The sequence below is a fragment of the Camelus ferus genome, chromosome 27 (assembly GCF_009834535.1).
Source record: "Camelus ferus isolate YT-003-E chromosome 27, BCGSAC_Cfer_1.0, whole genome shotgun sequence".
Taxonomy (NCBI): domain Eukaryota; kingdom Metazoa; phylum Chordata; class Mammalia; order Artiodactyla; family Camelidae; genus Camelus; species Camelus ferus.
The window spans coordinates 26,824,374-26,896,267 of NC_045722.1; the positions used below are offsets into that span (position 1 = coordinate 26,824,374).

A 71,894-nucleotide genomic window follows, 5' to 3' on the forward strand; every position below is an offset into this window, starting at 1 on the left:
GCTGGTTCATCGCGATGCTAGGCTGGCCTGCTTTCCTATCATTCTTCCTGTTTACGAAATGTCTTCCTTCCGGGGAACCGTGGCGTGGACAAGCATGACCTCACTGTACCAGCCCCACCGGAAACCTGACAAGGACAGGCTGCCACGTGGATATTCTCCTTCAGGGTCTCTTAGCTTTTCTGTGGTTTGGTTTGTTTTTTCCAGACAAGCTTCTGCTGTGGGGGGAAGGGGAGAGTTGCATGGACAAAGAGGAAAGCAGGTGAGAACAATGAGTGACAAGTGGCTTTATCTGCCACAGATGACATCATGGATGAAGAATGGTTTGGGGTGAGGGCAAGTAGAACCACATTCACCCAGTTGGACATCTGGCTGCTGTGCAGTCCCGTCCCAAGCAGATGGTCAAGGTGAAACCCAGGGAGAAGCAGGTGGCTGGACACTAGGCAGACATTTCCGCCAACAGGAGCTGCTGGCAGAGACCCAGAGGTACTCTTGACTGTCTCCTCCTGCGCACTCAGCCCTGGCCCGATTCTGAGCCCAGCCCAGCCGAATCCACAGATCTTCCATGGTCAGCCATTTTTTCTAGAGCCTAAATGTGTCCAGTGGAAGCAAAATGACCTTTTGGGTGATGGAATGAATATGAGTCCACTCCCCTGCCCCCCGATGTGCCAGGTGCCTGTGCTTGCTTCTGGAATCATGGGGATAGTTATGAGCTGATCTGTGTTCCCCCAGATTTGTATGTACAAGCCTAACCCCCAGGACCTCAGAATATGATTGTACTTGGAGATAAGGTCTCAAAAATGGTGATTAATGTAAAGTGAAGTCATTAGGGGGGACCTAATCCCATAGGACTAGTGTTCTTCTGAGAGAGAGAGACATCAGGGCTGCACGCGCACAGAGGAAAGGCCTTGTGAAGACACAGTGAGAAGGCGGTTGTCTATAGTCCAAGGACTCGGGAGAAGCCATCCCTGCCAACACCCTGATCTTAGACCTCCAGCCTCTAGATCTGTGAGGAAGTGCATTCCTGTTGTTTAAGTCCCCAGATGGTGGCACCTTGTCACAGCAGCCCAAGAAAACTAACACAGACCAACAAGAAGCCACGTCGGGGCTCAGAGGCTCCCAGTCCAGCAGGAGACACTGACACCCAGGATGCACGAGGCCCTTCAGAAATGCAACGTGCTTTCCTCTGCTGCTCTGCCCCAGCTCCCACGCTGCTGGGGCCAGGATGCCTTCTCAGGCTGGTCAAGTGTGCATGGAAACTCTCTAGACAGAAGTGAACTGAGATGACCGTGGGGCTTCTAAACCTCCCTTCCATCCTAAAATTGCTAGGATCTAGATACTTCTTACTGGTAACATTCTAAAAGCAATCAACCACTCTCTCCCCATTTTGAGATCTCTTAAAAACCCATTATTAGAGAATGCTCACTCTGAAAACCCTCCAGAATGACTGCTCAGAGCTGTGCTCTGAGGACACCTGTGCGAGGTGAGGCAAACGCTTTTTGGAGGAGAGATTTATAGAACGGACTTGGTAACTGGTTTACTCTGTGAACAATTGAGAAAGATTGGTATTTCTTCAGACCTTGGATGGGATCCCCCTGTCCCTTGGCCTGTAATGTGATTCATCCTTGGCAAACTCCTACACATCTCTCAAAACTGAACCCAGGGTGTCATCTCCCCCAGGTTGAGCTGACTAGTCCATTATTAAAACTACCCCTCCTTGTTACACGTGAAGACCAGGTTGCTATGGATGGAATGTCTGTGTCCCCCCAAATCCATCTGCTAAAGCCCTACCCCCAGTGTGATAGTACTTGGAGGTGGGTCTTTGGGACGTGATTAGGTTACATGAGGTCATGAGGGTGGGCTCACGTGATGGAATCATCTCCCTTGAAGGCAGAGACTAGGCTGGCTCTCTCCACCGTGTGAGGACACAGTGAGAAGGTGGCCCTCTGTGAACCAGGAAGCAGCCTCTCACCAGACACCTGGTGATCTCAGAGTTCCATCCTCCAGAACCTGGAGAAACACACGTCTGTGTTTAGCACCCAGCGCCGCCCTTCAAGTCTGCGTTTGTTCTGGGAGCCCAGCTGACGGAGAGAGTGGATCGGGACCCCTTGCGGGAAGCAGTTGTCCCCTCTGCGTGTGGCACGGACACAGGAAGGATTTCTGCAACACCAGGTGAAAGAATGAGCTGCCGGGACTCAGGGGATCCTGCCTGCAGGCCTGAAGCAAACAAGGGGCTATATGACAGAAACTTAGGGTGTTATTGTTCCAGTTTATTCTGGTTCACAGGCAGAAGCAGACAAACCGGTGGCATTTTAGGAGGTGAAGAAGAGCTTCCATTCCCCGTGTGGTAAGAAGACCGTTCTCACAGGTGATTGATGTAAAGTTCAGGGACGCTGGGGAAGTTCTTTCCTCACACCTCTCCCCAGGCCTTCCTGCTTTTCCCGGGACCTCAGCATCCTGCAGGTGCTGGCTGCTGAGGATGTCAGAGCCACAGACCCACTGAGCCAGCTCCTACCGCAGCCCCGTTACTCCCTGGGTGCCCAGCCAGAAGTCACCGCCATGTGCCCAGAAAGCGTTTCTACAGGGCAAGCCACAAAGGTGGCAGCTTTCCTACCCGTCAAGGGATGAGCCCACCTGAGGGGCTAAAGGGATTTATAACCAGCCTCCTAAACACAGTGAGTCCAGAGCCTGTTCTGTGGACCTGGAGGCACAAATAGCTTGGGGTTTCCTGTGGGGGATGGAGAAGCAGAAGGGCCAAATGCAGAAAAACAGTCGAACTGCACACTTCTGACTCTGGTCTCAGGTAGAAAGGAGCTGCTCCTGGCGACAGGTGTCGGGAGCCCCGTGGGTGGCTTCGGCGGAACCCAGAGTGAACTTCCTCCTAGTGGTGAGACTGTTTTCCCGGAAGACTTCTCCCTTTGTGGTCTTGTGATGACACTCAGGGACAGCATCCCAGCTTCTGTGACCTGGGAATTATTTTGGCTCCATTCTCTTTCCCAGACAGGCTTCGAGATTTAGTACATTTGCACTTGGCTTTCTTTTCTCTGTTCCATTGGAAATTCTCTTCTAGATTTGACTACCCTGTTCCTTTCTCGCTCCTACTTTGACTCCCAGCAAAAGTGGGACACAGGGACCCTCTCAGTGCGTGAGAGTCACAGACTGGGGATTGGGTGCCATCTTGTGGCCAGCAGAGAAATGACTGGCCACTGGAGGCTGAAGCTGTGCCTGGAAGTAATGACTGGGTGTGGATCCAAATTGCCGAGCTTAAGTAGGAAGATCAAGAGAACAAAACAACAGTAACACCAACAACAAGACATACTGTTAATGCGAAGGCACTTTGTAGCTGCTGTTGACTGAGAAAAAGACACAATCTGAAAGTTGAGAGTTACGTTTTACTTGGGGCTCATTTTGGAGGCCTTCTAGCCTGGAAAGAGCCTCTCAGATCTCTCTGCGGGACTGCTCTGAGAAGAAAAGGGAGGAGCCAGGATATATACGGATTTCTCAACAAAGACCAGGTAGGCAGAACATCAAAAGACTACTATTAATTAAAAACAAAAACAAAAACCCAAACAGATATCTCAGTTAAGGGATTTAGTGTTTCTATATGTGAGAAGATGCAAAAGACTGGGTTCGTTGACATCATTCCTTTGATTTGCCCTTAGGTGTCTAGGGCCAGCGTCCTGTTCTTCCCCACCTGGAGTCCCCACCGGTGGCGTGGTTGGGAGTGTCTGCAGAGTCTGGGCTGCCTGCTTGCCTGCATCCTGTTTTCCCTCTTGGCTCCCTCTCGGGCTGCACGTGGCAAGGTATGAAGAAGGTTGTGGGAAGAAATGCATTGTGGAATGTTATAAAATGGCTAAGGTCCCATGTATAAGCTGCAACAGATCATCGTTCTTCTTTAAAATTTTTAATTGAAGCATAGTCAGTTACAGTGCGTTGGTTTCCGGTGTACAGCACAGTGTCTCAGTCATACACAGACATGCATTTGTTGTCATGTTCTTTCTCATTATACGGTACTGCAAGCTACTGAATATAGTTCCCTGAATTATACAGAAGAAACTTACCTATTTTATATATAGTAGTTAATATTTACATCTCTAACTTCCAGTTTATCCCTTCCCACCCCCTTTAGCCCCAGTAACCGTAAGTTTGTTTACCATGTCTGAGAGTCTGTTTCTGTTTTGCAGATGAGTTCATTAGTCTGTTTTGTCTGATATCAGTATTGCTACTCCTGCTTTCTTGTCATTTCCATTTGCATGAAACACCTTTTTCCATCTTCTCACTTTAAATCAATGTGTGTCCTTCACCTTAAAGTGGGTCTCTTGTATGCAGCATATTGTAGGCTCTTGTGTTATTATCCAGTCTGCCACTCTATGTCTTTTGATAGGAGCATTTAGTCGACTGACATTTACAGTAGTTACTGATAGATGTGTGTTTATTGCCATTTTGAACTTAATTTTCCAGTTGATTTGGTGTTTCATCTTCAGTCCTTTCTTTTTCTTTTTCTCTTTGTGGTTTGATAATTTTATTTTGTATTATCTTGGTTCCTTTTTGGTTTTTGTGATTCTATTGTGTGATTTTGATTTGTGGTTACCCTGTTTTTCAAGTATGTTAACCCATTAGTATGTCCGTTTGCTTTAAACTGATAGTCATAGAAGTTCAAACACATTCTAAAAGAACAAAAAAAAAAAAAAAAAGAAATCTATACTTTCTTGTTCCCCTCTAGCAGCAGCATTAATGGTTTTGCTGTCCTCTTTTGCAGCTTTGTGTTTATTCTTTTGTAGCTCATTGCAGTTATCACATCTCCAATTATGGTTTTCTCCTTTCTATAGTGTCCTGCTGCTTTTCTATTTAGAGTAGATCTTTCAATATTTCTTTTAGCATGGGTTTACTATTGCTGAATTCTTTTCGTTTTTGCTTGTCTGTGAAAATCTTTATCTCTCCTTCTATTTTAAAAGATAGTCTTGCTAGATAGAGTATCCTAGTTTGCAGCTTTTTCTCATTCAGGACTTTGAATATATCTTGCCACTCCCTTCTGGCCTGTAGTGTTTGTGTAGAGAAATCAGCTGAGAGCCTTAAGGGGTTTCCCTTGTAACAAAATTCTTTGTTTTTCTTTTGCTGCCTTTAGAATCATTTCTTTATCTTTAACCTTGGCCTTCTTAATTATAATACGTCTTGGTGTAGGTCTATTTGGGTTCTTCCTGTTTGGGACCCTCTGGGATTCCTGCACTTAGATATCTGATTCCCTCCTTAGGTTGGGGAAGTTTTCAGTCATGATTTCTTCATGTATCTTTTCAATCCCCTTTTCTCTTTCTTCTCCTTCAGAGACCCCTATTGTGCCTGGTTGATAAGCTTTGTATCATCCCCCAGGCCCCTTATACTGCTTTCATTAGTTTTCACTTGCTTTTCTGTCTGTTGTTCTGACTGGGTGATTTCTGTTGCCCCATCTTCTAGGCCACTTATTAAGTCCCTCAGCATCATCTAGTCTGCTTATGACTGGCTTTGTCTCAGCTCCTATCACAACCATTGAATTTTCTGTTTTTAAGTGGCTCCTCTTTATGGTTTCTATTTCCTTTTCACAGTATTCTCTGTCTCTGTCCATAGTCTGTCTTATTTACTTCAGTGCTTCCATCACTCCCCTGCTGAAGTCATGCTCTGTTAGGCTGCCGAGGTCTGCTTCACCGACTGGCCTTTCAGGGGACTTCTCTTGTGCTTTCACTGGGAGCGGTGTCTCTGCTTCTCCATCTCACTTCTCTCTCTGGATCTGTGGGTTAAGGAGTATCAGTTATCCACTGTGGCCTTTTATTAATGGGACGCATTCCTGTGTAGACTGTGTGCCTCTGTCACAAGGTCTGTTCTCAGCATGGATGTTTGTCATGACGTTCTTCACGTGTGTTGGCTGCTACCCTGTTGCCTGGGGATGTGGCCCGTGCTGTGGTGATCAGAGCCCTGGTTGTCGAGTGGGGCCTCCTTTTTATTCTGTGGTTGTCACAGCCCTGACAGGGGCCAGGTCTATTCCCTCTTTGTTAGAATGGAGGCTTCCAGACTCGTCCCTGAGCTACGGCCTGTGTCAGGTGGGATTTAAGTGCTCCGAGTGACTTGCTGATGCTGCACTTATTTGCAGGTGTAGCTGCAGAATATCAGTATTCTGCTCTGGTGACCCCAGGTTCTCTGCTTCCAGAGCACATCCAACTCTTGGGTCTGCTGTACTGATCATGCAGTCACACACCTGCATCTGCAGTACACTATCGGGCCAGCACCACCCCCAGCGCCGTGTCTGCGTACAGTGCACAGGTCTGCTGAAAACGCTGCTCCTGCGCTCTCCCACGCTGTGTGCCAGAATCCACTCCTTGCTCATTTGTCTTAGAAGTGCAGGCCCACAAACGCACCCGTGCAGCAAATCAGTCCCTCCTGTCTGGGGCTGCAAGCAACCTCAGTTCCCCCTGTGAAGTGGCAGAGCCCTTCGTTATGGATTCATGTTTCGACCTCATCTCCATCTGAGAGCCATGCACCAGCAAATACGTCGACTATAGCTAAACCCTGCCTCTCTTCTCATGCTGTGGGCCACTGGAGACAGTGGCTATGGCAGAGCCACATTGCACGCCTCCCCACATATCACACCAGGATTGTTGCTTCTTTGATGGGGGACCACCCAGGCTGTTCTGTTCTGTGTACACTCCTAGCCATGGCCCACAGCACACTCCAGCCCCTGAGGCTGCCTCTGTACAGTTGGCCACAGCCCTCTTCCCGGCCAGGGCAGCCAGTCTTGGGCCACCCCCGCCGGCTCCTGTCTAGGGCTGGGGATCACAAGGACCCTCTGTGCTGACCTCTCAGTTCTGTCGGCCAAGCAGCTGCTTTGCAATCCTCCCAGACTTGGAGGATCCCCCTCCAACCATGCTGGCCACTCTGTTGGAGATGGGGTGTCTCACCGTAAGAGAACTCTTCCTCTTTGCTACTCCCTTCCACTCGGGCAGGCCTTGCACTCATTTTCTTTTTCTTTTCTTTTTTTTTCTCCTACCAAATTTTGTGAGGAATATTGTCTTTTAAAGTACACAATGTTCTGTCGAAGTTCAGCAGGCGTTGTGAGTGAACGGGTGTGTCCGTGGGTGTCTCTCTTGGTGTGTTCGTGGGAGACGGTGAGCTAAGCGCATGCTTCTACTCCACCATCTTGGCACCCTGCATCTAGGGTCCACTCTTTTACTCTCGTAAAAGCTTATTGTCCTTGTAATAAATCTGTTAAAAATAAAAATAGTGTATTTTAATTACTCCATAGATGAGTAGTGAATGGACCTGACATAATATATGTTTTTAATCCTTTTAAAATTAGTAAAGCAATACAGAAACATTCTAAAAATTGAAATATCATGTAGAGGAGAAAAGAAGAGATTTGCAAATCCCAGCTGCAGAGGTGACCATCAGGGATGATTTGGTGCACATCTCTCAGTCTGCCTCTCTCATTCCGTCTCTTTCTGTCTCTCTCACACACACACACAATCAGATTCATTTACATCTATGCTGACTTCACGTCTGTATGGTCTTACAGATGGGCCCTTGCATGCAAGTGGTGGGTCCAAGTGCATCCACCCTGAGGGCCACCCGGCATCAGGTGGAGACTTTGCACCCACTTCTTCAGCTGCACAGCATTCATTCTTCCACGTGAACAAGAACTGACGGATCCCATCCCCTCTCCATGAACATGAGTGCTGCCGCAAACTCCCTACTACTTTAACCCGTGCTACAATAAAACCCCTGAAAAGTTATCTTTGAAAAATTTTGCAAGAACTTTAGTGGGATAAACTCTTAAGAATCAGCACTGCTAGGAAAGGGATGTACCTGTGAAACTTAATGAGTCCTGCACACTGTTCTCCCAGAGAGGAGTGTGCATTCACTTTTCCCTCCAGGGGATCTGCTGGGGCCTCTGCTTCCTCAGGTTGTCATCAGACTAAAAACATGTCAGTGTGATGGTGACCAGTGCAGTCTCCATAGTGTGTACATCTGCGTGCATCCTCACCTGTGGGTTGAGCATCTCTGACACGCACGGGCCACCTGCACTGCCTCTTGTTGGAACTGCCTGTGTTTGCTCTGTTTCTGTTCAGAACACTGGGTATGAAATAGCTTTGGTCCACAGGGTTGTGAAACCTTTCTCTGACCTCGGGTCATGAGGAACGCTTTTTCCAGGTTGTGGTTTGCCTTTCCAGTTGTCTTTCTTGGCTTTTGTTTGTTCTTTTGTTTGCTTTTATTTTCTTTTGCCACGAGAAGAGCTAAGCATCTCTTCTGTCTTCCGGCTCTGGTGTCACACTTAGAACAGCAGTGCCTCCCCTGATATTGTTACTGAGTCCAAACTTGTTTTGCTCGCCGCAGGACAGGCCAATAAATTGGGAGGTGAGGCGCTGGGGCAAGGAATAGTGACTTTATTTGGAAAGTCGCAGACCAAGAGGATGGCCGACTAATGTCCTGGAGAACCATCCTGCTCCAGTCAGAATACAGGCTCCTTTTATACAAAAAACAGGGGAGAGGGTGTGGTTCATTGTTGTAAACTTCTTGTTGCAGGAGTTCTTTATTCTTGCAGCCGTCCTTTCGGGTCAGGCCATGGTGTCCCTGTAAATCTCCAACAAAACAAAGGTTATTCTCTCCTTTGCAATTTGCCAGCTCTACATAAGCGTGGAAGTGCTGACATCCTTTAAGGTCAGAGCCCTGAGAATAGGCTCTCCTGTCTGTTTCAGGGTAAAGGCAACATTGTTTCCCAAAGGGTGCAGAGCTAGCAAGTTTGAGCCTGGAAAACAGGGCACAGTGGTCAAAACTAAAGGAGCAGAGCCAATATGCAGTCAGGTTTGTTCTCCTCTGTTCCAGTATTATGCACATAGTTACTAAAAGAGCTTCATTTTGTGCATTTCACCTTTAAGCTGTCTGGATTTCCCTTTCCAATAAAAAAATCTCTTCCAAGTAAAAACAAAAAAAATCATGAGTCTCTGCTTAAAATATGTGGGCAGGCACAAAAAGCCACCTTTTGTATGATTTCATTGATAAGAAACATCAAGGAGAGGCAAACACAGAGAAGAGGATTAGGTGTTATCAGGGGCTGGGGAGGATGGGGAGCACGTGCTTTTTTTTAAAATTTTATTTTATTGTTTTATAGTCAGGTTACAATGTTGTATCAATTTCCAGTGTGGAGCACAATTTTTCAGTTATACATGAACATACATACATTCATTGTCACATTCTTTTTCACCTGTGAACTACCACAGGATCTTGTATATATTTCTCTATGCCATACAGTATAACCTGTTTATCTATTCTACATATGCCTGTCAGCATCTACAAATCTGGGGAGCATGTGCTTTTGATACAGACTTTTATTTTGAAGAATGGAACTGACAATAGAGAGTGGTGGTAACTGCATTGTGAACATCCTTAATGCTCCTGAATTCAAAGTTACTTAAGAAATGACCCATGCGACAGAGACACTTTCCACCTCCTCTGTGTCTTCCTAAAGCAGAAAGTAAGTCTCTCCCATGAACAGTTTATCACCTGTGGGCTGTGAGGTAAGAGCTGAGGGCTGCAGACAGGCTGGTTCCTGCAACTCAGTTCATTCTGGAGAACTTCGGTTGTGACCACCGAGGAGCCAGCTAGCTTTGTGTGACCAAAGACAACTCCTCGGCCTATTTCTGAGGAAAGCCCTGAGCCTGAGCTACTAGAGTCTCAGGATTTCTTGGCACAGGGACTGATCCACATCCTCCCATCCTGCTGGACCCCTTGTACAGACATTTCCACTTGCAGAGTGAGAGTCCTTTCACCTTACCCGGAAAATAAACAGCACCCTCGCCCAATACACAACAAGCAAGCAAACAGGTACCCAGCTGGTCCCCTTCTACCTCAGCCGCCTCGGAGAGCCACTGTCTTAGAAATCCTTTAAGCTCAAGGACATCCTGCCGTCTGCCTTTCTCTGGCACAATGCCACCCCTGGATGAGCCCCACCGTGTGTTGGCCAGATGGCACCGCTCAGTGAGCCGGAGACAGTACCTCGAAGTGGGCCAATGGCAGCATCGTGCATTCAGAATGACCTGCAAACCGAAGCGGCCGTGAACATGGTGGTCCAGAGACCAGGGATGAGCATGTGCCTGTGATGAAACCACTGCTCAGCAGACGCCAGCACCTGTCACCAGTCTTCTCTGTGTTCTTCTGACCTCTGCTCTTCCTGTTGTCAGCAGATATCCTGCTAGACCATTCACGAAGTTAGATGCTGTGTGGCAAGAGCAGAACGGTCTTCCCAGCACATGACAAAAGAACAGGCATGGGCCTGCGCCCATCCTGTCCTCCTCTGCCTGCCCGGCCCATTATGTCAGAAAAATGTGTCCCTCCTCCTGTCAGAAGTGAAAACCTTGGGAACGGACTTAGAAGTGAAGGAAACCAGAATACAATTTCGAGCTTCAGTTACTTAAAAAAAGACAGCAAAAAGAAGACAAATAGCTCCCCATCCCCAGAGAAGCAGCAGGTGAAGAAGGGCACGCAGAGCTTTCTCCTCTTTCCTCCTGGAAACAGGAGGCAGCATATCCCCCCCAAACCGCCCCCCCTGGAAGACTCTCCCCCTCCTAGGAGAGTGACACTGTTACCGTCCAGGGCAGAAACTTGAGAAGGAGAGAATTCTCTTCAAACAGACCTTGCTTCTCACCCTCCTCGGCCTCTGCACACAGTGCAGTTCCTTTCCCACAGTCGCCTCTCTGTGTTCAACCCAATAGAAAAGCACTTACGTTTTCCACTTCTCTGGATGTTTCTTCATTTCCTTAGCAGGGCGCCCTGTGTCACGCGAAACTTAAATAACTGCGTATGCTTCGCTCCTGTGGATCTGTCTTGTGTCCATTTACCTCTCAAGACCAGCTGTCAACTCTAAGCAGGCGGGGGGACGGTTTTGCCTCAGTGACATCTCTCTTGCTGGCATCTTTGAAATTTGTCCCCTTCATTGGCTTGATTATTCAGGATGCCAAGAAGCTCTCAGCTGCCATCTTCAGAGACTCTGTGAACACGGGCTGGGTCTTTGAAAATGAAACACATTCTCACGATACAATCCTTGGTATGGATGGACCCAGATGAGCTGAATGTTTATGTGTACACAGAAACCTGCACCGGGACATTTAGGGCAGCTTTATGCATACCTGCCAGAAGTTGGAAGCAACCAAGAAGTCCTTCAGGAGGTGAATGGGCACATAAACTGGGCTACACCCATGCAACAGAACGTTCTTCAGCACCAAAAAGAAATGCAGGACACACAGAGCCACGGGGAGACAGGTGGGGCACCTTGGATGCATAGCACTCTGAGAGAAGCCAGTCTGGAAAAATGGCATAACTTAGGGTACCAGCTACACATGGCATTTGGGAAAAGGCAAACCACAGAAAGGACGGAAGGACCAGTGCAACGCCAGGGGCTTGCTGTGGGATGGAGGGATGGTGCGTGATAAACAGGTCGTGCACAGAGGATTTTTAAGGCAGCGAAACTATGCGATGTGACACATTCGGGGTGAGGTACATTTGTCAGAACCCACAGAATGTGCATCACCAGGAGAAAACCTGACATAAGGCCTGGACTCTGGTGCCATGATGTGTTCATGCAGATTAATCAGTCATGACCAATACACAGAATGCTGTTGGGGAGCAGTAGGCTCTGAGCACCTGTGTGTGTGTCAGCGGATGGTGGGGTGGGGTGGGGAGCAGCAAGAACAGAGCAGGAGGGGTATGGGACCTCTCTGTACTCCACCCAATTTTGCTGTGAACTCAAAACTGCTTTATAAAATAATGAAGCCTATTTAAACAAAGACACCAGCATTCCAGTGGTATCCGATGGCTGCTCCTCTTCAGGTCCTCAGTTTGTCTCGGCCACCTGAGAGTGGAACTTTAGCAGACATTGTCCTGTCAGCTTGCACCCTTGCGAATTTTATCTGACATCTCTTTATTTCACTACACTCTTCTTTTTTTGATACTATTTTTTCTTCTTTTTTTTTAAAAAAATTGATGCATAATTAATGGAAAATATTATATTAGTCTTCTGATATACAACATAGTGATTCAGCATTTCTATACATGACAAAATGATCTCCAAGGTGAGTCTAGTTACCATTGGCCGCCATACAATGTTATTATGGACCCTATTATGGGACCTATTCCCTATGATGAACATCACAACCCCATGACATTTGTTTTATAACTGGAAGTTTGTACCTTTCAATCTTTCTCATCTATGGTACCCATGCCCCCTGCCCCGGCCACCAGCAGTGTGTTCCTGGGATCAGTGTGTCCACGTCTGTTTTGCTGTGTTCATTCATTTGTTTTGTTTTGTAGATTCTACATAAAAGTGACATCACAGGACATTTCTCTTTCTCTGTCTGACATATCTCACTTAGCATAATACCATCTAGGTCTGCTCATGTCACAAGATTTCATTCTCTTTTATGGCTGAGTCATAGTACATTCTGTGTGTGTGTGTGTGTGTGTGTGTGTGTGTGTGTGTATGAAACCTTATTTATCCATTCATCAATCAATGAACACTTTGGTGTCTTCTGTATCGTTGTCAGTAAAGCTGCCATGAACAATTTTTTGTTTCCTTCAGAATGATACCCCCAGGTGTAATCCCTGCCTCACATGGCAGCTCTGTTTTTAATTTTCTGAGGCACATTCGTGCTGTTTTCCACAGTGGCTGCGCCCATGAATGTTCCCAACAGAAGTGCACGAGGGTTCCTTTCTCTCCACATCCTCGCCTTGTTTGTTGTCCTTTGAATGATAGCCATTCTTTCAGGTGTGAGGGGATAATATCATTGCTGTTTTGGTTTGCATTCCCCTGACGATAGGTGATGTGGACTGTTTCACATGTTTGTGGCTACTCTGTGTATATTCTGTGGAAAAAATGCTTGGCCTTCTGCCAACGATTAAATTGGGGTTTTGTTTTGGGTGGTTGAGTTGTGTGAGTTCTTGGTCTGTTTTGGATATGAACCCCTTGTTAGATGTATTGTTTACAAATATTTTCTCATGTCCATTAGGCTGCCTTTTAGTTATGTGAATGGTTTTCTTTGCTGTTGAGAAGCTTTTTCAGTTGGATGGAGTCCCATTGGCCTCTTTAGTTTTTGTTTCCCTTGCTTGAGGAGACAGATCCAAAAAACATATCATTAAGACCAGTGTGAAAGCGTGTGCTGCCTACACTTTCTTCTAGGAGTTCTCTGGCTTCAGGTCTTACATTGAAGAATTTAATTTATTTTCAGGCTGTTTTTGTAGACTGTGCAAGGAAGGATGCCAATCTGACTCCTGGGCAGGTAGCTGTGCGGGTTTCCCCACACCACTTAGGGAAGAGGTTGTCTCTTCCCCTTTGTATATTCTCACCTCCTTTCTCATAGTGGCATTGACCACACAGGCGTGGGCTTATTTCTGGGTTCTTAATTCTGTCCCATGGACTTACCTGTGTCCCTTTTGTGCCAATACCATACTGTCTTGGTGAATATAGGCTTGCACTACAGTTTGATATCTCGGAGCATGATATGTCCAGATCTGTGCTTCTTTCTTAGTTGTGCTAATTATTTAGGCTCCTTTGTGTTTCCATACACATTTTAGATTATTGTCTGGCTCTTTGAAAAATTCCGTTGGTATTTTGATAGGAATGACATCAAATCTCCAGATTGGTTTAGGGTGTGGAATCCCTTTAGCAGTATGACTCCACAAGCACAGTGTATGTTTCCATTGTTTCTGTTGTCTTAAATTTCTTTCATCAGTGTGTTCAAGTTTTCTGAGTACAGTTATTTCACCTCCTGGGTTCGACGACATATTCCTAGTTATTTTATTTTTGTTAAGGTCTTTGGCAGTGGGTTGTTTACTTTGTATCTGATTCTGATAGTTCGCTGTGAGTGCATAGAAATGCAATCCAGGGGGAGGAGCAGGAGGAAGGGAGGCTGCACTGGCCGGAAAGGTCGGCAGAGCGCACCCCTGCGCCCCTGGCCCCACCAGGACCAAGTCCCGCACTGACGACCTGGCAGGGGCAGTGCACCGGGCAATGCGCGGGATGCAGCGGGCCGGCCGCCTGAGGCCCCCAATGGCCCGCCCTACTGGTCCCCGCCATGCTGCTGGGCGCTGCTTTGGACCCCGGCCTCGGCCTCAGCCTCTGGCTCTGCTGCCCCGCGGCCTGCCCGCGGCCACCACATCAGAAAGACAACACTCAGAGCCTGCTCAAGAATCTGGAGTCTCACGCACAGACCCGGTTGGAAACCAGCTCCCTATTCCGGAGGAGGAAGAGAGAAGAGCCCACGTCCAGGGACAGGAGGCTCTGGACGGATGTGAGCCATCTTTCAATGGCAATATCACAGCGTTTGCACTGAAGGCAAAAGTCGTCCATCTATCCCATCAGAAGTCCCAGCCTCTGGCCGACAGTTCCTCCAACCCACCTCTCCAGGAACACTTAAAAGCCGGTGGTCTTGCCGAACCAGCCGGTGGTGGTGTCCCCTTCCAGCAGCCTGGGGAGCCTGAGCCAGGCGGAGAAGGAAGACTGCAGCTCCTCGTCCAGCATCCACTCAGCTGCCAGCACGACCAGCTCCTCGGCCGCACCTTCCTCTGGGCGAGCAGCTTCCCTGAGGCAGTGACCTGCGAGAGTGTGTACCTTCGCTTGCGCATCTCCAACCTTCACTTGAGAGATGTGCTGCATCTGGACGCCGCGCTCAGGCAGGAGAAGCACCTGACGCTTATGCAGAATTTTTAAATGTGCCTCTTTGATCTTCTGCCTATAAAGAAGTCTGATGATGAATTACACCAGAGGATTCTTTCAAAACAAGAAAATAATTTGGAGGAATTGGAGAAGAGACTTCAGGTCAGACTCTGAAACACGGAGACGTTGGGTGCTGGTGACTGAATACATTGCCCTGGCAGACGTAGAAAAGAAAGAGCACGAATATTCTGAGCAGCTAATAGATAACATGGAAGCTTTCTGGAAACAGATGGAAAACATCCAGCACTTTGATGTGGACCAGTTGAAGTGTTCCACATCAAAGCCCGCCAGCTCCTGACGACTCCCACAGAAAGAATGATGGCAGCCAGAGGGCTTCCTCGTGATTCCCAGGACTTGCAGGCTCTGGACACCCTGGAGAGAACAGTGGGGTGGGCGCACATGGCAAAACCACTGAGTTCCTGAAGCTGCAAATCCAGGAGGAGACCATGTGCTGACTGGCCGCATCTCCCGCGGCCTGGAGCTGCTGACCCTCGAGGGCAGCTCTCCGGGTGGCACAAGGAGGAGCTGCTGGCCCAGCAGCACAAGCCCTTTGGGGAGGAGGCCGAGCACGTCCGCCAAGGCTTAGTCCAGCGAGGTGAAGACCTGGTCCAGGCCTCCCTGGTTCACCAGGCCGAGAGGGCGGAAAAGCTCACGCTGGCTCAGGAGGAGGAACCGAGGCGCATCCTGGCCAGGGGGCCGAGGACCGCTGACCCTGAGGAGTTCCTCCAGGCTTTTTACGAAGTCCTGGAGAAGCAGAGGCTGCAGCAGAGTGACCCAGAAGAGGAGAACATCAGAGCAACAGAGCCGTGGCCATGCTCAGCCAGGTTCGTGACCTCCAGGCGGGACTGGCAGAGAAACCCAGGATCTGGGCATGCATGAGAACCTCACGTCCTCCTGGGCCGGGGACCCCAAGACCCTGGCACTCTTTGGGTGACCTAGACAGAAGCCAGGGAGGTTGGTCCAGGTCATATCTGAGACCTCTTCCACTTCTGAGATGCTCGGGACCCTCACCTCCAAATGTCCCTCCCTAGAGGCAAAGGTCTTTGGAAGTCAGTTGACCCATGATGGAAATAGGCCGTCTTTTGTGGGCATCGTGAGTGTAGAGCTGTGATGAGGAAGGAGGGTTGGGCTTGAAACAGAGGCCTGGGTTCAAGTGCCAGTGTCACCTCTTTCTCTTTGGGCAACCTCATGCAGCTCCGGAATGAGGGCTGGTTCTGAGAGAACAGGAGAGAGCAGCTGAGCCACTAGGGCTCCCAGGACATGTTGATGAGCAGGACAGACAGATCCCCAGCCTCAGGCAGCACCCAGAGCTGTTGGGAAGGCAGAAGTGGGGACCCAGTCAGGAAGGAAGGTGACAGGTGCCGCAGTGGTGACCAGGAGAAGGTCCAGCTGCACCCAGAGTGCCTGCACTCTGGCTCTCCTCCCTCTTTGCTTGTGGCCTCACTAGTTCTCAGTTTTCCCATCTGTGAAATGGGGCCAGTGATACCCTTCTTCTCAGTGGTGGTGTGAGCATGGAATATGTGTGAAGTCCTTGGATAGCAGCTGACACCCGGGACAATGTGCCCAATCTGAGCTGGCTCCCTTTATAACATCCCTGCTGACAGGTGCAGAGAGGAGGGGCAAGAGATGGCCGGGGGAGGGGCAGGTCAAGGACAGCCCTCCGCAGGAAGTGATGCCTGAGATGGGCTTTGAAGCAGGAGGCAGGCACCAAATGGACAGGAGTCAGGGGGCAGCCCTGGCAGACCTTGCGGAAGGGCAGGGAGTGCAGACCCTGTTTGATGGCAGCTGTGCTGGGCTCAGTGGCATCTGTGAATTTGCTGAGGCTACAGTGTCAAAGCCCCCTGGGTTGTACACACAGACATTGATTTCCTCTCTGTTCTGGAGTCTAGAAGTCCAAGATCAAGGTGTCATCAGCATTGGGTTCTAGTGCTCTTCCTGGTTTGCAGACGGCCGCCTTCTCCCTGCGTCCTCACAAGGCAGGGAGAGAGAACTCTGGTGCCTTCTCTTACAGGGACACCGGTCCTATCAGATTAGGACTTCACCTCGTGCCCTCATTTACCCTCAAGTGTCTCCTTAAAGACCCTATCTCCAAGTACAGTCCCACTGCGGGTTAGAGCTTTAGCATATGCATTTTGGAGGGACATGAGTCCATCTGCAACAGTGTACCCCCAAATTTCACATCCATCTGGAACCTCAGCATGTGAACTTATTTGGAAATGGGGGGCTTTGCAGGTGTAATTAGTTGAGAGAAATCATTTTGGATGTGCATGGGCCCAAATCTAATGACTGATGTCCTTATGAGAAGGTCACTGAAGTCACAGACACAGAGATGGGGCCATCTGAAGACAGAGGCCAAAACTGGGGCGATGCGGCCACAAGCCAAGGAATGCCTGGGGTCACTAGAAGCTGGAAGAGGCAAGGCAGGATCCCTCCAACCTCCAGAGCCCCCAGAGGGAGCTGACACCTTGGCCTCTGACTTCTGGCCTCCTTAAATGCGAGCGGGCCGATTTCTGCTGTTGTGGGGCTGTTACGGCAGCCACAGGAAGCTGACAGGGGAGCCAGTCCTTGTTCAGGGCCAGCCGGTGTTTTAAGTGCTCTCTGAGTCTTTGATCATTTCATCCTCATGAGCATCCTGTGAGGCAGAAAGTACATTTTCTTTCCTTCACAGACGAGGAGCCAGAAAAGGTTTTCTTGAGAAATGGGCAGGGTGGGACTCAGCTTGTCAAAGCCCCAGGCCTCAGGCAGGAAATGATCATCCTCCCTGGAGGAGTCAGGACTCAAATTCCTGGGCTGAGAGTGAGGATTCAGAGTTCCAGTCCCCGCCTGGGTGCTAACATGCTGTGTGACCTTGAGTTGGTTACATAACCTCTCTGGGCGGGCCCAACCCTCCTGCTCAGGTCCTCCAGGCAGCAAGCAGTGAGCTGGGATTTAAAGTAAGTCTTTCTAACGTCATCGCTGGCATCCTCACCTCGAGCGCGGGCTGTGAGGACAGCAGTGAAGACAAGCTCTGGAGCCAGATGGCCCAGGTTCCTGTCCCAGCCAAGCCAGCTGTGGAACTGGGAGCAGTTCTCCAACTTGTGCCTCAGTTTCCTCCATCTTAATAACATCGTGATGCACAGCAGAGTTTGAGGACCGCTGCCTTGAAGGGGCCAGGGTGAGAACCCAATGAGCTAATACTCATGGGCAGAGACTGGTGATGCCCAGGGCCCCATTGCCCACCTGAGCTCTCGTCCAGCAGGGGACAGTGTCCCGCAGGCTGACGCTGCCTCCTTTGAGCTGTGATAAGAATCTAAGGTCTTGGTCAACTAAACCCCACTTTCTTCCTCTGTCAAGCAAGGATAAAACACCCAGTTATTGTTACAAGGAGGCAACGTATGTAGAAATGCCTGGCCAGTCTCAGTGCGTGGCCTTGACTACATCCTTTTCAATAAAGTTTTGTTGGTGATGCAGATGTGACCGCAGCCTCGTCCCCCCAGCAGTGTCCTTAGGGTGTTAAGCATTTGGCTTTACTGTGGGTGGTCCAGCTGCCGGGCCCATAAAGTTTGGACCAAGGAAGTAAATACACCCTGGTGTGAGGGGCGATCCCTGCTGGACTCCGTCCCGGAGGAAGCACTCGGAAATGCCCCACTCTAGGAGGGGTCAGGGGCAAGTTGAGGGAGGACTGGCAGTTCCGTGCATCTGTGTGGGTGCTTTTTAAAAAAAATGGTAGTATTATTGGCAGATAATGAAATCTTGCTTTAATTTGCATTTTTTGATTACTGATGAGATTGAACATTTTAAACATTGTGTTCATGAGCCAGTGCTTTTTTTTTGTGTTCATGCTCCTAGGCTTGTGTCTCTGTTGTGTGTCTATGTGGGTATGTGTGTTTTTCCTTTACTTGTAGAAACATCTACCTGTGAGAGATAAGCTTTTGTCATCGCAAATTTTTTTTTGGTTGTGTTTGACATGTGATTTTACAATTTTTGGTATGGAAAGGTTTCAGATTTTTATGTATTTAAGTGTACCAATCTTCTCCTTGGTAATTTTGTTTTAACTGAGGTTGTGTGGAGACCATGCTCACTGACAGAAATAATTAACTTTGAAAAAATAAAGAAAAAAAAGAAATAGCCCAAGACCTGTGCCAGCTTCTCCCAGAGTTTAAAAAAAAGAAAGAGAGAGAGAGAGGGAGGAAGGAAGGAAGGAAGGAAGGAAGGAAGGAAGGGAAAGAAAAGAAATGCAATCCATTTCTGTCAAGTAATTTTGTATCCTGCAACCAAAATAAATTTTCTGAAGAGATCTATTTGCTCTTGGGTGGTCTTCAGAATTTTCTACATAGAATTATATCATGTCATCTACAAACAGTGACAGTGTTACTTTTCCCTCTTCCATAGGATTCCTTATTTAAAAAAAAAAATCTATTTACTATGGCTAGGACTTCCTAAACCATACTGAATCAAGTTGGCAAGAGGGGTCAGGGTTAGTTAGGTTTGTGTATAACTGGTCCTCTCCCCTTTCTCTTTCTACATCTGTCTGAGGTGCCCAGGATGGACAGGACTTAGTCGAGGCTCACACATGACTCAGGGAGCTGAGCTGGACTATTTTTCTGCCTCCCTTCCCCCCAAGTCCCAAGCATATTTTTGCCTACTATCTTTGTATCTTCTTTGGCCAGGTGTTCATTCAAATCTTTCCCTATTTTTAATGGGGCTGTTTGTGTTAGAGCTCTTTGTATATTTTGAGACAAATCCTTTATTAGCTGTGTGTTTGCAACTTTGCAACTATTTTTCTCCCAGTTTGTGACTTGTGTTTTTATTTTCTGAATAAGGTATTTCACAGAGTAGAAATAATCTTTTTTTAAAAGTCCATGGTAGTCCTTGTTTTTCTGTCTGGATTGCCTTTTTGTGTTGTGTGCTAAAGCTCAAAGCTCATGATCTGCATGACCAAACCCAAGCTCATGTCGATTTTCTTCTGTTTTCTTCTATAGTTTTGAAAAGTTTTGCATTTAAAATTTGTCTATGAATACTTTTGAGTGAATTTACTGTAAGCTCTAAAGTTTGGGTCTGCCTTCATTTCATGCCTTATGGTTTCCATAACTATTTTGGAAAAGTTGTGGGACATTTGGCTCCATTCCAGTTTGAATTTCCACAGTTGAGTGGGTTCAGCGGGTCGGTGAACCAGTGGTGGATGGTGTCTCCACTGAGCTTGGCCTCCATTTCCCACACTGACCACAGGAGGCGCCAAGCCTGTGCCTCTGACCCACAGCACATGCGCATCTGGCCACAGACTCGGCTCTGTGGGCGACTGAGAGCAAATTGTGTCTCAGGCACCAGCTGGGCTTAGTGTTGGGACTCAGTGGGTCAGCGTCTATGCAGCAGAAGCTCAGTCTCCCCAGGACCCGCCAGGGCTGTGGCTTCAGGACCACACAGGGCTGCATCCACACTGACAGGAGCTGGGTTTCCTGATGACCCAGGTGCTTCCAGGAGGAAAAGGTGAGGAAAAGTGGGGAGAAGGACCCTGTGTTTGGCTGATGGCTGGAAGGGGCCTTTAGGGGACCCGGGAAGGGCTTGGTGTGGAAAACCAGGTTTTACTCAGTTTTGTGTGCACTGTAGACAGCATGTGGGGTCCAGCTTTCCTGTGACTGCTTCCTGTGGGAACTGTCCTCTCCCCTTTGTGAGTTCTTGGTCCCTTTGTCATAAATTAGCTGACCTTGTCCCCGTGGGTTTATTTCCAGTCTCTCTGTTCTGTTCCTCTGGTCCTGGCGCCTGTTTCTGTGCCAATTCCGTGCTGTTTTGGTGACGAGCTTTGTAGTTAGTGTGGAGTCAGGGAGGGAGATGCCCCAGCCTGTTCCCCTCTCTCAGGGCCGCTCTGGCTACTCCGGGTTCTTGGTGAGCAGCTCCGTTTCCCTGAAGAAGGCCACTGGGATTGTGGCAGGGGTGCATTCACTGTGTGCGTGGCTCTGGGTAGAAGGGACATTTTAACAGTATTAATTCTTCCATCCATGAGCATGGACTATCTTACTCTTTATTTGTGTCTTTTTCAATTTCTTCATTAATGTCTCAAAGTTTTCAGTGTGCAGAGCTTTCACGTCCTTTGTTCAATTTATTCCTAGGTATTTTAGTGTTTTTTTTTTTATGCAGTTGTAAATAGGCTTGTTTTCTTTCTTTTCTGATGGTTCATCATTAGTGTTTAGAAATACAACTGTTTCCTTTCTATGAATTTTTTTAACTTTACTGAATTCACTTATTATTTCTCATAGATTTTTGGTGGAATGATGTGGGAAATTGGAAATTAAAAATCCTACTATTTCTACCACATCCAGACCATCCACAACACAGATGACTGTGGCTCCTAATGTGATCTTCCCACACCGCCTCTAAAGTATGTGTGCAATGGGTGAACCGGATCTCTATGTTGAAGTTCAATGTTTTCCCTTCTTCTCTGGCATGGTACTGACAGTGTTTTGAAAAGTAATTTACTTTCAAGTGATTTCAAACATGCAGACAACTTTGCCTGCATAAAGACAGTCATGTATCTTGATTAAATATATCCCTAAATATTAATGTTGACATTATTCAAAATGGAATTGTTTTCATAAATTCATTTTCAGACTATCTATTGCTAGTGTGTACATATAAGACAGACTTTTCATGAATTGATATTTTATTCTATAACTTTGCTGAATTAGTTGACTAGCTCAAATAATTTTTTCTTGATTTGAGGAAATGTTTTCTATAAGATGATGTGATCAGTGTTCTGTGAATAGCCAGAGTGTTAATTTTTCCATTCACGTGTGGATGCCTTATTCCTTTCCTCAAGACTCTGGGTAGGACTTCGAGCACACTGCTGGCAGTGGTGAGGGCTGGCCTCCTGGCCTTGTTCCTGATCTCAGGAGCACAGCTCTCAGTCTTCACCACTGCGCACGAGGACTGCTGTGGCTTGTAGACTGCTCTTTTCCACATTGAACCAATTTCCTTCTTTTCTTGCTTTCTTGAGTATTTATATCATGAAATAACACTGGATTTTGATGGTAGCTTTTTCTGCGATAACTGATAGGATCGTGTGTTTTGGCTCCACGCCTTTATTATGGTTTGATACATTGCTTAGTTTTAACACGTTGAACAGCCTGGAATATCTGGTGCGGGGGTGCTGGCTTATGGCGTCATCTCTTTAATGTTCTGTTGGTTTCATGTCTCTCTTGTGGGGGATCCTTCCATCCCTGTTTATAAGGGGTGCTGGTGCAGTTCTTTCTGTTACGTTTTGTGTGCGTTTATTAGATTCGGCTGGTATTAGTGGTGTGGGGGACTAGCATCAGGGCAGCCACTGACGTGGGGGTTGTGACAGAGGTATGTTTTGTGGTTTTGGTTACAGTTTAGGTTGTATGCTTATGACTTATTTATGTGTGTGGTTAATGAATACATTTCATGGTTAATGATTATGGTTTTGGTTATGGATATGGTTTTGTTTATTGGCTAAGGTTTATGGTTTTGGCCTCAGGCTGTCAGGGCCCTGAGTTAGAGTACGAGTGTTAGGGTTGGATTAGGGTTAGGGTTCAGGCAGGATATGAGATGAGTTGGGGCAAGGTGCAGGTTTAGGGCACAGGTTAGGGCTAAGGTTAGGTCAGGGCTTAGGGTCAGGGTCACAGGTTAGGGTCAGGGTCGAGGTTGAGCCTGGCCATTGTTTTTCTGCCCCTCCAGTCCTGGGCTCTGATAGACAATGATGAAATGTCTGCTCTGGTCATTCATTGTTTGAAATTGAACTCAGCCTCAGTCAAAGGTCATTAAGGCCTCAGAGATCACTCAGGGTTTCCCTCTGCCTTCCCATCTGGGAAGGGTGATGGTGGCACCTCTCTTCCTGGGCATCCCCAAGTCCAGCACAGCACTGACATGTAGGACACACAGCAGGCATGTTTTGATTTGCACAGGACTTGGTGCATCAAGCTGCCCGTCCCCAGGTGCTGCCTTCTTGAGGGCTGGGGGGCCCTCCTGGGACAGGATGAATCCTTTTCCCATCTGCTTGGGTGTGGGGACACTCAGGTCTCAGACCAGCCCTTGGCCTCTGGCCATCCAGGCAAACATCCATGGTCCTCCAGCTCAGGTCAGCCCTGGCCCCTCAAGCCCCTGTGGCCAGTTACTGAGCTGATTGCTCTGTTGAGTAACTGACCAGCTACCTGGGCAGCTTAGACCACCCCTTGGGATGTTTCAGTTCTCAACATCCATGTTGTTGAGACTAAATCCTCCACCCTCACAGCCTTTTAGCCTTCCAGGAGAAGTGATAACCCTCCAGTTGTTGCATGTAGCCCTGGTCATGACAAGTACATACAGATGGTGGCCCTGTAGTCCTTAGATCTCCTGGTTGTAACAAAGATTTACAGTCATATTCATTGAGAATCAAAGATATGGAAGCATTTGGGTTTCCCAAGAGGCAGTTTGACGTTGAGACCATATGGATGGGGAGCTATGTGCACCCTTGGCCCATACCCTGTGGTCTCTGGAGAGCCACCAACTGTGGTATCGTGTGTGGCATAGAATAATCCTTGAGACTCCCACTGCTTCACTGAGCAAGAGTTTCCTTACCACCCTAGCATTTGGTCTCTGATCTTTGTAAAGTAGGGAGAAGAGCCTGGAAAATGAGCAAATGTGTTCTCAGGTGGGTGACTAATGTGGCCAGAGGGAAGTCATGATGCCTGGGCTCCCGCCTCCCTGGGACAGGAGTGAGGTCCATGTGCCCTCCAAAGGCGCAGAGGCTGCAGGTTATTCCTGGCCAGCCCCTGAGCTGCGAGGGCCTGCTGCCCAAGGCAGGAGCCCTGAGTTTACTCCCCCAGCATGCTGCTTTTTCAGCCGGTGGAAGATATTCTCGCCATCCTGGGAGGACAGCAAGGGCACTGGATGGGCAGCTGCAGCCCTTGCCCCTAAGTGAAATTGCTCCTTCCTTAGGCGTCAGACCTACAGCTGTGCAGTGGGCTGTCAGTGACGTGGAATCTGCTGCTTTCCCCAAGCCGGCATCTGTCCTCAGCACCTCAGCTGCTGGGATTACATCTCACCTCCTTCTGGTCCACACACTGGCACTGTTGATCTCATAGTCCACCCACTTCAAAGATGAGTGTATGACCCTCGTCTAGCCATCCCCATGTTCCATCCTCATGGTGGTCTGATGGGTTCAAGGATGAGATGTGACCCAAGCCAAGCCAAAGGCATGTAAAAATATGAATTTTCATGGAACTCAAGGGAAGAAGCAAACTTTTCTGGTAAAGGGAAGATAAATATGTTTCCGGCTGGGGTTGCTGGGGGCCCAGATGCAGTGACAGAGACTGTATCTGTGAATGGAGCCACCGAAGGGTGCTTAGGAGGACAAATGGACCAGGTCACACTGTGAGAGTGTGACCCCTGTCCCTCCAGGCCCAAGTATTACTTTATTTCTATCTATAAGTACTTCTTGCAAGTATTATTCAAGTTCTGTCACTAAAAATGTACTAATTTATTTTACATCAGTCACTGTGTCCAGCCCCTTGCAATGAAAAGTCCTACCTGACCAATCAGAATCAATCATTGCTGAGATCCACGCACCCCCACAAGGAGTCCTCGTCCAGTGGGGCTTGGGGGAAGGGGGTGAAGACAGCAGGGAGGGGGCAGGTCTTAGGGCGCTGTCAGACATCTCTGTTCCTTTTCATGTTGGGGGGATACCCCAGAACAATGGGAGGACAACCAGCAGGGATAGAGGCTCCTGAGTGGCTAATTGGTCTGTTTGTATTTTCCTTATTTTAGGTTCATTTTGTTAATGAGTTTTTATTACAAAATCACCCATTTCCTCTACATTTCCAATTTGATACAATGGGTTTCTTTTTTTGGCTTTCAATTTTCCTCTCTTTTAGCTTCCTGTAGAATTATCACAATGCATGAACAAGTATTGATATGTTGTTATTAACTGAAGTCCCTGTTTTATTCTGGTTCCCATGGTTCCTCCTGGGTTTGTTCCGGATCCCATCCCGTGCACGCATGACATGCAGTCATCATCTTTGTTTGGGCTCTTCTGGGCTCTGATGGTTTCTCGACTCTCCTTGTGTCTGTGACCTTGACACAGTTGAGGACTAGCCAGGTATTTTGTAGACTGTCCAGCACTGGAATTTACTTGGTATTTTTCTTGTGATTAGACTGGGTTTATGGATGTTGAGGGAGCAGATCACAGAGGCCAAATGCGTTCTGATCTCTTTGTGTCAAGGGAACAGCTCTCAGGGGAACTTATCACTGTTAATGTTAACTTTGGTCACGTGGCTGAGGGCATGCTGTCAGTTTTCCCTGTTGTGAAGTTAACTTTTTCCCTATGTTCACTCTGTGTGTCTTATTTAGGGGAAAGTCAGTATGTGGAGCCCACACTTCAGGGGAGGGGAGTTAGCCCATCTACTTGGCATACACTGGCTGTCTGCTGTGCTTCGAATGCTTCTACATGGGACACTTTTATTCAACCCAACTCCTAAAAAGTCTTTGCAATCATTTATCTCACTAGTGTGGACACCTATGCTTTTGGTTATAAGTCAGCGGTTCAGTATGTGATTGCTTAATTCATTCTTGCTCTGGATACTGAGAGATTTCTCCGTTGTCTCATTTGACACAGTTCCATCTTATGGGTTTTTCTTCTTTTTCAGTTCTGTTACATAGAATTACTACTGTTCGACTTCACATACACATTATATTGCATGTCAATACATATATACGACATACTGCACATTTTTTAGTGTGCATATATATATACCAATTATTATTTCTAAGAACAGATTAGAGCTTTAGCTTTTTTAAACTTACATAGTTATCAAAGGAATAAAGCCAAGTGCAGAATAAGAATTAACAGAATGCGGTAATCCAATCATCAAGGACAGTCAAAGGTTCTTACACAGTGTATTCAAGAAATCAGTCATCTTAGTTACAAATAATAAGTCATTCATTTCTGCCTTTATTATTGTTGTTGTTATTTTTTATATTCCTCATATAAATGATGTCATGTGGCATTTTTCTTTCTCTTTCTGGCCCACTTCACTCAGAATGACAATCTTCAGGTCCACCCATGCTGCTGCAAATGGCATTGTTTGACTCTTTTTTATGGCTGAGTAGTGTTCCATTGTCTATATGTACCACATCTTCTTTATCCAGTCATCTGTTGATGGCACCTTATGGGTTTTCATTTCTTGGTGCTTCTTTACCTTCTGATACTGGCTCATCGATTTACTAGCAGTCATTTAGTAGCAGCCATTTCTTCAAAGGCCCCTGTTTCCTTTTATTAGAGGATGGTATTATAAACTTACATTTGGAAGCTAAATGAACTCAGCTGACCTTGTGAGGGAATAGATGCATGTGTTCCAATCTATGCATGTACACCTAATTATATATGTTTCTATGTGGAACTGTCTTTAATCATGTTAGGCTAAAGATGAGTTTATATACATGTCACCAACCTGATCCATTATTACCTGGACATTGTAACCTTCTCGCTCTTTGCTTACCTGTAACTTCCTGCTTCCATCATCTGTCATTTATCGAATCCACTGCTTTCTCCCTTCTAGGTTGTAGGCATAGTGATTTCAGCATTCTTAGCCCTACCCCCAGGGTAAGAACTTTATAAAATAGAGTCCACTGTTTAAGTACAAGTACATTTTGCCTTCAGTCTACAGATTCCATTTATATCCAAAGTTATTGAGGTCAGGACATTTTGTCCCACCACCAGAAGTGAGTTTTTTCCATGTATTTCTAAATCAGTTTTCTTTTAGTTCTGTAATGAATGCATCCTGTGGTACTCTCACATTGCAAATAACTAAATTTGAATATATTATGACTTATTTGTTGGGCTGTAAAAACCTATGGGTTTAGACTAATGCATAGTGGCAGGCATCCATCACTAAAGTATCATATGGAATATTTCAAACCCACCTGTTTACCATCTTTCTTTCACCTGTTCCAGAATGTCATATAAATGGAGTCATGCAGTGTGTAGCCTCCTCAGACTGGGTTCTTCACTTAGTAATACGTATGTAAGATTCATCCTTGTTTTGTGCATGAGTTGATGCTCAATTTCTTTATATTTCTGAAGACAATTCCATTGCATGTGTAAGGAAGGAAAATATTTTCCTTTGTTCTTCATTGAGATCCCACTGTAATGAAAGGGAGCTAAACCAGAGAGAAATGATCAGAAGTTTAATGACATGTGTACCTCCTGTATGCATGGGAGCTAGCCAGGAAGACTGAGTGACTCCATGAAATGGCTCAGCTCATTGCCTACAATACTATTTTCATCTAGAAATAAAAAGAAGGAAGGGTATGGTTGTCGTGTAGATTTAAGTCTTAGCTTTCTCCACGGGTAAGAGTGTCTTGATATTTAGCCATCCTTCCACCCCTGGTATGGAGAGGGTAACAATCTTTCAAAAGGAGATTTTCCCTATAAATGTAAATTTCCTTTGCAAAAGGGCAACTTTGACATGGTTTTCAGACATTCTCTTGTATCTTCTTTAAAAAAAAAAAAGGCATCAGCTAAGAATAGCCCTTATGCCAACAGGCAAATTTTGGCACATTCTGCTCCCCTTGAAATGGACATGCCCCAGTGTGTTTATGCCTGTGCCGCTGAAGACATCCTGATTTCTTTGAGTTTGTAGCCATTATGAAAAGGAGTGTTATGCTTAATTACATTTTTGATTTTGTTTGGACAAAAATAGTTCTTCAAAGCAGTTGTCTCAGTACTGGAGGCACAGTGTTTGATCCTCAGATGAACCTTGTTTAGCTTTAGAAAAAATTTCCAACATGTCTTTCAAAAGTAGCTGCACATGCGTTTCATCAGCAGTGAAGGGAAGTTCCTGTTTTTCCTCATACTCCATGAATCAGCAGTCTTTTTTTTTTTTTTTTTTAGTTTAGTATCTCTAATAGGTGCAAAGTGCTTTCTCATCGCTGCTGTAATTTGTAATTCCCTGATGGTGTATGGTGTTGCCCATATTTTTGTCTGCTTATTTACTATCTGTATATCATCTTATTCAGGTGTCTGTTCTGAGCTTTACCCATTTTTAATGGGGTTTCTTCTACTCTTCTTGGTGTAATTTGAGTGCAGATCCTTTATCAGATATGTATTTTGCAAATATATTTCTTTCAGTTTGTGGCTTGTGTTTTGGTTTTCTGAATAAGATACTTCATAGAGTTTAAAGTTTTAAATTTTTAAAGTTCATGTGTGTATTTTGTGTATAGACTTTTGGAATTTTGTGTCAAACTTCATAACCAAACCCAAGGTTATGTAAATTTTCTATATTTTTATCTACAATTTTTGTATTTTTGCATTTTAAATTTGCCTAATGGACAATTTCAAGTGAAGTTTGGTGTATGTTGTAGTTTGCGTCTAGATATTTGATTGCACATGATTTCCAATAAATTATTCTATAACTGTTTTTGGAGAAGTCAGGGGACATTTGGCTCCATTTCAATTTGAATTTTCAAGTTTATTGAATTCTGCAGGCTTGCCAGCTGGGAGCACAGCCTCCACTGAACTGAGCGGTTGTGGCCTGCAGTTCCCACCTGGCCAGCAGTTGGCACCATGACCACTTCTCTGACCCTCAAGGTGCATCTGTGTCTCACTGATGGAGGTGGCTCCTCATGCGGCTGATGGAGGCTGGGTCCCTTCAGGATCCACCATGGTTTCAGCTTCAGAACAATGCTTGACCGAGTTCATGCAGGCAGGAACCAGATGTCTTCAAGAATCACCAGGGGGCACCACCGCAGGAGTAAAAGGTGAGGGGAAAGTGGGGAGAAGCTTCTTGTGTGTGGTGACAGCAAGGGGGTTCCATTTTCAGAGGACCCAGCAGAGGAAGGGCTTGATGTGGAAAATTATGGATTTCAGTTTTGTGTGTGGTGTTGACAATGTCCAGTATTCTTACCTGGTGTGTGGTGTCCAGTTTTCTCAGCACCTTTTGGCTTGTATTGCTGGTTTTTTATGAGGGTTAGGTAATTAGGTTTCTTCATTTATTTCCGCTTGGAGGAGGTACCGGGGATTGAACCCGGGACCTCTTGTGTGCTGAGCATGCGCTCTACCACTTGAGCTAGACCCCTCCCCCAGCACCTTTTTATTTAGGGGACTGTCCACTCTTCATGTTGTGTTCTTGGCTCCTTTGTCGTGGATTAACTGACAACATAAAAATGGGTTTGCTTGTGTGCTCCCTGTCTGTTCCTCTGACCCACCCGCCTGTTTCTGTGCTGGTGCCATGCTGTTCTGGTGACTGTAGCTCTGCAACGTAGTGTGAAGTCAGGGAGGGCGCTCTCTCCGGCTACGTCTTGTTTCTCAGGATTGCTGAGGCTGTTCCAGGCTCTTTGTTCCTCCACTCAAGTGATAGGACTGTTTGTTCTCTTTTCCTGAAAAATGCCCTTTGAATATTGGAGGGATTGCATTGAATGTCTACACTGCTTCTGTTACTGAATTAAGTCGTATGGACCGCCCCCCCCCCAGCAAATTTTAGCAAGCCACCAGGAGGGTGGCCTTGGGTCTTCCATTCCATCTGCTGACTCAGCCAGGCTTTGCTCGCTGCCCTAGGGTCGACAAAAGCCAGCTGAATAACTAAGCAGTTTTCCCCAGTCCTTAGCCTATGGGCCAGCAAGGGTCACTGAACTCAGTCTGAGGTGAAAAAGCAGCCAAGGGTGAGGTGGCAGGCTCCCCAGATAAAGACCCCTCCCCGGCATTTCTATGGCAAGGACTGTAGGTTGGGGTGGTGTCCGGGGGTCTGTGACTCAGGGGGCACAGATCCCACTTCACCCAGTAAAGCCGAGGTTGCTTGTAGGGGTTGGCTGGTTAAGGGACAGGATCTTGTACGTCTGGTTGGAGCCAGACCTCTGTGTAGAGGACTGGACAGGGTGACTAGCTGTCTAAATTGAACCAGTCCCCTAGTGGTGGGTGAGACTGGACAGTTGACCATCTGGTTGGACCAGTTCCCTGCAAAGGGGACTGGACTGGACAGGAAGCCCTCCAGAGGCCATCACACAATAGGGGCATCTCTTTGTTCCCTGTGTGTGTCAAGAGTACTAGTCAGTTCTTGATATAAGTGAAGCTTCCATCTCTGTCCTGTGTAGGCTTGTTTGTCCCGCTGCCCTTGGAAAGCCTTGCCCTAACACTTAAAGGCAATGGGGTGCTCACCACTTGAAGACTCCTGTGATAGGAAAAGTCGGTCATGGACTAGGGCAGATGAGCACTGGGCCCCCTGCCAACTGGAAACACATGTCTGTGTGAGGCACACTGTAAAGTGCTCACAGCCCCAACCCCTGCAGCATCCCCATCTGTAGGGTGCAGTCAGAGATCCAAGGGCACATCTCTTGTGTTGGTCTGCCTTACCCAAACTTGCCTTCCCAGGCCAGGGCAGGTCTGTCAGATAGGTCTCCCTGACTACCCTCCACCACAGGTCCCTAGGGATCCCTCCTCTGAGACATGAACCCCTTAAAAATCTTGTTTTTGCCAGATTTCAGGAAGGTCTCTTTGCCTGGCCAGGGCCCTTATGTCATCCAAAGTCCTTGGGCCCTTGTAGCTGAGAATATGGAGAACTGGGCGCATGCCAAGCAGGCCGTCGGCCTCCCTGCCCAGTTACCCGTAATGGAGCAGGGACAAGCCCTTTGACTGCCAGAGAGGTTCTCTGGGCAATTTATCTGACTAGAGGATCCTTATTCCCTATGCCCCCCTCACCCTACCTGCAGGGACTGCTCTCGGAAAGCACCCACCTACGTCGAGTACCTCCTGCAGCCCCAGAGCAGGTCTGGGGATGTCTAGTCACTGACTTAAGAGGGGGTCTTATGACTAAGCCCCTCTTAGACAGCATTGCTCCTCCAAGCCTCCGTGAAGATCGGTTCACGTTTCAGTTGGAGCGCCCAGACAACGTGGCGTGGGCCAGGTCTCGTGGGGTCTGCATCTCCACCAACACTAGGACGAGGTCATTGAGGAGTTGGAAACAGACTAGAAATAAGAGCTCCTAGGTAGGGGTAACAGCAGGCAATCTGTCCTGCTGAAATCCCCACTAAGATGCATTCTCCATAACTGGAGATTCCTAAAGCACCACCCGACAACAAAGAGAGCTTATTTGCTTCTACAACACTGCATGGCCCCAATAGAAACTGGTGAATGGAGACAGCTGGCCAGCTAACAGCTGTCTAAGTTATAATGCCATTTTCAATTGGACCTCTACTGCCAGCATTTGAAAAAAAAAAAATGGGAGGAGACTCCTTCTATCCAGTTTTTCATGCTGCTTTCCCAAAACAAGAGCTTCTATAAGAAATGCAAGATTAGTTGAAATCTTGCCCTCCTGGTATTGGAATCTAAGCCTGAGGATCTTCATGGCTTCCTCCCTCCACCAAGGGTAGCTGCTCCCCCGTCTGACAGCCCACCTAAGACTCCTGAGTCATCTTCATCTACCCAGACCTCTCCTGAGGCCCCAGCACCCTCTTCTCCCTCGGATTCACCACCTCCCTACCTGGTGTCCCCTCCTCCTCCCAAAGGGTGGGCCCCCTCCCCAACTCTCCCACCTCCATCCCTCGGTATGCCTCCCATGGGGACTAGTCCAATGCACACTCATAGCAGCATTCAGCACCAGACCTCTGGAATCAATGAACTATTTTCCTTTCTGGAGGTCCCCAATGGAGAGGGAGACTGACCCCCATGAATGCACCCTTCTCATCCTCAGAGCCATACAACTGGAAGGATCCATCCACAGGTTTGAGGGAAGACCCCAAGGGAGTCCTTAATTCAGTCTGGGGAATATTCTACACTCACTTCCCCACTTGGCAGATGTCCAAACACTCCTGTACACCTTATCCTCCAGAGAATAAAGGGCATTGATTAGAACTAATGCAAGGAAGGAAGCTGATAAGACCAACCAGAACAACCTGGGGCATGCTGTACACCAGCCAGGGTCCAGATCGCTCCCCAGACAGACCCTGGGTGGAACCCTCGAGTAGAAGACAGTTGGCAGGACCTCATACATTTCAGGGACTTAATTCTTAAGGGCATTCAGTCAGCTGGGAAGTAACCCATAAACTGGAGTAGGATTCAGAGACCAAATGAAAATCCCTCAGCCTTCCTTGAGAGCCCCAGGGGGTGCCTCCAAGTGTACAGATGTGAACCCAGACTCAGTAGAAGGGCAGGCCATTCTTAAGTCCCATTTCATTTCCCAGAGTTCCTCAGACATCCGGGGGAAATTACAGAAGTGGGAGCTAAGGCCCCCCCATGCCCACATCCTGGCTGGTGGAGTCAGCATTTTGGGTGTTTGACCACCAGGATCTGGAGGTGGATACAAAGAAAGAGATGGGCAGGACAAACTGCCAGTGTTCTGTCTTTAGCTATTCAGGGTCACCGACTCCCAGGGATGATGGTGGCCCCCTCTCCCCCTGAAGGGGCCCTGCAACATTAATGAATCACCCTGGTTTTCAGAGACCACATCCACCAGGAAGAGAATGACTTAAAGCCTACCAGTGTGTACACTGCATGCAGCAGGACCGCTGGAAGTGAGGGTGCCTCAGTGTCTGGGAGGAAGCGAAGTGGACAGCTGTGTCCCAGCCCATCCTCACTGGTCACACACATGAAGAAGGAAGAGGACTGGACTGGCCCAAGGGCTCCACACAGTGCCCTGGAAATCACCCCTGGGGAGCCATGGCTGACCCTGACCGCAGGGGTAAGAAGGCTGACTTTATAGTTGACATGGGGGCCACCTACTCGCCCTTGAACACCTGACAACACAGAATGCCCAAAGGTAAGTGTAAGATGATGGGTGTGGAAGGGAAGCCACAGGAGCACAGTTTTTAGGGCCCCTTGAGTGCAACTTGGAAGGGACAATGTTATCTCACTCTTTCTTATATGTCCTGAATGCCCAGGTCCCCTAACAGGAAGAGATTTATTATGCAAATTGGGAGCTACAGCTTGTCTCAGAGACACAAACCTTATTATCAAAATCCAAGACTCCCTTCCATCCTGTAGCCCTAGTGCTCCCACCCTCTGTTCCCAAGAATGATGGTGTGATTATCCTTGAGGGGGCAGATCCCTCAGTGTGGCCCTGTGACCCCACTGTGGGCAGAGCCAGGAGGGCACCACCAGTCATAGCCAAGCTGTGACCCGACCACAACCACCCAAGTAACAAACAGAACCCCTTAAGAGGGCTCATTAGACCCTCCCAGTCGCCTCCAGCACCCCTATTCTCCTGGAAAGGAGCCAAGTGGGAAATAGCAGCCAGTTCAGGACCTCCAGGCCATAAATGAAGCTCCTGAGGGGGTTCACCCCATGGTGCTCAACACTTACCCCTTGCTTTCCACCCGAATTTCTGAGAGGATCTGATACTCAGGGTCAGATTTAAAACACACCTTCATCTGTGGACCCTCAGCCCCAGAATCTCAGTACATTCTTGACTTTGAATGGCAGCATCAGACAGCATGAAAACAGCTGTGCCGCTGGTCCAGCTTAAATGTCCATCAACAGATCATTGGATAAAGAAGTTGTGGTATATTTATACAATGGAATATTATTCAGCCATAAAAATAACAACATAATGCCATTTGCAGCAACATGGATGTCCCTGGAGAATGTCATTCTAAATGCAGTAAGCCAGAAAGAGGAAGAAAAATACCATGTAAGATTGCTCATATGTGGAATCTAAAAAAAAAAAAAAAAAAGACATCAAATGAACATAAATATAAAACAGAAACAGACTCACAGACATAGAATACAAACTTGTGGTTTCCAGGGGGCAGGGGGCCTGGGAAGGGACAGACTGGGAGTTCAAAATTTGTAGGTACTGACAGGTGCATGCAGAATAGATAAACAAGATTATACTTTATAGCACAGGGAAGTATATACAAGATCTTGTGGTAGCTCACGGTGAAAAAGAATGTGACAATGAATATATATATATGTTCATGTATGACTGAGAAATTGTGCTCTACACTGGAAATTGACACAACATTGTAAACTGACTATAAATCATAAAATAAAATTTAAAAAAACATTTTTGGTTAGGGTGACTTTGGAGAATAAAACAGTCTTCGAGAGATTAAAACTGAGACCAACTCAGTGAAAATAGCTTATCACCTGTTGATCCCCATGGGGGTGTCCGGTTCCTATGTGTATTCATTGAGTGTGTCCAGAGGGCACTAATGAGTGAGATTTCCATAGGAGTCAATCCTGGGGACCCTTAAACTGTGGGGTAAGGAAAGAAGCATTGATCAGAGTCCGGAGCAGCCCCAGGGTGTTATTCCAGGTTCCTACCTTTGGTAGGGGTGTTTGGTAGGGGCTGTGGCAGCAAGATGGATCAGATCAATGGCACTTGGGAGTGAGAGCTTTGCATTCATTAGAGAGGTTAACGTGGGGGTGAAGGCCAGGCAGGGAAGCTGAATTATGAATGGGATGTGGACTTCGAGAGGCATAGGCTCAGCAGACCCATTAGCCAAGGTGAGAGTGAAGTTGTTATTCTCAGGGTAGAATGTGATACCTTTAAACTACAGGCATCACTTTGAGGGCGGGGGTGACTGACCCAGCACTGGGAGAGATGTTGTCCACAGGCTGAGGGGTAGGGGGTGATTCCAAGGTGAAGGGTGAGGGGACTACTTCTGGATGGTGGGGGAGGACCCGGGGTGAGGCAGGAGGGGTCAGCTTGATTTGCAGAGGCTGTATCTTAGGACCAAGTGGGGCACAGACTGGAGGTGGGGACATGAGTGTGAGGAGAAGGAGCCTTGTCTTGGGGGGTCCAATGTGGCAGGAGGTGGGGAGGCAGTGACTGGGTGGGGGGTCGGAGAGCAGGGGGAGTGGGGCTGGGGGCTGTGGCCTGGCTCTTGGCCCATGGTGGTTCTGGTTGGGTGCCAGGATCTGACGATGGCAGGATGGGGACCTTAAGGATGATGGAAACCCCGCGGGGCGGGTAGGGGGTGGGGCGGTGCCATCCCACCGCCAGGCCCCGCCCCCCCAAGCCCGGCCCCAGTCGCCACGTCCGTCCGCGCTGGGGGCGGGAGGACGAGGGGCGTGCACGCGCGCGTCAACGGACAGACTCGGGGACGCGGACCCGCCCAGAGCGTGTGGAAGCCGGGCGGGAGCCGGGCGTTCCTGGACCAGCTCCCGGAGGATGAACGCGGCCTGGGGTCTGGGCCGCCGCTTGCTGTGCCTCCGTTGCCGTCGCCGAGCAGGTAAGGGGGCGCTGGTGGGGGCGCGCAGGTCGGGGAGCCGGCGGGTGCGGCCTGGGCTGCGCAGTGGGAGAGGCTCGCGGGTAGCGGTGCGTGGGTGGGGCCGGGCTGCGCGACCCATTAGGATCCTGAAGTAGGTCGGCGCCACCGCGCGGTTCGTGGTGCCCATCCCTCCCCCCCATTACTAGTCCGTGAGCGCCGCCTCTTCGCTGCAGCTTATACCCGGGTTTGGGGAACCGGGTGCCGCCCCGGGAGCTAGGAGGGAGCCGTTCCGCCAGGGAGCACCTCCTACTGGCCTTCAGGCCATGGCCTGCTCCGGGAGGCGGGTGCGGTGCTGTCAGGGTGCGGGGGAGCGTGGGGGGGGGGCGGTGGCATCGGCGGCGGCGGCGGCGGCACCCCCGCGTCCGGGAGAGGGGTCTGCTTTTGGGAGCGGGGTGTGCCCTTGGGAGCCTGTGAAATTGCTCCTGTCTCCCCCGCGTCCTGTTCTGGGGGCCGGCTCTGCTTCCCCATGTTGGCGGGGTGCACGTCTGGCCGTCAGCTTGCTCCTGGGAGGCGGGCGCAGTGCGGAGAGTGTGCGGGGTGGGGGCGGGGGGTGCGGCGGCAGCGACAGGGAAATGAAAGCAAATGCCCGCGCCGGCACAGGGCAGCCCCAATCCCGCCATCGCCGCCGCCTCCCCCTGACAGCACAGCTCCTGCCTTCCAGGAGCAGGCTGACTTGTACCCTGGGCCCCGCGAACCTGGGGCGGCGGAGGCGGAGGCGGAGGCGGAGGCCAGGACAGGCCGCGGGGTCATTTGAAACAATCCACAGACTCGCAGAGGCGAACCCCTAAACCCGCCGCTGCCGGCACTGCCTCCGACCATGCCGCGCCCGCATCTTGGGAGCAGGCTGACCTGGGGACGCGCCTGGGGCAGCAGAGGCTGCCCCCAGGCCGTGCCGCCGCGGGTGTGGGGGCAAATCGGCCAGTTCGCCAGGGGCAGCGCCCCTTTTCCGCCGCTGCCCCAGGTTCGCGGGTCACTTGTTCCCAGGTCATTGGGCCCCCGGAGGCAGGCGTGGTGCGGTTTGGGGGCGGCGGCAGGGAGGGGTGCTGATCCCCCCCCCCGGGGGGAGGAGAGATGGACTTGCTCCCATCTCCCCGTGGGCCTGTCTTGGCTGCGGCTTCTGCTGCCCCAAGTTCATAGGAAGCATGTCTTCCTGTCAGCCTGCTCCTGGGAGGAGGGCGCATTGCGGTCAGGGGTCAGCTTCACCGGCGGGCAAGGACTTTACCAGGACTGGGCTGTACTCAGGATAACTCACTCTCCTTTCCTCTCTTGCTTCCTCAGTTGGTGGCTATAGCGGCTTTTCTGTTTTAGGTTATCACCGGGTATTGAACATAGGTTTCTGTGCTTTACAGAAAAAATTCTCTAAAAAATCTGTTTTGTATATCGTGGCTTAAGATTTGTAAATCTCAAATTCCCAAATTAATCCCTTCCCACCCCCTTTACCTGGTAACCATAAGATTGTGTACCAAGTCTGCGAATCTGTTTCTCTTTTGTAGGTGAGTTCGTAGTGTTGTGTTTTTCAGTTTGCACGTATCAGGGGTATCATATGGCATTTTTCTCTTTCTGGCTCATTTCACTTAGAAAGATGGTCTCTAGGTTCATCCATGTTGCTGCAAATGACATTATTTTATCTTTCTTTGAAGGCAGAGTAGTAGTCCATTGTATACATTGGACTTCTTTATCCAGTCACCTGTTGCTTCATTTAGGTTGCTTCCATGTCTTGGCTGTTGTGTATAGTGATGCTATGAATACTGGGGTGCGGGTTTCTTTTGCATTGCAGTTCCCTCTCAATATATACCCAGAAGAGGGATTGCTGGATCATAGGGTAAGTTAATTTTTACAGTTTTTTGAGGCATTTGCATACTGTTTTCCGGAATGGGTACACCAAACTACGTTCCCACCAGCAGTGTAAGAGGGTCCCGTTTTCTCGACACCCTCTCCAGCGTTTATCATTCATGAGCATTTGCGTGACGGCCATTCTGACTGGTGCGAGCTGATACCTCACTGTAGTTTTGATTTGCATTTCTCTGAGAATCAGTGATTTTGAGCATTGTTTTGTGTGCCTGTTGGCCATTTGTAGTCTTCATTGGAGAAATGCCCGTTTAGGTCTTCTGCCCATTTGTGGGTTGGGTTGTTTGTTTTTTGTTACTAAGTTCTGTGAGCTGTTAATATATTCTGGAAATTAAGCCTTTGTCGGTCGAATCATTTACAGATATTTTCTCCCATTCTGTAGGGTGTTGTTTTGTTTTGCTTATGGTTTCCTTTGCTGTGCAAAAGCTTGTAAGTTCAGTTAGGTCCTGTTTGTTTCTTTGTTTGTGCTGTTATTTCTGTTGCTTGGGTGGGCTGCCCTAGGAGATCATGGCTGAGAGGTTATGTCAGTAATGTTTTGCCTGTTTGTTTTCTTCTAAGATATAGTGTCTCGTGTGCATGTTTAAGTCTTTAAGCCACTTTGAATTTCTTTCTGTGTAGGGTGTGAGGGAGTATTGTAACTTCATTGATTTGCATGCAGCTGTCCAGTTTTCCCTACATCTTTTGCTGAAGAGACTGTGTGTACTCACTGTATGTTCTTGCCTCCTTTGTCAAAGATTAATCGACCAAAGGTTTGTGGGTTTATTTCTGGGCTTTCTGCCCTGTTACACTGATCCCGTATGTCTGTTTTGGTACCAGTACCGTGCTGTTTTGACTGTAGCTCTGTAGTAGTATTGTCTGAAGTTTGGAAGGGTTATTCCTCTAGCTTTGTTCTTTTTCTTCAGTAGTGCTTTGGTAATTCTGGGTCTTTCGTGATTCCATGTAAATTTTAGGATGATTTGTTGCAGTTCTGTGAAAAAATGTCCTGGGTAATTCGATAGGGATCGCATTAAATGTGTAGAGTGCTTTGGGCAGTATGGCCATTTGAACATGATTCATTCTTCCAATGCAAGAACGTGGGGTGTCTTTCCATTTCTTTAAGGCCTCTTTAATTTCTTCAGCCAGGGTTTTGTAGGTCTCCACATGTAAGTCTTTGACTTCCTGGGTCAGATTTATCCGTAAATATTTTGTTTTGGGGGAGGCAGTGTTAGAGGGATTATTACTTCCGTGTGAAGAAGTGCCACTCGTTTCTGTATGTTGATGTTGTGTTCTGCTGCCAAATTCTTTTATTAGCCCTAGCCGTTCTCTCTATGTGGAGCCTTTAGGGTTTTCTATATATATAGTGTCATTTCATCCAGATGTAATGACAGTTTTAGCTCTTCTTTTCCACAGTGGATCCTTTTTCTTTCTTTTGCTTGTCCGATCGCTGTACTAGGACTTGCAGTACTCTGTTGAATAGAAGTGGTGAGCGTGGGCATCCTTGTCTTGTTCCAGATCTAGCAGGCAGGCCTTCAGCTTATTTTGGTCGAGTATTACGCTGGCTGTAGGTTTGTCATGAATCCCTTTATTATGTTGGGGACATGTTCCCTGTGTACCCACTTTGGTAAGAACGGGGGCTTAGTGTGGTCAGGGGGCTTGGGAGGATGGTGGGGCAGTAGCAGGGGCAGGAGGAGGGGGGCTGCCCCTTGGAAGCCAGTCATCTGCTCCCATCGCCCCCACAGCGTGACCTGGGGGTGGCCTCTGCCGCCCCAGGTTGACTGGACCCACGTCTTTAGGTCAGGAGGCTGGCATGGTGATGTCAGGGGCGAGGGTGGCGGTGGCGGGAGTGAGGCAGCTCTGTGCAAGCCCTGCGTTTGCTCTCATCTCCCCAGTGGCCTGGCTTGGGGACAGCTTCTGCTGCCCCAGGTTTGCAGGACTCAACGTGTTTAGGTCACCCTCCTCCCTGGAGGCCGGCGTGGTTCGATCAGGGGGCAGCGGGGTGACTGCGGAGGTGGCGTCTGAGGCAGTTGCAGTGGGAGAGGGGGTTCTGCCCTGTGGCAGCCTATGGGTTTGCTCCCCTGTCCACCGTGGCCTGGCCTGGGGGCGGCCTCTGCTGCCCCGGGCTCCCTGGAGGCATGTCCTCAGGTCAGCCTACTCCTGAGAGGTGGGCGTGGTGTAGTCATTGGGGCGGGGCGCGGCGGGGCGGGGGCAGCTGCAGGGGCAGCAGTGACAGTGACAGCGGGAAATGGGAGCAAATTCCTGCTCTAGCATGGGGCAGCCCCAATCCTGTCATCGCTGCCGCTGCTGAGCCCCCCTGACCACACCCCGTCTGCCTCCCAGGAGCAGTTTTTAAAATTTCCAGTTAACTTAATTGCTGCATGTGTGCATGTGTGTGTGTGTGTGTGTGTGTGTGTTGAATGGCTTGAATCAGAAAAGGTGGTCGTTGTAATAATAAACGTTAATAATACATGTGAAGTTACTAAAAACAGTGTCCTCGTAGTTTGTAGCTACACTGATTTATAGAATATATTTTAAGTTAACTGGGACTGATAAGTGATTCTGACAGAAATAGTTGATTTGTGTAAATGAGAAATGTTAAATAACGGGACTCTAAGTATTGTGAAGGCTGATCGTATTTTAACAGCGGGAACTAACATTACCTACATCAGTGCCAGGCTTTATATTTATATGAATATAAACCTTACAAAAACCCTGGGAATTCAGTCATGACACTATTTTCTATAAGATGAATTTTCTGAAGCAAAGAGTATTTAAATATTGTTTCAGTATCATTTTCCTAGTTAAAAAAAGAAGTTGTACCTTGATTTGAACCCTGAAATGATCAGTTCCAAAGTTTACGCTTTTTTTTAAGGCTTCTGTTTTGATACTTACATTTTGCCACAGCCGGGAGGGATGATACACAGATTAATTGTAAATGTGGAATCCACCAGTCTGCTGGTTCTAAATCGTTACTGATGGCAGCACGTTCGTTTCTATTCCTTTCAGTTATTTACAACATAATAAAGGCAAGCATCTGTTTGTCAAAATTCTTTGTCTGAGACGTGCATACCAAATGATACGTGAGTATGGAGCACTTGTAGCTGAGTGGTGTCCTAATGTTAGATCTTAGCTGCATTATGTTATTGTTGACTTCTTAGTAATTTTGAGAACTGGTCACTTCTGCAATCTCTCTAATGTTTTACAAGCAATAATAAGCAGAATTTACTGAGTGTTTACTTTATCAGGCACTGTTTTAAGTTATTTGTAGGTAGTATTTCATTTAACCATCGTACTAATTCTGAGTTCATAACTGTAGGCGAATGAAGAGCATTTCCAAAATCTCCTCTGCGGAATCCTAATCAATGCAGTTTTGCTTTCATCCCTGACCTTTCACCCTGTGTGTGAAGTGGCGTTTAAGAACTAACTGTATTGTTGTGAGTCACTGGGGAGGGATGACATTTATTCTTTCACTTTAGACATGTCAGGTCTATGCCGGCTTGGATGAGGGGTACGTAGTTCCTGTAATTTTAGGGTTCTGGTTGTGCCAAGGTTTTTCTTAATTATCAAACAATTCAAGCACACATAAAACAATATGACATACAAATTTACCCACCACCAATGATAGTTACCATTGTATGCTGTTAGTATATACCTAAGTTTTTATTTAAACGGACGTTGTTTTATAATACCAAAGCCCTTTTTCTCTGATCCATTTTCCAGCCTTGCCACTACTTTTATTACTGTATAATGTCTCACGTATATATTTTTACTTTTATTACATAGGTGTGAGTGCATCAATAGTGCACAGTTTTGTGTATTTTAAAACTTTATATAAATTATGTCACACTCTTGCTGTCATTTTGCAATTTGCTTTTTCACTAGTTTTATAGTTCTAAATTTCCCCATGTTTTTTATATAGAGCTAACATTTTTAATTGTAGAAAAGTGTCCTATTATAAAAACGTTATCGTATACTTATCCAGTCGATTGTTGAAAAAGTTACATTAACACTGTCTTGTCTGTAAATAGTACTGCAATGCATATCCCTGGACACACGCTCAAAAGTGTCTCTAGGAAACAGAAAGAAAATTGTTTCATCAGAGAACATGCATGTATTCCTTTTGTAGAGATTGCTCAATCGTTCTCCAAAGTGGTACGGCTGTTTATATCCTCATCAGCCATATCCTCATCAGCCATATGTTACAGTCTCAATTTCCACTTGGTATTGCTAACACTTGTAATAAGATATATTAGTTTTAACAATACCATGGACAGAAAATTGTAGACTATATTTTCATTTTCTCTCTCCTGATTAAGAAAATCATTGCATATCTTTCCATTTCTTTCTTAGCAATTCAAAATTCTTTCCAGGTGAGTTACCTGTGACCAATTTTTTTCTATTGGATCATTTATGGTTTGCTTTCCTTTGTATATTCTGTTTATAAGTTATTTGTTACTGTGTGTTTTGTTAGTGTTGTCCATCTTCATTATACTTAATGGTGTTTTTATCACATAGAAATATTAATTTTAAGTGTAATCACTTACAAAACCTTTCACTTATGTTTTATTGTAATTTTTGTCATATATCAATACCCTATCAGTTACCAAACACTCATCCCCATATCTGTGTAGTCTGTTATCAATCTTATTTGCTAATCTCTTTTATTTCTCAGTAGGTTCTTTATTTATGTACTGAGACCATATTTTTATTAATTTATCCTTTCAAACTATTAATGCTTAATAACCTAAGTCTATCCGTAGTTTTCTTCAAGAGAGTCTTACTGATTTGTTGACTCTATACAATTCTATATTCATTTTAGAATTAACTTGTCAAGTTTAAACACAACTCTATTAGGACTGTTATCTCAATTTACATGCATAAATTAATTTGAGGTGAAAAAATGTCGTTATGATATTGAATATTTCAATCCATAAATAAGACACTTCTCTCTATGGTTTCTGTATGAAGTAATTTCATCAAAACTTTTGAAATATAAATATACAATTAAGTAAATTGACAACAGCTGAAAAGCAAGAATTTTTAGCTAAAACGAATTTAAGATACAAAAGCAAATACTTTTAAAAGAACATAGATAATTTTCAAAATAAGAAAATAGTTGTAAAGACGACTGGCCAAGTCACAAGAATAGGAAGACCCTGAGCTCACCTCCTCCCATGGAAGTACAAAAATTACAACTATTTACAGAGGTGGAAAAGATTTGTCCACAACTAAAGATACAAAGCAGGAACCACAATGAGATGTGTAGGAGGGGTGAAGGCTGGATAAATTCGAGACCTACACCCTTGGGCAGGTGACTTACAAACAGTATGATCATTGCAATTGCAGAGGTTTTCCTCCAGGAGCAAGAATAACTTGCTCCCCAGCCTGGGGGTTCTCCACCAGGAAGAAGAGCACATTTAACATCAGCTTTGAAGGCCAGTGGGACTTGCATATGGAAGAGCCAGAGGGCTGTAGGAAACAAAGATTTTGCTCTTAAAGGGCACGTACAAAATACACATGCTTTAACACCCAGCTCAGAGATGATAATTTGAAAAGAACCTGAGTCTGACCCACTGCTTGATCTTGGAAAGGGTCCCAGAGACTAGAAGGACTGGGATTCCTCCTAGGGACATAGATACTTGTGGCAGCATTTTGGGGTGCTTGTTCTATGACAGTGACACTGGTGCTGCTAAATGCCTTTTTAAAGCCCCCGCTGTAGCCTATTAGCACCTGGTAGAGGCTTATCTACCCAACAGCTGGTCAGTAGCAGTCTTGGGAACACTGGTCCCAATAGCAACCAATGCCATCGCCTGGCCACAACAACCAGTGGTCCAGCCTCAGCCTTGGAACTCCCCGGATCATGAACCAGCCATAGCAGGAGCCAACCGCTCTCACCAGCAACTGGAATCCTCCACACAGGTTAGGGCCTGGCAACCAGTGGGCTGAGGGCCAGCCCCCTCTACCAGCATGTGACAATAGTTGGCTCTACCACAGAAGATCCCAGTCAGTGCACACAGAGGACCCTCCAGGTCACACAGCTCTGGGAAACAGAGAGGAGTGTGCTGCTGGGCCCCATGTAAGACTGCTTTTCCTACATAAGTCCACTTCTACAAGATTGGGAAACATAAATGACCTACCTAATACATACAAAAAAATAGAGACTTATGCAAAATGAGGTGAAAGAGGGATATAAAATATAAAAATAAGACCCCAGAAGAACAAGGAAAAATAGAGATAAGCAATCTGCCCTGACAAAAGTTCAAGGTAATGATCATAAAAGTGTTTACTGAACTCAGAAGAAGAACAGAAGAACACAGTGAGAAATTTAACAAGAGTTAGAAAATATTTTAAAAATCAAGCAGAGCTGAAGAATACAATAAAGAAAAAATACAAAGGAAGGAACTAGCAGTAAATTAGATGATACAGAGAACAGATCAGCAAACTAGAAGACAGAGTAATGGAAAATACCCAAGCTTAAACAAACAAAAAAATACTTTTAAAAATGAGGACAGTTTAAGATACTTCTAGGACCACATCAAGCATTCACAGTGTAGGGATCTCAGAAGGAGAGGAGGGAAAGAGGCGGAGAACTTACTTGAAGTGATGATAGCTGAAAACTTCTCCCATGTGGGAAAGGAAATAGACAGCCAAGACCAGGGAGCACAGGGAATCCCAACCAAGATCAACCCAGAAAAACCCACATCAAGGCATATTGTCATTAAAGTGGCAAAATGTAAAAATAAAGAAAGCAAATAAATAAATTTAAAAGCAGGAAGTCAAAAGCAACCAGTTATATAAAAGAGAAATTACATAAGACTCTCAATTAACTTGTTAGCAGAAACTTTGCAGGCCAGAAGGGAGTGGCATAATACATTTAAAGTGATGAAAGAAAAAAATATATATATATGTATAAAACGAAGACTATCTGGCCCAGCAAGGCTATCATTTAGATTTGAAAGAGAGATGTAATTTTACAGAAAAGCAAATGGTAACTAAGTTAAGCAGCATTGCATCAGCCTTCTTATAAGAAATGTTAAGGGACTTTTTTAAGGAGAAAAGAAAGACCACAAAGAGAAATATGAAAATCAAAAAAAAAAAAAAAAAAATCCCGCATTGGTAAAGGCAAAGACACAGTAGATGTTGTAGATCAGTCATGTATAATGCTAGTAAGAAGATTAAAAGAAAAAAGTAGTAAAATCATCTATACCCAAAATAAGAGCTAAGGGGTACATAAAACAAAAATATATAAAATATGATGTTAAAAACATTAAATGTCGGTGGGGTAGTAAATGCATGATTGTTAAAATTTGTTCTACCTTAAGATATCATCAACTTAAAATAATCACATATCTGTCTATATATATATATATATATAGAGAGAGAGAGAGAGAGAGAGAGAGAGAGAATGCTGTATATAAACCTCACGGCAACCAAAAATAAAAAATCTATAGTAATACACATGCAAAAAAGAGAAATGAATCCAAACAAAATACTAAAGATAGTCATGAGATCACAAGTGAATTGAAGAAAACAGGAAGAAAGAAAGAAAAAATAATCCAAAAAAATCCAAGGTAATACAAAAACAAATAACAAAATAAAAACAAGTGTACACCAATCAATAATTACTTTAATGTAAATCAAGTAAATGCTCCTATCAATGGATATAAAGTTCTGACTAAATTAAAAATTACATATATAAAACATATAATTAAAATGATGTATTTTGTGTACACTATTATATGTAATGTATATAAGATAAATAATTATAGGCTCCATTATATACAGCAGAATGTATTTTTTTTCTGAGTGCACATGGATAATCTCCATGAGAGGGCACATGCTAGGTCACATGACGACTCTCAGTAAATTTAAGCAAGCTGAAATCATGTCAGGCAACTTTTCCAAACACCACACTATGAGACTAGAAATCAGCTACAAGGGAAAGGAAAAGATGGGAACATCTTTTGATAATATTTGGTCTCTTGTCCTCAGTTCCTGAAAAGGCTTCAGAGCCATAAAGGAGAAATGGGTGTCTTGTTATTCATGACAAACGCCCTTCAACCACAAATAAATTTATGTTAATGAGGTGACTTTTTGAAAACTCTTAAAGATGGGGATTGTTGCTAGGGGAACAAACCACAAATAGAGGGTCGGAAACTTTCAGCCCCACTCCCTGATTTCTGGGTGGGGACAGGAGCTGGAAAATGAATCAATCACCAGTAGCCAATTATTTAATCAATAATGCCTATGTAAGAAAACCTCCATAAAAACTCCAAAGTAGGGGGTTTGGAGAGCTTCCAGGCTGGGAAACCAGAAGGCGTCCATATACCACCACGCTATGTGGGCCCCAGACTGCGTGAGGACAGAAGCTCCTTTGTTCTCTTCATCCGACCATTGATTTGTGTTCTTCAGTATGTATGCTTTGTAATAAACCAGTCGTCAAGAGTTTCCTGAGTTCTGTGAGCCCCTCTAGCAAATTAATTAAACACAAGGAGGGGTCATGGGACCCTCCAACCAGTAGCCAGTTGGTCAGGAGCACAAGTGAAAAGAGCAGCTAGTTATTGGCACCTAAAGTGGAGGACAGTCGGGTGGGTCTGCGCTGTTACCCAGTGGAATCTGGTGCTATCTCTTGATGGGTAGTCAGAACTGAGTTGAGTTGTAGGACATCCAGCTGGGATAGGAGAATTGCTTGTTGTAAACACACACACACACACATTGGAAATTGGAGTACAGAACACTTTTACCTGCATTATATATGTTAGCTCTGTATTTAATTTCTTGGGGAATATCCATACTCTTTTCCATACAGTGATTAAAAGCTTACATTTCCATTAACAATGCACAAGTGTTCTTTTTCACCACATCCTAGCCAACATTCATCTCTTTCCTATGCTATAGTAGCTATTCTAACAGGTAAGAGGTGATAGAGAAGATTTCTCATTGTGGTTTTGATTTGAATTTCCCTGATGATTAGTGATGTTGAGCAGTTCTTCAAATCTGGGCAATTTGTATGTAGTCTTTGGGGGGAAAAATGGCTACTCAGTTCCTCTGGCACCTTAAAAACAGATTATTTTATTTGCATTTGAATTATGTGAGTTCCATATATATTTTGGAAATTAAACCCCTATCAGATAACATGCTTTTCAAAAATTTTTCCCCATTCGTAATTTGCCATTTACTTTTTTGGTTGTATCTTTGTGTAAGCTGGTTTTTTTGTTTGTTTGTTTTTGGTTTTTAATATTATAGCCTCCCTATTCACTCATGTTTTTGTTGCTTTTCCCTTTGGTGCCATATCCAAAAGAATCATTGGCAGTGCTGAAGTCGAAAAGCTTTCTCCCTTTTTTATTTTAGAAGTTTTATAGTTTCATGTCATACTTAAGTAATCTGTTGCAAGTTTATTTTTGAGTGGTGTAAGGTAGGGCTTTGGTTTTATTCTTTTGTATGTGATTATCCAGTTTTCTCTACACCACTTACTGAAGAGACTATTCTTTCCCAATTGAGTAAATTTGGCTCCACTGTCAAATATTACTTAATCATATATGAGAGGGTTTATTTCTGAGTCCTCCATTCTGTTCCATTGGCCTATGTGGCCAGTACCACAGTGTTTCAAATAGTATAGTTTTTAAATAGTGATTGAAAGAAAGTGTGATGCCTTCAGCTTTGTCCTTCTTTCATGATTGCTTTGGCTATCAGTGTTTTGTGATTCTGCACCAATTTTAGGATTTTTTTTTTCTGTTTTTGTGAAACATGCCATTGGAATTTTTGAATCTATAGATGACTGGGTAGTATGAACATTTTAACAATATTATTTCTTCCAATTCATGAACACAAGATATCTTTCCATTGATTTGTGTCTTTTTCAGATGACTCACTGTTAGTGTATATAAATGCAGCTGATTCTGTATGCTGATATTCAACCCTGCAATTTTCGTATTTGTTTATTAGTACTAACTGCTTTTTGGTGGAATCTTCAGGGTTTTTATATATGAGATAATATCATCTGCAAACAAAGACAGTTTCACTTCTTTCTTTCCAGTTCGGGTGCCTGTTCTTTCTCTTCCTTGCCTAATTGTTCTGGCTAGGAACTGGCTCCCTTGTAGCTATCCTGTCTGACTTTAGTATTGAGATTATGCTGGCCTTATAAAACGAGATTGGGGATGTTCACTTTTTATTTTTTTAAAGTTTGAGAAAAATTGGTGTTAATTCTTCTTTAAATTTTTGATAGAATTCACCAGTGAAGACATCTGCTCCTGGACTTCTCTTTGTTGGGAGATCTTTAATGATGATTAAGTCTCCTTAGTCATTATTAATCTGTTCAATTTTTTCTTGGTTAATTGTATGATTCCAGAAATGTATCCATTTCTTCTGGCTTAACCAGTTTGTTGGTGTGTAACTGCTCACAGCGGTCTCTTAGGATCGCGGTAGTTCCTGTGGTATTAGTGTAATGCCTCTTCTTTCGTTATTGGTTTTATTCATTTGAGTCTTGTCTCTCTTGTTAGTTATTACAGCTAAGGTTTTGTCAACTTAAAAAAATATTTTCAATAGAACCAGATCTTCGTTCATTGATCTTTTCTATTGTTTTCTGGTCTCTTACTTATTTCTGCTGTGATCTTTTTAAATATATTTTCTTCTGCTAAAGTTGTGCTTTGTTTGTTACTAGTTTTTTTGGTCCCTTGCAATGAAAGTTAAGTAGTTAATTTGAGATCTTGCTTCTTGATGTAGACATTTATTGTGATATACTTCTCTCTTACAACTGCTTTTACTGCATCCTACAGGTTTTATTGTGTTGATTTTCCATTGTAGTTTCTTTCAAGACGTGTTTTAATTTCTCTTTTTGTTTTTTCTTCTACCCGCCATACTGGGACAGTCCTGTACTCTGGTCTCTGAGGTCAGAGATGCAGCGCTGTATGGGGAAGTCCTATACACAAGGCTTGAGGTCAGGGATGCAGCCCTATTCTGCGACAGTCTTGCGCACAGGGCTCTGAAGTCAGGCTTGCAGTCCTATGTTGGGAAAGTCCTGTGCACAGGACACTGAGGTCAGCGGTACCACCCTGTCCGGTGATAGTCCTGTGCAAACTACTCCGAGGTCAGGGATGCAGCCCTGTGTTGGGAAAGTCCTGTGCACAGGGCCCCAGGTCTGGGATGCAGCAGTACCCTAGGACAGTCCTGTGCAGAGGCCTCCAAGGTCAGAGTTGCAGCCCTATTCGGCCACAGTCCTGTGCACAGGGCTCCGAGGTCAGGCCTGCAGCCCTAACCTGGGACAGTCCTGTGGACAAGGCCCTGAGGTCAGGGATACAGACTTATCCTGGGACAGTCCTGTGCACAGGGCTCCAGGATAAGGGACATAGCCCTATTCTAGGACAGTCCAGTGCATAGGGCTCTGAAGTCATGATGCCACCCTATGCTGGAACATTTGTGGGCACAGGGCCCCGAGGTCAGTGGTGCAGCCCTATCTGGCTACAGTCTGGTGCAAAGAACTGTTGAGTTCAGGGATGCAGCCCTGTCTTGGGAACATCCTGTGCACAGGGCCCGAGGTCAGGGATGCAGCCCTGTTCTGGGACAGTCCAGTGCACAGGCCTCCAAAGTCAGGCCTGCAGCCCTAACCTGGGACAGTCCTCTGGACTAGGCCTCAAGGTCTGAGACACCACACTTTCCTGGGACAGCCTTGTGCACTGGGCTCTGAGGTGACAGACACAGCCCTATCCTAACACAGTCCAGTGCATAGGGTTCTGAAGTCAGGGCTGCAACCCTGTGCTGGGACAGTCTTCTGCTTCACATTCCGAGGTAAGTGGTGCAGCCCCATCTGGCTATAGTCCTGTGCAAAGGAGTCCTACTTCAGGGAGGAAGTCTTAAATTTGGCTAGTCTTGTGCATGGGGCCCCAGGTCAGCAATGCAGCCCTGTCCTGAGCAGTCCTGGGCACAGGGCCCTGAGAGCAGTGGTGCAGCCCTATCTGGTGACAGCCCTGTGCACAGGGCTCCGAGGTGGGTCCTGGAGCTCTAACGTGGGAAGGTCCTGTGCACAGGGCTCCAAGATGTGGGACAGAGCCCTCTCCTGAGACAGTCCTGTGCATCGGGCTCTGAAGGTAGGGATGCAGTCCTATCCTGGCAAAATCCTGTGCACAGGGCCCTGAAGTCAGTGGTGCAGCCCTATCTGGCTATAGTCCTGTCAAAGGGTCCTGAGGTTCAGGATGCAGCCCTATCCTGGGACAGTCCTGTGTAAAGGCCTCCAACGTCAGAGTTGCAGCTATACTTCATGACAGTCCTGTGGACAGGGCCCAAGGTCAGGGATGCAGCCTTATCCTGGGACGGTCCTGTGCATAGGCCTTGAAGGTCAGGGTTCTAGCCCTATTTGTGAACAGTTCTGTGCACAGGTCTCCGAGGTCAGGCCTACAGCCCTAACCTGGGACAGTCCTATGCCTATGGCTCTGAAGACAGGGATTCAGCCCTATCCGGCTACAGTCTTGTGCAAACGGCTCCGAGGTCAGCGATGCAACCCTGCCCTGGGTCAGTACTGTGCACGAGGCTCAGAGGTCGGGGGCGAATCCCTATCCTGAACATAATCTTGTGCACAAAGCATAGGGAACAGCAGTGCACCCTGTCGTGCAACAGTCTGGTATGCAGGGCCCCGATTCAGAGATGCCCCCATATCCTGGGACAGTCCTCTGCACATAGCTTAAGGTCATGGATACACCCCTATCCTCGGAGAGTGATGTGCACATGGCTCTGAGTCAGGGATGCAGCCCTGTCCTGGGACAGTCCTGTGCACAAAGCCATGAGGTCAGGGGTGCAGCCCTATCCAGGTGGTTTGGGGCAAGCTCACCTGGGGGCTGGGGGAGTGGAGTCAGTGTGTGGTGCTGTCGGGAGGACCTGCAGCACTACACACGGTGTTAGGATATTGGTATTCTGAGGGCAAAACAGAAGCATGTGAAACTCATCCAGGATGTCTCAATTTTATCAGTGAGTTGCCAACAAAGCCATCTTTTCGGGTTAAAGAAGAAAGAGCAAGGTGATGACTGAAAGAGACAGAACAAGTTTACAGAGTCTCCTATGGGGAAAGAGTTAGGAATCCAATAAAAATGGATGAAAATATTAAATCTATAGCCATAAGACCCACCCGAAGGAAGGTCCTTTCCTAGTTAACCCTGTGAACATGAATTTCTTATTTTCTCTATCACACTTAGACGACAGAACAGTTAAGAAATATTAAGTACTACAAAAATCGCATAGAATCAGTTCATGGTGAATGCAGAGTCTTAATGAATAATGTATTTTGTATGCGTGTGTGTGCGTGCGCGTGTGCATATAATAGAAAAGAACAAATCTGACTCCATATTACACCTGTTCCTTTGACTTTACCCCTGTGCCCTGTTCCCTAGGCTTAGTGTTGCTGGCTCTGCACTCATGTAAAGATAACAAGTTGCAGAATAGAGACTAACATTTGTTTTGTTGGAGGTTTTGCAGGAACACCGTGAGCTGGCCCACGTGAACAGCTGCACTAGAAAGAATTCCTGCACCAAGAAGTTTGCAACAACCAACCACACACACCGCCCCCACCTTTTTTTTTTTTTTTTTTTTTTTTTTTGTATAAAAGTAGCCTGTATTCTGATTCTGGTTGGAGCAGGATAGCTCTGCAAGACATTAGTCAGCCATCCTCTGGGTCGGCCAGCTTTCCAAATACAGTCGCTATTCCTCGCCCCAACACCTCGTCTCCCGGTTTACTGGCCTGTCACATGGAGAGCAGAACGAGTTTGGACAGGGTAACAATTTTACACCATGAATGGTTAACTATAATGACAACTCCCCACAGAAGACAGTTGTACATACTGACAAAATGTTGCTTTCCTCTCAACAGACTATGGAAAACACATTGCTTCTTCACTACAACCTTTGACTTTCGGTAATTTTGGTTTAAAATAATTTGCAATTTGGAAATACACACATACACAAACATATCTTGCTAGCTCAGTTCAGGGAAAGCAAGAGTAATTCATAGAAACAAAACAAAAATATGTTTTCAAAATCACAGATGATTACACACATTCATTTTTTTGAGATACAGTATTACAGAGACACTACACAGCAGTGGTTTTCAAACATTTTGTTTCCTGGGATACCTTGACACTCCTAAAATTTATTCAAGACTCAAAAAATTGTATGTGAATTACATCTAACCATATTTACTGCATGAAAACTAAGAGGGTTTAAACAAATATGAATTACTTTGTAAACAATAACAAATTTTATGATGACAGATAATTATACTTTACAAAAAAACCCCACAAAACTATTTTCCAAAAAACAACTAGTGAGGACAATGGCACCGTGTTAAATTTTAGCAAATCTCAGTATCTAGCTGGAAAGGTTTTTCTATCTGCTCTGCATTCAGTCTACTGCGGTATCACAGGGCAGGTAGCCTGTAGAAAACCCAACCGTACACTTGGAAGAGAGTGAGAGTGAAAATGAAAATAACATCGCCTTCTTATGAAAATGGCTTAGACCTCAGAGATCCCTCTGCAGGGCACTGGGAATCCCCAGGGTGCCCCAGAGCACACTTTAAGAACTGATGCTCTGCAGAGCTGTGTGCAATGGCCATCCTTTTAGACACTGGGCACTTACACATCTCCATGCCTTCATCATCATTGTCCATGGCAGGTTTGTCACAGGACTTGTCGATGGCAGCTCTGAAGTTCTCACTGCACCCCCTTCCTCAGATGATCCTCAGCCACGGGTGGTGGAAGGGGACGCCCCATTCAGAGTCTCCTCGGCGACTGCCATCTGCAGACTAAAGAGCTCAACTTCTTCAGAGCCAGGGTAGCCCCATGGGTCTGCTGGGGAAAACCTGGAGGTGTGCAAAGACAAAATGTCATTAGAATCAGTGGTGAAAATGACACACCCGAGTAGCTATGAATTGTGGGAAACATCATGGACATGAATGAATTATGTTTGATGTCAACTTCTGGACTGTGGCTGGCAAGATATAAAAGGTAAAAGGACAGTCAGTCATTTTAAGTTTGCCCAAATATATATTAAATGTGGTCTGTTTTCTTTACTTTTTGTAGGAAAAACTGTTAACATCCATTTACTGGTCAACAGATGAGATCTTTGTCAAATCATTTGCTCTAAGTTGCATCAATAATCTGAAAGAACCAGAATAACCCAGAGGCTGGTGTGAAGAGCAGGGAGGAGGAGAGCTCAGGGACGTGACCAGGAGAAGCTTTTCAACTTGGCTGATACCACTTTTTGGCAGTTTAAAGTTACTGACGACAGAAGGTAAACTTTCATCTAAATGTGCTTCAGGCAGCCTCTTCCTCATTACAGTCAGGTTCACTCAACTCAGCAAATAAGAAAAGCACAAGAGACCACATGTCACCAGTGATGTCAGGGCACCCTGGCACCAGGTGGAACCTAATTCTGGAAATTGGACACGTTCTCTGGGAAGAGCAATACAAGATGTGACCAGGAAGACACACAGGTGAGTAGTTTATATCTGAATCACTATGCTGTACACCAGCAACTAACAGGGCCCTGTAAACCAACCATACTGCAATTAAAAAAGAAAAGAAAAAGAAAGAAAGAAAGAAACTATGTAGGGGCTGTCTCTAGGGAGAAGTACAGGAGGAAAAACCAAAGCTGGATGAGGACTTAGACCCCCAGGCCTGTGAATAACGTCTGCTTGAGAAATGGGGGAGGGACAGGAGGAGGAAGAGCAGCAGTGAGCGCGAAGGCGTCAGCAGGGTGGACGGCAGGGGCGACTCAGAGGATTAAAGCTTGGGCTTGGCTCCTGGAGGACCCAACTGCACCAAGCGTTAGGGGACAGTTGAAATGGATTTCTTTTTTTTTTCTTTGTAATTTTCAATTCCAATTTATTGATGGTAGGCCACAGAGATTACTCTCACATGAATTAAGACATGATACTCTCAAGCAGATTTTGTTTTGGTGGTATGCATTTGGTGATTTGCATATACAATGATATTTACTCTATTTTAAAATATTATATTGGACTTTAAAATGGATATTTTTAAAAACCGAAGTATAGTCAGTTACAATGTGTCCATTTGTGGTGTACAGCACGATGTCCCAGTCATGCATATACATGCATATATTCATTTACATATTCTTTTTGATTAAAGGTTATTACAAGATACTGCACATAGTTCCCTGTGCTATACGGAAGAACCTCAAAATGGATTTCTTTAACCAGGTAAGACAGCCTCATACATCGCTGCTGACCTAGCACTCAAAGGTAGATGAATTTGGCCTCTAGATGAGTGAAAAACCAGCAACCACTAGCTGGGCAACCCAGGTTATAGAATGAGTTCTTCACTTATATTGTCAAAATGACAGCTGCAAAGTAACAGGAGCACAGATGAGGCTGGACAGTTTTATCTCTACGTGGGGCCGTCAGCCCACGTGTTGATCAATGACTAAGGAGTAGCCTGGTACGTTACCACCTAGAAGACAAATACTTATGACATGGCCTTTCACATGGCTCAGTGTAAAACAGAATAAAAATTCAGTTGAGAGTCAAGACAGGAATTATCTTTTTAAGCTTCATTTACATGACATTTTTCAGCTAATTTTCACAATAGGGCAGCTGTTAAAGTCAGTATGTTAAAAATGTAACATGGGCAGAAAGGCATATAGATAATTCTAGTGAGGAGCTAATACTCCGTAAATTACTATGCTTGGGAGAGAAAGATGATTTATTTAACTTCCTCAATACCTGTTTGTATATAATTATTTTATGACAAACATTCACATGTAATATTTCTCTCCAGGAGATCAGTCTTACATTTTTCTCTTGACAGTGCTATGATTTTTTAATAAGGCTATGTTTTAAATATCCACAGAAGTCATGTCACAGGAAGGAAAATGAAGTTTTGTTCCTAAGAACTAAACAAACAGTAAGGAATCAGCCTCTCCCTCCCCAGCCTTCCCCGCTAGCAGACAGGACAGCGCATCTGTCTCGCTTTTTCTTATTTTTCCCCCATTTCCCCTTCCTTTGTTTCCCTCTTCTTCTCCCTTCTCCTCCCTTTCAACATTTCCGCTCAGAGGTGCTTCTCCCCGGGCAGGGGCAGAGCAGGTCTCACCCCCTGCCTGTCCCTGACCCCCCGCCGCCCTATGGCAACGGAACTCAGTCCCCACCTGGGCACAAGCAGCAGCCTCAAGTCCTGGTCTTCATGGAACCAATTCGGTGAGTGACCCCCCAGCCGCAGCCATGCCTCTCGCCCCAGTGCACTCGCCCTTGGGCCCCCTTCCCTCTCTTCTCCCTCCCCAGTCAGCCCCTTCCCCCTCCCGTGCACCCCACTGACCCCTCATCACCCCTGTGCGGCCTACAGCTCTGCCAGGGAGGTGAGGGAGGAGGAGAGGGAGGAGGAACATTGAGAATATCTTTTTCCAAATAAGCTGGTGAAGGGTGAGGGGACTACCTCTGGATGGTGGGGGGGGGACCCGGGGTGAGGCAGGAGGGATCAGCTTGATTTGCAGAGGCTGTATCTTAGGACCAAGTGGGGCACAGACTGGAGGTGGGGACATGAGTGTGAGGAGAAGGAGCCTTGTCTTGGGGGGTCCAATGTGGCAGGAGGTGGGGAGGCAGTGACTGGGTGGGGGGTCGGAGAGCAGGGGGAGTGGGGCTGGGGGCTGTGGCCTGGCTCTTGGCCCGTGGTGGTTCTGGTTGGGTGCCAGGACCTGACGATGGCAGGATGGGGACCTTAAGGATGATGGAAACCCCGCGGGGCGGGTAGGGGGTGGGGCGGTGCCATCCCACCGCCAGGCCCCGCCCCCCCAAGCCCGGCCCCAGTCGCCACGTCCGTCCGCGCTGGGGGCGGGAGGACGAGGGGCGTGCACGCGCGCGTCAACGGACAGACTCGGGGACGCGGACCCGCCCAGAGCGTGTGGAAGCCGGGCGGGAGCCGGGCGTTCCTGGACCAGCTCCCGGAGGATGAACGCGGCCTGGGGTCTGGGCCGCCGCTTGCTGTGCCTCCGCTGCCGTCGCCGAGCAGGTAAGGGGGCGCTGGTGGGGGCGCGCAGGTCGGGGAGCCGGCGGGTGCGGCCTGGGCTGCGCAGTGGGAGAGGCTCGCGGGTAGCGGTGCGTGGGTGGGGCCGGGCTGCGCGACCCATTAGGATCCTGAAGTAGGTCGGCGCCACCGCGCGGTTCGTGGTGCCCATCCCTCCCCCCCATTACTAGTCCGTGAGCGCCGCCTCTTCGCTGCAGCTTATACCCGGGTTTGGGGAACCGGGAGCTAGGAGGGAGCCGTTCCGCCAGGGAGCACCTCCTACTGGCCTTCAGGCCATGGCCTGCTCCGGGAGGCGGGTGCGGTGCTGTCAGGGTGCGGGGGAGCGTGGGGGGGGGGCGGTGGCATCGGCGGCGGCGGCGGCGGCACCCCCGCGTCCGGGAGAGGGGTCTGCTTTTGGGAGCGGGGTGTGCCCTTGGGAGCCTGTGAAATTGCTCCTGTCTCCCCCGCGTCCTGTTCTGGGGGCCGGCTCTGCTTCCCCATGTTGGCGGGGTGCACGTCTGGCCGTCAGCCTGCTCCTGGGAGGCGGGCGCAGTGCGGAGAGTGTGCGGGGTGGGGGCGGGGGGTGCGGCGGCAGCGACAGGGAAATGAAAGCAAATGCCCGCGCCGGCACAGGGCAGCCCCAATCCCGCCATCGCCGCCGCCTCCCCCTGACAGCACAGCTCCTGCCTTCCAGGAGCAGGCTGACTTGTACCCTGGGCCCCGCGAACCTGGGCGGCGGAGGCGGAGGCGGAGGCGGAGGCGGAGGCGGAGGCCAGGACAGGCCGCGGGGTCATTTGAAACAATCCACAGACTCGCAGAGGCGAACCCCTAAACCCGCCGCTGCCGGCACTGCCTCCGACCATGCCGCGCCCGCATCTTGGGAGCAGGCTGACCTGGGGACGCGCCTGGGGCAGCAGAGGCTGCCCCCAGGCCGTGCCGCCGCGGGTGTGGGGGCAAATCGGCCAGTTCGCCAGGGGCAGCGCCCCTTTTCCGCCGCTGCCCCAGGTTCGCGGGTCACTTGTTCCCAGGTCATTGGGCCCCCGGAGGCAGGCGTGGTGCGGTTTGGGGGCGGCGGCAGGGAGGGGTGCTGATCCCCCCCCCCGGGGGGAGGAGAGATGGACTTGCTCCCATCTCCCCGTGGGCCTGTCTTGGCTGCGGCTTCTGCTGCCCCAAGTTCATAGGAAGCATGTCTTCCTGTCAGCCTGCTCCTGGGAGGAGGGCGCATTGCGGTCAGGGGTCAGCTTCACCGGCGGGCAAGGACTTTACCAGGACTGGGCTGTACTCAGGATAACTCACTCTCCTTTCCTCTCTTGCTTCCTCAGTTGGTGGCTATAGCGGCTTTTCTGTTTTAGGTTATCACCGGGTATTGAACATAGGTTTCTGTGCTTTACAGAAAAAATTTTCTAAAAAATCTGTTTTGTATATCGTGGCTTAAGATTTGTAAATCTCAAATTCCCAAATTAATCCCTTCCCACCCCCTTTACCTGGTAACCATAAGATTGTGTACCAAGTCTGCGAATCTGTTTCTCTTTTGTAGGTGAGTTCGTAGTGTTGTGTTTTTCAGTTTGCACGTATCAGGGGTATCATATGGCATTTTTCTCTTTCTGGCTCATTTCACTTAGAAAGATGGTCTCTAGGTTCATCCATGTTGCTGCAAATGACATTATTTTATCTTTCTTTGAAGGCAGAGTAGTAGTCCATTGTATACATTGGACTTCTTTATCCAGTCACCTGTTGCTTCATTTAGGTTGCTTCCATGTCTTGGCTGTTGTGTATAGTGATGCTATGAATACTGGGGTGCGGGTTTCTTTTGCATTGCAGTTCCCTCTCAATATATACCCAGAAGAGGGATTGCTGGATCATAGGGTAAGTTAATTTTTACAGTTTTTTGAGGCATTTGCATACTGTTTTCCGGAATGGGTACACCAAACTACGTTCCCACCAGCAGTGTAAGAGGGTCCCGTTTTCTCGACACCCTCTCCAGCGTTTATCATTCATGAGCATTTGCGTGACGGCCATTCTGACTGGTGCGAGCTGATACCTCACTGTAGTTTTGATTTGCATTTCTCTGAGAATCAGTGATTTTGAGCATTGTTTTGTGTGCCTGTTGGCCATTTGTAGTCTTCATTGGAGAAATGCCCGTTTAGGTCTTCTGCCCATTTGTGGGTTGGGTTGTTTGTTTTTTGTTACTAAGTTCTGTGAGCTGTTAATATATTCTGGAAATTAAGCCTTTGTCGGTCGAATCATTTACAGATATTTTCTCCCATTCTGTAGGGTGTTGTTTTGTTTTGCTTATGGTTTCCTTTGCTGTGCAAAAGCTTGTAAGTTCAGTTAGGTCCTGTTTGTTTCTTTGTTTGTGCTGTTATTTCTGTTGCTTGGGTGGGCTGCCCTAGGAGATCATGGCTGAGAGGTTACGTCAGTAATGTTTTGCCTGTTTGTTTTCTTCTAAGATATAGTGTCTCGTGTGCATGTTTAAGTCTTTAAGCCACTTTGAATTTCTTTCTGTGTAGGGTGTGAGGGAGTATTGTAAATAACTTCATTGATTTGCATGCAGCTGTCCAGTTTTCCCTACATCTTTTGCTGAAGAGACTGTGTGTACTCACTGTGTGTTCTTGCCTCCTTTGTCAAAGATTAATGGACCAAAGGTTTGTGGGTTTATTTCTGGGGTCTCTTTTGTGTTCCAGTGATCCGTATGTGTGTTTTTGTAACAATACCATGCTGTTTTGATTGTAGGTCTGTAATACTGTCTGAAGTCTAAGAGGGTTATTCCTCCAGCTTTGTTCTTTTTCTTGAAGAATGCTTCAGTAATTGTGGGTTTTCTCTGATTCCATATAAATTTTAAGATGATTTTTTTCTAGTTCTGTGAAAAATGTCCTTGGTGATTTGGTAGGGATCTGCATTCAGTCTGTTGATGCCTCAGGGCAGGTATGGCCATTTTAACAATATTCTTCCAATACAAGGACATGGGCTATCTTTTGTTTTCTCTAAGTCCTCTTTAATTCCCTTAAGTGTTTTATGGGTCTCTGCATGTAAGTGTTTCATGTCCTTGGTTAGATTTAATCGTAAGTATTTTATTTTTTGGATGCAGTTTTAAAAGGGAGTATTACATTCATGTGAAGAAATGCCACTGATTTCTGTAGGTCGATGTTGTATTCTGCTACCTTGCCAAATACTTTAGTTAGCTTTAGTCATTTTTGTGTGGAGCCTTAAGGATTTTCTATAGATAGTATCATGTCATCTGCATATAATGACAGTTTTACCTCTTATCTTTTAATTTGGACCCCTTTTATTTCTTTTTGTTGTCTAGTTGCTATGGCTAGGACTTCCAATACTATATTGAATAAAAGGGGTGAGAGTGGGCATCTTTGTCTTGTTCCAGATTTTAGTGGCATATTTTTCAGTTTTTCACCGTTAGTACTGTGTTAGCTGTAGGTTTTTCATACATAGCTTTTATTATGTTCAGATATGTTCCCTCTATGCCCACTTTATTATAAGCTTTTATCATAAATGGCTGAATTTTGTTTTGCTTTTTCATCGTCCATTGAGATGAGCACGTGGTTTTTGTCCTTTATTTTGTGAAGTGGTATATCACATTGTCATTTGTATTTTGAACCATCCTTGTGTCCCTGGGATGAATCCAGCTTATGTTGTATGATGTTTTTTATGTGTTGTTGGATTCTGTTTGCTGATATTTTGTGGATGATCTTTAGATGTATGTTCATCAGTGATATTGACTTGTAATTTTCGTTTTTGGTAGTGTCTTTGTTTTGTTTTGGTTTATGGGTGATGGTTCATAGAATGAGTTTAGGAGTATTCTTTCCTTTTCAATGTTTTTAGAATTTGAAAAGGATCAGTATGAGTTCTTTGTATGTTTTGTAAAATTCCTGAGTGAAACCATCTGGTCTGGAGTTTTGTTTGCAGGGGGGTTTTGCTAATTTCTAGTTATTGCTAATTGTTTCATTTCTAGTGATCAGTCTATTCTAGTGGTCTGTTTCTTCTTCTGTCATGGTGGACTGTATATTTTCAGAAACTTGTCCATTTCTTCTAGGTTGTCCAACTTGTTTCCATATAGTTTTAGTATTCTGTTATGATATTTTGTTTTTGTGTGATACTGGTTTTAGGAGCTTAGTTTTTAAATGTTTTTAAGATGGGCCTAGCAAAATTCACATTCAGTAAAGCAATGGTTTATCTCTAGTAAACTGACTAACTTGATTATTTTTACTATCTTGAGCCTTTGCCCAAAAATCTAGTGTGATCCTCACATCCCTTCTGAAAGGTTTTGTTTCAGAGAGGGCTTAGAAGCAAGACAGGAGCTGTGGTTGTTCCTAGGAAAAGACAGTGGGTGCGAATGGACATGCTCATTGAGGGGGTTGTACACAATTCATTCACCTAGTAATTGTGATATGTTAATTTATTCATTGATCTATCTTGATATCATAGCATATCTCTGGACATTTTTTCCTGTTATATTGATGTACATGTCTTTTTTTTTTTTTTTACCAGTACCATACTGTCTTTATTACTTTACTTTTATAGTAAGTCTTGAAATCAAACAGTGTAAGTCTTCCAACTTAGTTTTTTTCCAAAATTGTTTCAACTATTCTAGGTCTAGTCTTCTTTAATTTCTTCCAGCAATATTTTATATGTTTCAGAGTAGAGATCTCTCGCATATTCTGTAGAATTTATTCCTAAGTAGTTAATATTTTCATGCAGTATAGTTGATTTTTATACACTGACCTTCTGTCTTGCAGCTTTGGTAAACTCACATAGTAGTTCTAATACCATTTTTTTGTCGATTTCGTAGAATTTTCTATTTGGGACATATCTGTGAATGAAAGTTTTACATATTCCTTTTATTCATATATATGATTGTGTTGTGTGTGTGTGTGTATTTTTTAAATTTATTTTTTTGCTTTATTTCACTGGCCACAATCTCTAGTGTATTTTGAATAGAAGTAGTGAGAGGTCCTTGCTGTGTTCTCAGTCTTAAGGGCAAACATTCAGTCTTTCACTGTTAAGTATGATGTTAGGTGTAAGTTTTTCACGTGTGCCCTTTTTTATGTTGAGGAAATTCCTCTTAATCCTAGTTTGTTAAAAATTTTTTTTCTTTTCTAAAGTCATGATTATATATTGAATTTTATCTCATGCTTTTCCCACATTTATTGATAGGATCCTGTGGTTTTTCTTTTAATATGAAATGCATTGATTGATTTTCAATGTTAAACTTACAACCTTGCATTCTTAAAGTAAAATCTTTGTCTGATTTTGGTATTAGAGTAGTCGTAGTCTCATAAAGTGAGTTCGAATTTGTTCCCTTTTCTGCTTTCTGCTGGTTCTGCTTTTCTGGTAGGATTTGTATTACTTCTTTCTCAAAATTTGGTGAAATTCAGTGAATTCAGAGCCTGGAGTTTGTGAAGTTTTTAACTACTAATTTAATTCATTTGATAGACAAAGTGCTGTTACTGGCTTTTTTATTTTTTCTTGAGTGAGTCTTGATATTTTGGGTCTTTCCAGAAACTTGTCCATTTCACCTAAGTGGTCAAGTTTATGAGCATAAAGGTGTTTTATTATTCTCTTTTGAATACATGTATGGTCTGTAGTGTTACTATTTTTATTCCTAATGTTGGGAATTTGTCATTTGTCTTTTTCTCTTTATTAGTCTGGCTAGAGCTATATGATACTACTGATTTCTCAAAAAATTAATGTTTGGGTATCACTGATTTTTCTCTATTGCTTTTATGGTTTTAGTTCCATAATTTCTACTCTTTATCATTTCTTTCTGATTTTGTGGGTTTAATTTGCTCCCCTTCTGATAACTTAAGATGGAAGCTTAGGTCATTTATTTGAGACTTTTTTCTTTCCTAATATAAAAATCAAAAAAATAAATTTCCTGCAGACAACTGTTTTAGGTACATATAACAGTGTTTTTTTTTTTTTTTTAACATTCCATTGAAAATCCTTTTTATTTTGCCTTGTGATTTCTTCCTTGACCTTCATAGTTTATTTAGAAGTGAATTAATTTCCAAGTATTTGGAGTACTTTCCAGTTATTGTTTTAACTTAATCCTTTTGTGGTCAGAGAAATGACTTGGTGTGATTTCAGTTCTCTTTAAATTCATTGAGAGTTGTTGTACATCCTAGAATATGATCTGTCTTGGTGAATGTTTTAAGTGTATGTGAAAAGAATGTTTATATGCTGTTTGGGGTAGTGTATTCTGTAAATGTCCGTTAGATCAAGGTTGTCGGCTTCATTTTCTGACCTCTTGTTTTGTCAGTTATTGTGAAACAAATGTTGAACTGTCCAGCTGTAATTGTGGGTTTGTCTCTTCTGTTCTGCTTTTGCTTCCTGTATTTTGAAATTCACTCCTGACAGACATTTAAGGTTGTTCTGTCCTCTTGGTCCATTGAGTCCTTTGTTATTATGTAATGTCTCTCCATCCTCAGTATTTTTTGAGCTGATATTAGTGTAGTTGTCCCAGCTTTCTTTTGATTAGTGTTTTTGTGGGATGTCTTTTTTCTTTTCTTGTACTTTTAACTTGTCTCTGTCTCTCTGTTGAATCTGTGTGTGTGTAGACAGCATGGAGTTGGGTCTTGTTTTCGTTGTTGTTGCTGTTGTTTTGATCCAGTCTGCCCATCTCTGCCTTTTATTTGGAGTTTTTTTTTTTTTTGAAAAAGACCATTTTATATAATGTAATTATGATTTGTTTGGGTTTCAAGCTACCCTTAGTGTGACTAGTTTTCTATTTGTCCTGTGTGTTCTTTATGTCCTTTTCCCACTTCCCTGCCCTGTTTTGAGTTAAGTTGTTGTTATTGTTGTTTAAATGAACCCCTTTTATCTCCAATCCTGGCTTATTAGCTCTGCTTCTGTTGTTTCACAATGGTTACTCTAGACTTTGCACATCTTTAACCGATGATAGCCAATCTTCAAATAATATACCAGTTACATAGAGTGTACGATCCTTGAAACAATAAACTTCCATTTCTCCCTTCCTATTTAGTCCTCCTTTACTTCTTCATGTTATGATGCCCCATAATACATTATTGTTAGTGTGCTTTAAATCATCTTTTAAATTTATTAAAAGTGAGGAAAAAATCTTTATATTTACTCAAGTATTGATACTTTCCAGCTCACCATTCCTTCAAATTCACATGTCCATCTAGATGGTGTCATTTTCTTTTTGCTGGATGAACTTTCTTTTAATGTGTCTCACAGTGCAGCCCTGCTGGCAGTGAATCCTCTAAGCTTGTGTTTGCTTGATATCATATCATCTTCATTTTTACTTGGTGTGGAGTTCTAGGATGATATCTTTCCCCTCCGTAGGTCCCCATCTGAAGGCTCTAGAGAATAAGCCATGGGCTGAACTGATAAACAAGCTGTGAGGAAAGTGACACATCCAGGCTGGATAAGAAATGGGCTACTTAATGTGTCCAGTATGGACGGCTGGCTGGCCAGTGACGGGTGAGATCCTCAGAGGAGGACAACCTAAGACAGGCACGGCCGGCTGGATAAGAAATGGGCTACTTAATGTGTCCAGTATGGACGGCTGGCTGGCCAGTGACGGGTGAGATCCTCAGAGGAGGACAACCTAAGACAGGCACGGCCGGCTGGATAAGAAATGGCCTATTTGAAGTATCCAGTATGGACGGCTGGCTGGCCAGTGACGGGTAAGATCCTCAGAGGAGGACAACCTAAGACAGGCGCAGCCGGCTGGATAAGAAATGGCCTATTTGAAGTATCCAGTATGGACGGCTGGCTGGCCAGTGACGGGTAAGATCCTCAGAGGAGGACAACCTAAGACAGGCGCAGCCGGCTGGATAAGAAATGGGCTACTTAATGTGTCCAGTATGGACGGCTGGCTGGCCAGTGACGGGTGAGATCCTCAGAGGAGGACAACCTAAGACAGGCGCAGCTGGCTGGATAAGAGATGGCCTACTTAATGAAGTTTCGTGACGAACTTTAAAACAATTTGTCCTTGATCATGTAACATCCTGTGCTTACTGCAGGAGCTTGGGGACCTAAATAGTTTAAGATTATTAACATTGTTATAACTTAGAATGATATGTGAGGCAAGGTGCATGTCCTATATAAACCCTTTTCTAAGAATCAATAAACAGGGAACTGCTTTGCCTCTATCGGCATGGTGTTTGTGTGTACTTACCGTGCCCCCGACACCCTCCCTTGTTAAGGATGTCCCTCTGTTGTCTCCTACCGTACATAGTTTCTGAAAAGCAGTTTGCTCTCATTCTGTCTTTATTCATTTTAGTGTGTCCTTTTTTCTCTAATTTTTAAATTAATTTATTTATAGCTAAGTTTGATGTGATGTACCTTTGTGTGGTTTTCTTTATGTTTATTCTATTTAGGATCTGTCGTGTTTTCTTGGATCTGTGGGATTATGGTTTTTATCATTATTTAAAAAAATTTAGCCGTTACTTTAACATTATTTTTCCTATCCTCTCCCTCTCTCCTCTTTCTCACCCCAATGACGTGTGTTATACAACTGAATATTGTCCCACCAGTCGCTGATAATTTGTTAATTTGTGTTTCAGTCGTTCTTGGTCTCTCTGTGCTTCATATTGGATAGTTTTTATTGTTGTTTCTTAAAATTTCCTGATCTTCTACAATGTCTAATCTGCTGTTAATCCCAACCTTGTGTTTTCCTTTGTTGGAAGTGCCACTTGATTCATTTACTTTGTATCTACCATTTCTTTGCTTCCTTTTGCTCTACCATCTTACTACATGGAATATGTTTATAATAACCCTGTAATAGCTTTGTTGAGATCTAATCATATTGGTATATAATTTACCCACTTATACTGTATAAACCAATGTCTTTTAGCATATTAACAGAGTTGTGTAACCATATGCACAATCTAAATTTTAGATTATTTTTATCACCCCTCAGAGGAACTCTGTCCCTTTAGCAGTCTGTCCTTCTCTCCAGCCCAGGCAACCACTAATCTACTTTGTCTCCATAGATTTAATTACTCAGGACATCTCATATAAATGGAATCGTATGTGTTCTTTTGTGACTGCTTTTTTTTCCCACTTAGCGTAATGATTTAAAGGTTCATCCCCATTGTAGCATGCTCAGTACTTCATCCCTTTTTATTGCTGAATAATAGTCCACTGTATGGATATACTACATTTTACTCAATCATCAGTTGATGGACATTTGGATTGTTTCTCCTTTTTGGCTGTTAAGAATAATGCTGCTGTGAACACTTGTGTACAGGCTTTTTTGTGTTGACACAAATTTTCATTTCTCTTGGGTATGTACCTAGGAGTGGAGTTGCTGGGTCATATGATAACCATATGTTTAACCTTTTAAGGAATCGCCAAACATTTCCCCAAGAAGCTATACCAGTATAATATTGTTTTAATGTTCTTGTCTGCTAATTGCATTCTCTCTTGTCATTTCTGAGCCTTTTTTTCTGTTGATTGTTTTTTCTGCTGGTTACGGGTCATAATTTCTTCTTCTTTTGCCTGCCTGATGATTTTTCCTTGGATACCAGACATACATTGTTGGGTGCCAGATTTTGTTGTAGTCCTTCAAACAGTGCTGGACTTTCTGGCATGCAGTTAAGTTACTGGGACTTAGTTGTATCATTTTGAAGCTAGTTTTTAGGCTTTGTTAGGGCAGGTCCAGGACAGCTGTTAGTTTAGAGATGATATAGCTCCATTCCTGAGGTGGTGTCTTCTGAGGATTTTGTCTGATGCCATGTGTATTAGGAATCATTTCCACTCTTGATGGTGGAGCCATGAACTAGTCCTGGCCCTGTGTGAGCTCTGGGCTTCTTAGACCAACTGCTCTCTGGTGCTGGTCTCCCCAGCTTTATTTTTTAAAATATATTTTTATTGAAGTAGAGTCAGTTTACAGTGTTGTGCCAATTTCTGGTGTACAGCACAACGCTTCAGTCATATAGGAACATACATGTATTTGTTTTCATATTCTTTTTCACCATAAGCTACCACAAGATACTGAATATAGTTCCCTGTGCTATATAGTATACTTCTTGCTTTCCCCAAATTTAGATAGTCTCCTCTTGCACAGATCAGAATTCAACCTGACTCTAGGGGAACTCTGTGCTGCCCCCTCCTTCCAGGGGTGCTGTCCTGCCAAATCTAGCCATCTTGGCCTCCCTGAATATTGATCTCTATTGCTCAACTCAGTGTGACTAGTGTCCTCTGAGTTTTCCCTTCTCTGTACTGTGACTTGGAAACTGCCTCCTGGCACTAAATTCAGACAGTCATAAGGCTTGCCTCCCTTTTTTCACTGTTCTCAGGAATTAAGTTCTATGCCCAGTGGTAGAGTGCTTGCTTATTAGCATGCATGCGGTCCTGGGTTCAATCCCTAGAACCTCTGTTAAAATAAACAAATAGATAAACCTAATTACCTCCCCCCCACAAAAAAAAAACCCACAACAAACCAAACAAAAAAGATCTTTTTTTTTTCAGTTTTATTAGGTAGAATTCTGACAATTTGACTGCACATATGTAATATATTGCATATAAATACATACATACAATATATTGTACATATTTTATGTTAGTTTATGTATATGCACTGATCATTGTTTCTAAGAACAGATTAGAGCTTTAACTTTTTAAACTTAAATAGTTATCAAAGGAATAAAGCCAACCACAAAATGAGAATCAACAGAATGCAGTAATCTGATCATAAAGGACAGTCAGATATGCTTACACATATTCAAGAAATCAGTCCTTAAAGTTATAAATAACAAGTTCATTTGTGTCTTTTTTTTCTTAAGATTTCACATATAAGTGATAAATAGCATTTTTCTCTCTCTGGCCCACTTCAGTTAGAATGACGATCTCCAGGTCCATCTATGTTGCTTCAAATGGCATTTTTTATGGCTGAGTAGTATTCCATTATGTGTGTAAGTATATGTATAAATGTGTGTGTATATATGTATGTATGTATGTGTGTATGTATGTATGTGTATATATATGTGTGTGTAGGTATATGTGTATATATCTCTCTCTCACAACTTCTTTATCCAGTCATCTATTGATGGACATTTGGACTATTTCCATGTCTTTGGCTATTGCTGCTGTGAACATTGGGGTGCGTGTGTGGTTTTGAATTTTATTTTTCTCTGGATATATGCCCCTGAGTGGGATTGCTGGATCACATGGTAGGTCTATTTTTAGTTTTTTAAGGAACCTCCACATTGTTCTCCATAGTGGCTGTACCAGTCTACACACCTACCAACAGTGTAAGGTTTTCCTTTTTTCTACACCCTCTCCAGCATCTATCATTTATGGACATAATGATGGCCATTCTGGCTGGTGTGAGGTGATACTGTAGTTTTGATCTGTATTTCTCTCAGAATGAGCGATGCTGAGCTAATTAATGTACCTGTTGGCCAGTTGTATGTCTTCATTGGAGAATTGCTTGTTTAGGTCTTGTGCCCATTTTTAGATTGGGTGGCTTTTTTTTTGATACTAAGATATATGAGCTGTTTTGTATATTTTCTGAATTAGTCCATTGTAGTTCATATCATTTGCAAATATTTTCTCCTATTCTGTAAGTTGTCTTTTAATTTGGTTGATGATATCCTTAAGTGTGCAAAAGCTTTTAAGTTTAATTAGATCCCATTTATTTTCACTTTTATTTGAGTTACTCCAGGAGGTGGATCAAAAATACACCGCTGGGATTTAGTCAGAGTACACTGCCTATGCGTGTGAGTGCACGTGCCAGGGTACCTGATCCTAAGCCTGGTGCTCCCACAAGCACTCCCCCCTCTTCCTGATGTCATCTCACGCTGGCCTCCCCCTCTGTGCGCCTTGTGCGGTGCCTCTGAGGGCGCCCAGGGCTCAGGCACCAGTCATCAAGTGCAGCGGTGCAAGGAGCTCCAGAGGGTCACAGCGGCAGCAGCGGGGAAGATCCCTGGGCTGGCTCACTGACGTGCGGTTGGGCCATGTCCCCGGGCACCTACTAAACTGGAGCGCCCGAGGATGTCTACAGTGAGGAAGGTGTGAGCTGCCGAGATAAAGCCGCGTGCGGACCCGGCGCTGGTCTTGGGAGCCGTTGAGGGTTGGGCACAAGAGGGCTGTGTGGCGGACTGACAGCTGGGGCGCTGCAAGGGGGTGTCTGGGTGGGGGGTGGTGCTCCCGGTGCAACCTTGCGCAGAGCTCTGGCATTGTAGCTTCCCAGGCGTGACATTCTCTGCTTAGACCCTCAAGCTGGTGGACCCTAGGAATCCAGGGAGGGAGCACAGGACACCTAGGGGCTGCTCTCCCCGCTTAGGCTAGGCACCGCGAGGGGATGGGAAGGGCAGCAAACTGCACACGCCCCCCCGCCCAGAGTGTACCGGTAGGCTGACCGCTTCTGGAAATGGCTGGCTGGCTCGCGGAGCCTGGGGTACGCGCAGTGGCGTGATGTGCTGCCGGGAGCCTGAAGGAGTCACTCAGGCCGGTCACGATGTTCGTGTGACCAGGAGGCTGACAGACTGCGCCAGGAGGGTGGCCACAGGCTCTCCCCGGGAACGGGAGGCCTTTTAGGATCGGTTACTGATTGAGGCTCAGGATTCTGTAAGGACCCTCCCCTGGCAGCAGCTGGTTGGCTAAGGGTAGCAGGAAGATGTAATTATTACAGTCTTCCCAGTGAGGGGTTGTGGCGGCAGGCATGGTGGCCCCTTGCTGGGCCAGGTGGATGCCCTGCTTCTGGCACCCCCCCATCACGCATGCTACCCAGAGAGACTTGGAGCGGAGTGCATGCCATCTGGTGGGTCCGGGGAAAGGTGGAGAGGTGTGGCAGGGCACAGAACCCTGGGGCCTGGTGTATTTTCAGGGGGACAGCGGCAAGAACCAGTCCCCGGGGGCCGGGGGGACCTGCTTCTGAAACTCAAGTGTGGCTCCCTTGGAGCTCACTCTCTGCCCCAAAGTGTTCTTCTGGCTGCCTGCCTGTCGCTTCCCCCATGAATGGAGACTTGGTAGATTTCTGGATTCAGGACTTTTCTGCGTGGCTGGCTCCTATGGAACAAAAATAAAGTGATCATCAGGGATTCCTTCTTGTGATCAATGCTACCAGCGCAAGCTGTGGGTGGTTTTGGAGCCAGAAATGTAAAGCGCACCTGTGTTTTCTGTCATCAGAGGAGGACTTCAGACAAGGGCTTTCCTGAGGGGCCTCAGCCCTGGGGGTCCTGGGGCTTTGCTCACAGTAGCCATGGGTCCTGGTGGACCGTGTGTCTGATTGGAACTCGCAGGCCTGGTAATCTGTGACTTCAGGAGGACTTACTTGCAGTTGTGAATTAACTGTATTATTAGAAAATCCCCAGGCATCTCAGCATGGCCTAAAGGAGTCCAAGAGCCTCATCCAAAAGGAGTCTTTCACCCCCTCAAAGCTAACACCACAGAACCCTTTCCCCTTTCCCACACCTTGGAAGGAACAGCATTTGGATTTGAGATAATGTACATTAAAAACACCATTTTCATTCTAGTCCCTTTATATTTTCTGCAGAAGATTATAGGTAACCAAAGCAAAAAATGATGAAATCTTGAAAAAATGGTCATTTCTGTCAGGTCAAGTTGTTACTCTCTGGTGTTTAAAAAAAAATGTTATTAATCAGAATTTTCCAATAGACAAATTGTCTGGTGTAGGCAGCTGGGTGACTCACAGATGTGGCTCTGATAGTAATTTTGTAGACTGTGTGACTTTCTCATGGCTTGGAAGAGACCGACTTAAAATATTCTACACCCCACATCTGGCAACATGACCAGCAGGCTGTGGGGAGTACTCTGCCCAAGCACATCTGGGCTGGGAGGGCTGTGGGCCCACTGAACAGGAACAGCATGAAACACTCCAGTCCTGGAACACACTGCCCCTATCCCCCACCACCTTGAGTCCATCCATCTCAGCTCAGGAGTTCCACAAGTGGGGCCTTTATTCTCCCTGGTCACCTGTCAAGGGAGGCTGCTTTTTGTCTGTGAGCCCCTCCTGCCCCCTGTGGCCTCCCCTCACTAATTTCCTCTGTTCTTGATTAAGAAGTGTTGAATGACTTACCCCAGTGATCAGTGTTAGGTTCAAGAGCACAGTGAATTCTTTCTGCAGGCAAAAGCATTCTCTGTGGTTAGGAATCATTCTCAGGGGGTGGGAAGGGATAGACATATTTCAAAACGTAGAATAGATAAACAAGATTATACTGTACAGCACAGGGAAATGCATACAAGATCTTGTGGTAGCTCAGAGAAAAAAATGTAATAATGAATAATTATTTATATGTTCATGTGTAACTGAAAAATTGTGCTGTACACTGAAATTTGACACAACATTGCAAAATGATTATAAATCAATAAAAAAAGTTAAAAAAAAAAAAGGATCATTCTGATCAACCACAGGTTTACGTATAAGTTGTATTTATTCAATAACCGTCTTCCCAGCTGATAGTCAACTTTTCAAGTAGTAGGTGCTATTGTCTTTGGTCACAAAGCTTGATTTGGGTGATTTAAATGTTTATTCACGACAAATGCTCTGGTTCCTGGGAGCTAAGCTGTGAGGCCTCGGGGTTGGATAGTGGTGGTGCAGGGTGCAGACTCATCTGTAACTCCTGCACCTGCTGTTAGAAGGGCAGTTACGTTTACTGCACGAGCCCTTTCTAGGGCTCAACAGCAGCAATAAGCGACAGGTTTTGAATCGGTGTGGCTCTCCTGGAAAAGGCAGTGGGAGTCCACGTGCAGAGCCAGCTTTTTTTTCTGTGTGGTTTGTGCACTGGCCTCACCTGTGATAAGAGTCAGGCAGCCGCTTGAGGGGTCCCTCACTCTCAGACCCCTGTCCTGAGGGTGCCCATTTTTGGCTGTTCCTACACTTCCCATGAGGAGCTTCAGTTGGGTGACTCAGGGAACACGTCTCCAGATTCGGTGCCGACGGTTTTCCATGCTGGGGTGGACTGTGTTTGTTTTTGAAGGCTGTGTCTTCCTTGGAGGGTCTCCAAGGAGTTGAGCTCACCAGTCCAATTAGGACAGCTTCTGTGGCCTGTGCCGTCCGGCCTTCCAGGACAGCTGCACGGTGACGTCTCTGGAGGGACAGCCTGGCCCACTTTTCGGATCTGGCTGTGGAGGGCCCACTCTTGGCTTGGAGGTGGGCTGCTAGTGGCTCAGGAAGTCAGGACCCTACCCCTCTCCCAGGATTAAATTTCCCCTGAGGAACATGGCATTTCTTTGGAGCCAGGAATGGTACCTGCCTTTAAGGGAAGCTTACGAAGTAAATCTGAAGGATGTAGGGCCATCACTGCACAGCCTCTGAAGGTGGGGCAGGGTGGCCAGTCTGGAAAGGAAACCAGTACCCAGGGCAGCAGGGGTTCTGCAGCTCTTTAAAGCAACCAAACAGCACCTCTGAGTCTTCAGTTCATCCACTGGCTTGTTCCTCTAGTGATACTTTATTAAAAGAGTCACAACAGGCACTCAGTTTAAAAAAATGTATCTTCTTTTGCATTATAAGTAGTCCCAGCAATTCCACTTCTGGGAACGTATCCTAAGGAAATATGAATTTACAAGAAATTAGCTAAACGGGTGTTCTCTTCAGCTTTGTTTTAGAGTAAAATATTTGTTTTAGAGTAATATTAACTAGCAATAACTGGAGATTGGATAAATTCATTATGATACAGCATTTTGAAAAAAGATGAACTTCCATCTTTGTACTGGATGTGTAACTATTTAATGCTGTTGTGCTAAGTGGAGGAAGCATGTTGTAAAACAGGATGCACAGTGTGGTCCCCTTTCCCTGAAGCAGCTTAGCAGAGGGCTATCTAGGAGGACCCCCAGGGGCCAGGGAGAGAGGGGCTGTTCACCCTGTGGCATCTGCACCTTGCTGGAGTGAGGGGCCTCCTTTAGAGCAGGCTCCCCGGGGGCTCTCTCTGGGCCATTCCCTGAGCTGCCACCAGGGAGGCTCGGTGTCAGGGCCTTTGCAAGGGCCTTGCCAGCCCGTGTGTGCTCCCGGGACATAGAGGGTCATACCCCAAATGGCACTTCCTCAATGAGTGGACTCCATCAGTCCACCTCCCTATCTCCCAGTTGCCGGCTAGTGTAAACAGGGTTTACTCACTTACATATGGGTGTCTGGTCCCCACTTCTGCCAGTGTGCCTGGCATTGCCTGAGTTCTTACTCTGTGCCACGTACCCTTGCGGAACATGGTATGTGCACTTGCTTCTTTGCAGCACCACCCCCATGAGGCCAGCCCCTCGGAAGAGGGTCCAAACCAGGAGGAGGGTCAGTTCTGTGTAGGGTCTGGCTGAGCTGGATCTGTAGCCATTGTCCCCAGGGCCCCTGGCTGCAGTGTCGTGTGTCTGGGTCAGGGTGAGGTGCCGGCCCGGGGACCTGGGTGCAGTGTTTGCTGAGCGAGTGGACACTTCTTATCAAGGGATATGGAGCCTGGAGGTGGTTTTTGGCTTTTTTTTCCTTTTTTTCTATTCACATCAGAATGTGTTTGGCCTCAGGTCACAGAAAGTCCCAGACAAAGTGGTCTCAGCAGGACTGTTATCTCCTAGTGAGGCTGGGACAGAATGTGGGAGAACCCTGGTTCTTCTTCCATTCCTGCTCTGTGGCCCTCGCAGTGGTGGCTTGATCCCCCGCATTGCAGAGGGCCATCACCATTCAAGGTCATCACTCAGGTGTGACAGCTGGCGGAACAGGGGAACTTGTCCCCCTCTGAGGTCCCCGAGCTGCCATATCAAAGATCCTCTGGAGCACGTATGCAGAAACAGAGCACAGGTTGTCCTCAGCTGAGGTCAAGTCAGGGGAGGTTTTCTTGGACCCCAGAGTGGTCATTCTGTAACCTGGCTCTTCCTGCCTTGTGGTTTTGCCCCTGTCACCCTCATCCAGCCCAGAGCAGGGTGAGCTGGGGGCCACGTGGGCTCTTCTGCTCCAGCTCCCTTGGCCTCTGTCCCGTGCGCACTGGCCTCAAGGCCTCAGGGGAGGTGGGAAAGAAGCAGACTGGGTTTGTATTGGGCTGTTTCTGTGAAGCCTTCCTGGTTTCATTTTTGGAGTGAAAACACCTCACCTGGTAGTCTTCAGAAGTGTTTCCCTCCTGTCCCTTCATGCCTGACCAGGTGTAGCAGGAAGGATGGGACTTAGATTAAATCTTAAGGCACCTTTGGGCTGAGCTGCGCCTGGTGCCTTGGCCCCTGGGGGCCAAGCCCACTCCCCTTAGAAGTCAGGA

At 46.0% G+C, this 71,894-nt stretch overlaps 1 long non-coding RNA gene and 1 pseudogene across 1 annotated transcript; both read left to right on the forward strand.

Moving 5' to 3' along the window:
• Positions 1 to 11,213: 11,213 nt before the first annotated feature.
• On the forward strand, positions 11,214 to 30,470 carry LOC102514238 (annotated as a pseudogene).
• Positions 30,471 to 37,769: 7,299 nt separating this feature from the next.
• LOC116660255 lies at positions 37,770 to 53,767 on the forward strand. Its single transcript, XR_004315675.1, has 3 exons — positions 37,770 to 52,193; positions 52,852 to 52,922; positions 53,572 to 53,767. It is a non-coding gene; the product is annotated as an uncharacterized LOC116660255 (long non-coding RNA).
• Positions 53,768 to 71,894: the final 18,127 nt, after the last annotated feature.